Source organism: Amia ocellicauda, chromosome 1 (genome assembly GCF_036373705.1).
Source record: "Amia ocellicauda isolate fAmiCal2 chromosome 1, fAmiCal2.hap1, whole genome shotgun sequence".
NCBI lineage: Eukaryota > Metazoa > Chordata > Actinopteri > Amiiformes > Amiidae > Amia > Amia ocellicauda.
Genome location: NC_089850.1, coordinates 55147073 through 55219161, shown reverse-complemented (window position 1 = coordinate 55219161; position 72089 = coordinate 55147073). Strand labels below are relative to the sequence as shown.

At 40.2% G+C, this 72089-nt stretch overlaps 1 protein-coding gene and 1 long non-coding RNA gene across 2 annotated transcripts; both read left to right on the top strand.

Annotated features, from left to right (window-relative positions):
* Positions 1-25945: 25945 nt before the first annotated feature.
* On the top strand, positions 25946-30656 carry smtlb (somatolactin beta). The gene is made up of 5 exons (XM_066714155.1): positions 25946-25961; positions 26337-26527; positions 27673-27786; positions 28941-29120; positions 30405-30656. The coding sequence occupies exons 1-5, from the start codon at positions 25946-25948 to the stop codon at positions 30600-30602; spliced, it is 699 nt and encodes a 232-aa protein (XP_066570252.1). The 3' UTR covers positions 30603-30656.
* A 21762-nt stretch (positions 30657-52418) lies between these two features.
* Positions 52419-57747, top strand: LOC136758206 (uncharacterized). Its single transcript, XR_010819968.1, has 3 exons — positions 52419-52500; positions 56352-56430; positions 57440-57747. It is a non-coding gene; the product is annotated as an uncharacterized LOC136758206 (long non-coding RNA).
* Positions 57748-72089: the final 14342 nt, after the last annotated feature.

Below are 72089 nucleotides of genomic sequence, written 5' to 3'. Positions count from 1 at the left end.
CCTGCATTAACCGATTCTTCTCTGTTGTCATCCACACTTTAATTGCAACGGCCAGGTGTACACAGTATGTAATCTTGTTTACCCTCTTTCTGTTTTTTTCCCCCTCTCTCTCTTCATTTTGACAAGCAATTTCATCAAAAACCTATTTTGGAGATGTACTTGCCTCGGTGCATGGAGGAGGGTGCGTCAGAGAGGAAGAACGCACCGAGGTTCGTTAGAACTCAGTCGCTACACGGTTCGTACACTGTGTACAGATTTTGTGCTGTTGTTGCCGTTGTGTTTCACAGCTCGGTATCGGCTAATTCCTTGTCAGTAATTGTTCGGGAGAAGACCTCCCTCCGCTCGGTAATTGTTGCAAACAGGTGTGTTTCCAAGGTACATCCTGTCGGTTTGCAGCAATTGCTCTGACAGTTTACTTCCTACCTTCGCCCTCAGCTGAAGCATCCTCTGTCTGGTATTTTAACAGCCTGCTTTACACAGAAACTTTCTGACGCGCACTTCCATTTAGAAGCAGGGTCAGGCGTTTTTTTTTTTAAGCTGAGGATGGGAATTGATATCAACAGCAGCAGCAACACCGGCAGCTCTTATTTGGACAGAAGCTTTTCTGACGCCATCGTCGCCTGGCATTACAAATGAAAAATAAATAAATAAACTACACAGGGACCTGAAAAAAAGGAAACAGGCACACAACCATGCATTATAAATAGCTAAGTGACTGAATAGAATATACAGCTCTGGAAAAAAGTAAGAGACCACTCCAGGTTCAGAAATCAATGTTAAGTGGTCTTATTTTTTTCCAGAGCTGTATTTTCTGAACTAGCAACCAATTATATAATCATTTGTGTTGAAATGAGCACAGCTTTACTACTGCCAGTCCCTCATGGTTTTAATTTTTGACCTCCCCCTTTCTTTATACTTTGTTTTACATGTTGTGTGTTTGTATTTTAGGTCTTTTCAACTGTGTGCTGGGTGATATCATTGTAGGTTGCCAAACTGAATCTATCTGCACATTTACCTGCCTTTATCCTTCAAAAAAATACGTATGAAAGAGAATATATTTCATATGAAAACGGTGACTTTTCAATTGATTGATTGCAGTGTATGTTGTATGCACCTCCCATACGAAATGGAAATACAAGAATCATAACTCAAAATATTTCACATTTAACTACCCTGCCAGCACATTATTAAAATATTACATATTCCTTCCCATCTATACATCTATCTATCTATCTATACTGAGTTTGAGCCATACAGGCTCCGAGTTAATGTGATATGCCATCAAGTTTGAAACAGCTGATACTAGATCTGACTGGAGGAGAGAGGGGGCGGTGTGTGTGATGCAGAGACGGAGGCGGAGAGACGGTTTGAATGAGCCGCGCTGGGAAGATGGAGAGTGGGACAACAAACAGCGGGATGTTTTCCTTTTTGCTTTATGTCAGTTCTGTAAAATGTTTTCCTGAGCGGACAAGGATTAAAAGACTTGTTGCTGACGTGTGTTTTTTGGGACTGAGTTGCCGGCGCCAGTATTTTTTTCGTTGAGTTTAAGCCAATGGCGATTGGGACCAGAGCTTCCACTGAAACCAGAGCAAGAGCCAATGAAGGCCTGGAGCAGGTATGAGACATGCAATCCAGTGTTTTCTATGTGTGTGTAACTCAGGACTGTTTTTTGTTTTGCGCTTACAGTTATTCTTGTACAGGTGATCAAATCAGGTCTATCAAACATTAACCTTTTTTATTTTATTTTTTCCTCCCTAGTGATTTTTCTGTGAACCAAATTCAGGTAAAAAGCAAAGTTTTGATTTGTCTAGTGCAAGTGTCAGTACTTGATTTGTGTAAACATCACATACATTATTTTGATCGGTCACCGTGAACCCTATGGGCTTAGTCTCTGTTCATAATTTTATTCAATCCTTACTAATTTATTTTCACAGAAGCTACCAAAGAAATGTCTGGGCGCTAAACAAGGGGACATCAGGAAGACTTGACGGAAAAATATTGTAAACTAAAAAGTTATGTATATTGCATTTGGATTGTTTAATTTGTTCAAACCAAAACGTGTTTCTCTTCAGTGGACATGTAAGGGTTAATGAAAAACACAATTTGGTTATTTGTTTTGTATTTCATTCATCACACATTTACCTTTTGAAGCAAGTCATCTGGTACCTGGAAAGAGTTTTCATTTTTTCATCTGGAGTTGCAGCAATCATTTATATATTTTAAAATATGTTGTAGTCGTATATATTCTATATTGTATATTCTATATTGTATGTTCCAGGAAAATAGGACAATATATTGTTACATATGTTGATATATATATTGATGTTTTTATAATGTATTTATAATATATTCATACATTTTTAAAAATATATCACAATATACACAAACGGCAATAATATACATATTTTAAAATATATTTCAGTATATTACAAGATATTGTAATATATTTTCCAGGAATATTGTTACAGATATTTTAAAATATATTGTTTTTTCCAAAAACATATTTTGAAAAATATATTCTGCCTATATTTCGTTTCTGTAAGGGCTTAAAGACTATAAAAGGGCTATATTTCCTGCTTTCCAGTGATGCTCACGTCCACCCTCCTTCACAAGATAAGAAATTACGAATGATCCATCCTGGCGATAGAACAGAAGTAATCTTTTGCTTGTCCACAATCCCACCACTTTGTCCACATGTGTTACAATCTTATCTCTTCTGAGGAACTGAACAGCAGTGCTGTATCATTTCCCATTTTTTATGAGTAACTTTACTTATATTTTAAAACAAGGCCCACAAACTTCCTGTGGAGCCATCTAATAGCCTTGTTATCTCTTTTCCAGATGAGAGATAAAAGGCAGTTTTGAAGCCTGTCGCCTGCATATTGCTATATTTTACCTTTCATTAACAACTGGAGATGGATTTAGAAATACCTTGGCAATTATGACAACTGGCACAAAGTACCGTGTAAAGAACAACAAACTGTTGAATTGCGGAATGTAATTACGAGCAACTCCAAGGTTTGCTTGAAAACTCAGATGTCTGACTGTGAAGTTCCTTCAATCACTGTGAGACATGCCTTACGGTCGAAAACAAACGAGCTCCAGTGTTTCTGTCTTGCTTCCTGGTATTGTGATTTACTTAACTTTGTAATGATTTATATATATATATATATATATATATATATATATATATATACATATTCATTATCAGTTTATAAGTATGCAAAAGTATTCAGACCTTTTACCAGTTTTCACATTTAGTTGCTTTAAAGCTGGCAGTATTGACACTTTGAAGTAGGAATGACTATGTTATTTACACAACCGAATCCACACAGTCAAAGCAAAAACAAAAAGAAATAAGTAAATGGAGAATTAATATCTAAATACTTAGTATTTAGATCCTTTGGTGTGGCAAACCAAAATTAATGCAGGTGCACAAACAAATGACCTTACCAAAGACACACAATTAGTCTGAGTCCAATAATAGTGGTTCTCATGATTTCAGAATAAAAGCACCTGTCTCTGCAAGGTCCCTTGGTCAGGTGGTGAATGTCAAGCAAAGACTCAACCATGAAGACCAAGGAGCTTTCAAAGCAAGTCAGGGAGAAAGTCATTGAGAAAATACAGGTCAGAAGAAGGGTACAAACAAATATAAGCTCTTGGAATATCCCGGTGAGCTTGGTGTACCGAGAAGTGGAAGGTGCATTGTATTGCAAATAGGAAACAGGAGTGACAACTGACATCTCAGCAGGACAGTGATCCAAAGCACGAGGCCAAAGCTACACTGGAGTGGCTAAAGCATAAGAAAGTGAGTGTCCTTGAGTGGCCCAGTCAAAGTCCTGACTTGTATACTGTGGATAATCTGTGCAAAAACTTGAAATCTGCTGTCCTTAAGCGAAAAGTTCAATTTCCTCTCTTTAGTTTTTGACAACATTTACTGTCTTGTATTTTACCCTTAAGCGTGAGGCATTGAGCAGTTGTTTGCCGTGCAAAAGATCTGACAAGGGTAACATAGGTAATAAATACGAAGTCATGTGCTGCAGATTAATTCCCCCAAAAAGCAAATTCAAGCCACTGTAAAAAACTGCACCTTTAAAAATAATGTGATTGGTTTGTTCGAGTTGCACAAAGAGAAGTAATAGTATACGAACAGGAGAAAAAGAAACGCAAAAACAGCTACACAACCGCAGCATGACAAAACAAAACAAAAAAAAACAACCAGTGTAACCATCATTCCTCCACATCTCTTTACTATCAGCCAGCCAGCTCCTCTCAGGAGCTCCAGTGCAGCGAGGAGGAACCGAAATTAATTTTTCTGCTGAGAGAAAGAAAAAAAAATCAAATCTAATTGTAACAATGAGCGGAAAAGCTCACGTTCCCATTCACTTCACACGCAGACATTAGCTGTGACAATATAGGGTGGTGGGGGTGGGGGGGAGGCTTTATTTCATTTGAAACTACTTGCAGAAATTCTTCCATCAAAAAACGCCGAAACATAATGAGTTTTTTAATTAAGTCCCCTGCTTTATCATGTTTTACAAAGGGGAGCTGGGAGCCGCGATGAATGCTCTTTTAATGAATTGTTTTAGAAACTTTTTGGAGCATTTGCTGATAAAGTTTTAATCTGTAATAGGTGCAGAAATATGGTCTTGTTCATTGTATTGACTACCAGCACCCCCCGCCCCCCACCTCCCAATCCCTAATCTCCCGTTATTAATGTATGGCATTTATTTTTGTATCTCCTTTTTCTCTTCCTCTTCTGCTTAGCGCCTTGGAAATTGAGGCTCTCTTTCTTCAAGAAACTACTATGCTGGCAGTTCAGTTCCTAATGGATTAAAAGCATATTGAATAGTTCTGTCTATCCTTAGGGCAGGTACAGCTTAGTACATGAATTAGTTGTACATTTGTGAATGTGAAGACTATCGGTAGGCCAAGTAGCGCTTTCTCTCTGTCAACCTGGATCACTGGAAACATCTGATTTATTTATTTTTGTCTGATACATTGTCCCAAATTCTCCCATGCAATATCAGCGTTAGGAATTGACTGTTTTTACTCTGAATGCAGAGCTTCCAAACACATCTGCATACATGTAAAGCATGTATAGGAGGTAGAAGTATTTCCTTGTGTATTTTCAAATGGAGAAACTGACAGCTTCTGTTGTTTCCTTATCTTATGTTTAATGTTAATGTTAATTGAAGAGGTCCTTGTTTATTTCTATTAATCTAACAGTTTTGGAAGTGACCCCCAGAACAACAGATTGTAAAAACCCAAGAGGAACAGGGGTTTGAGATATCGGGGCTATTATTATTATTATGCATATTATTACTATGCTTATTACTATTGTTATTAGTATGTCATAAAGCCACTGTTCTACATCAGTAATCCAGTACTTGTACCCAGAGGTCCAACATTCAGTCCTGCTTTAATGATGGCTTAATGATGGATTTGGTTTAATGGTCGTCTTTTCTCAAGCATCACCAAAATAACTCTGAATATGTTAACCTACGAGACAAGCAGAGTTCACTGATGCTTTCTTTTACTGTCATGAGCCCAGTATTGCTTTTTTTTTAAACTCTTGCTCAAGACTTTTAATATTAAATACATATTTTCAATGCCTCTACTCTTCTGGGTTGCTGAGCGTCAGGTGGGTCAGTGGTATGAAGAGAAATACAATCTGCAGGGTTTCCCCGCTTCTCACAAGCCAGCTTTGCTAGAGCAATATGAGAATATAAATTACAACGGGTTTAGACCAGCCGTGGAACAGCCTTCTTAGACCCGGTGTGTCACAGGGAGAGGTGTTTCTATATGTGTGTGTGACTATGTGGTGTGAGAGTCTGGTGTGTGAAGGCTGACGTCTGTCTGTCTGTCAGTCTGTCTCTCCACATGGCTACAGCACCTCTTGCCAGTGTGGTCTGTGCCTGTGAAAGGGAAGGGACTGACAGCACTGGAGACTGAAGGCATATGTCTGTCTCGCTGCAGGACAGCTTATAATGAGAACACCACAAACCGAAGAGAACCAGGAGGCTCGCTTGAGGGCGTTATCAAAAGGCGAGGAGAAATGAAAATGAAGAGTGTATATATATTTTATTTTCGGTATTTATTTATTTCTTTTCCTGTGGTAAAGAAAACGCTAGAAGGAAGGGGACAGATGGACGACAGCAGCGCCTTAAAACTTGGCAGCCGGAGATCCACAAATCCTACTGTGTGTAAGACAATGACAGAGAAGCAAAATACTCAGACCGCATCCTCTGCGTTGCTTTGGTTCTTGTTTTCTGCATTTTGATGAAAGGCATATTCACACTGTTTTAAGTGGTTTGTGAAGACAGCGTGTATCAGATGGTCCTTTTTGTTGGAGGAGGGGGTTTGGATCAGGCAATTAGTATTTGGTCTTCTTTTTATAACTGGCGGTTCTGGAAATGTCAAGCGCAGTTGTTGTTGTTGTTGTTGACAGTTTTTTCCACCTCTTATTATATTATCACATCCCTGCTACCTGGTGGACAAACAGCATCACTTACAAAGCAGAGACATGTGCAAGTTGTAAAAGCCTAAAATTCACTAGAATACACACCTTTTGAATCCGGGCTAATTCTCCCAGATAAAAAGCAGTGCTGTCTTTAAGCAATGATGTCATTACAATCATTCTTGTGTTAGCATTCGTGTTTATCCGTATGCGTGTGATGAATGTGTGAAACAGCCTTGAATATGAAAAAGACAAAGCAGTAATTATTTAACCTCTGTGTTTGGCTTCCAGAATTGTGTAAATCCTAGCAGTCTTATTTGTAAGTGATAGTTCACAACGTATACTGGCAGCCATGATAGATAGATAGATAGATAACAAAACCTCAGATAACATACAAAAATACAAATGCTGGCATTTCCCCGGCCCAGGCTGCAGTAGGTCCTCCACAATAATAGCGTTGCAAGCTTTCCTTGAATGCACAGTCATTTTCTTGCCTTCCAGTCGCTTTCACCTGCAGAATGTGCTGTATTTGCAAGGCGAGAGATTACACTGCTGATCTGTGACTGTAAATCAATTAACCTCCAAGAACATTTGCAGTCAATATACTGTACAGCGAGGCTGCAGCCGATCCCTTCCACTGTTACAAACACACAGCACAGCCGCCTGACCGGGTCTCACATATGTGTCCCTCCTCTTTGAAAGACAGATTGAAACACTAAATATACCACAATTGGTGAATTAAGCCAACTGGTAAAGCAACAATAAGTGATTTAAACAAGTGAATAATAAAGAAACACACACAATAATACATAAGTCAATGAAGTGAAAACAAATAAAGAAATTAAATGAGCTCAGCAAGCACCTCTCGTGACAATATTTTCTATACTTTGTAGTTTTTTTCTCCTCCGGCAAAGAAGAAAGATGGATAAATGGGAACGAAATGCCGTGGTATATCTACTGGTTACAGAAGCTCCACAGAGAATATAATGGAGGTGCTTCTCATTCAGATCAGTCCTCTAGAGGTAAACAGAGGGGGAGAGCAGCAGCGAACAGAAAAGCAATCCTGCAAAATCTTCACCACTCAAAACTGTTCTAATTCACATGTTCTCGTGTAAATACATCATATATTACTTTACAACCTTTTAAAATCTGCATGCATCGCATAAATTGTCCGTGAGCTAACAGCACATGGGAACAACAGGAATCAAATGTTGAGAATTACAGTAACACAGGATGCAATGCAGGGATCGATGAGCTTCAGTTTATTTCTTATAGATATTCCAAAACTACATCTTTCACTCCGTGTCCTCCAGACTTGACGTCCATCGCTTACAATCACTTCAAAAATCCATACATTTCCCCGTCATCTATCTTTCCATGGATTTACAACCACTTCTAGGAGCCATTTCTAATAATCTGAAGAGGTCTGTGCTGGGTTGACGAAAGGGGCACTGCTTTGACACTTTTCCGAGAAAGTTGAAGTGTGATTGCATTGCACTTTGTTTACAAGAGTGACTGATCTAAAATCCCTGGGACAAAAACACCCCGTTCTGCAAACCACAGGAAAATACTCAGCTTGCAACGTTGATGGATTCTGCTAATAAGAATCGTCTTCAGAACAACTGACTTCAATGGCGACAGAATGCAATGATGTGGTTTTGAATTTGTGTTTGATAGCGTCTCACTTTACTAGGCCTGTGGTGAGCTCAAATGACAAAGAAAGACACTCTGATATATCCTGGCCAATGGCACAGATACCCATTGAGCATGTTTGGGATATCCTCGACTGACGGAATCCACTTCAACAGATTAAGACTGCTGATCCACACACAATGTTTATTTTGGCAACAAAGCTCCTTGATTTTTCGCTGATTTCTTACGGTGCCGTGTTTGATTCTGGAACAAACACGATTCTTTCAAAGTGTGGGCGTCTTCACACTGACGTCTAAACGTGGTATCCGAACAGGAAATCAAAACCCTTAAAATGTGTTGATTGGTCCTGACAATACACAACCCATATGGCATGTTATAGCCCCTGGTATCAGCTGCTATGTGCGTTATGTTGTTCCTGTGTCTTGTTTGTGGCACATCTTGGAAAGTTATACCGTCCAGGGTGTTTGCGTGCCGTGGAAATCCATGCATGTGTAGATTACAGGAGTTGTGGGAGTCTTCTAGCCTTGAAATGACAGTGGGCCAGTTTGGCAGTGTCTTCTGAAACTCCCAAGCACAATGGCTGTTTCCTGAATAATCCCAAGGTAAAATAAGTTCAATTTTAACAGTGTAGCTGCTGAACTACTCTATATACATGTCTTTGTAGTTTAATAAACCATAAATAAATCACCCAAATAATACTTTTTCAAAAGAAGGTGGAAACATTTCAACTACAACTATATGTGTATAAAGAATCGTTGTACCTAATTAGAAATGTTTTGACTAGAAACTCTTTGGATAACTGAGATAAATATTAACAAACAGAACTGCTGTATGTATTCACTGGTACAGACTGCCAACAGGACAGTCAATAGAAGGATTAGATATAATTAAATTATATGAACAGGGCTATTGACGGGACATAGGAACACTTATGTAATATGTTGAAGTCATTCTTCTTCAAAAAATATATTTTGCATTGATTAATAACAGCTGAGCACCAAAAACAAAGTGGCTTAATAATCTACCTGAGAATGTATATGGATGGCGAAACCTCTCTTCTCTTCACCCACGATTAGTCTGATTGAAATGATGGGTTTACTGCCTACCTTTAACCTGGTCACATATGTTAATGAATTATATTCAAGCAGTCACAGGTGACCCGTGTTCAGATTGGCAGGTGATTGTTCTTTCACACAGTACCTTATCTGTAATGTGTAGCTTAATTGATTTTACTGACTTTGTCACCATTGTAATTGAGTGAATAGCGAATAGGTAGGACGTGTATGATAATGTTTCAAAATCCATCTGCTAAATAATAATAATAACAGCAGTAAATCAGGCAGCACATCTCTCTCTGATCTGTGGTAGTTCTTCACTTATAACAGTCTGTTATAAAGGTTTACTGTGGTAACCCTGGTAAAACAAGTACATAGTTAAGCAATGGGAACCAAAGCCAAGGACATGCGTGGCGAGCTCGTTACAGACTGGGAGAGCTGCCAGGCTGCTGTACAAGTGTACTGTGCTACACTTTCATTACAAGTTCTTCAGCTGCTCATGTGTTGAAGGAAATCGCGTCTCCGTTTCCCTTTTCAGCATCAGTGTATTAATGCAAGATGCTGATGATCTTTATGACGACTTGAACTCCCTCTCATCTTCCACAGTCATTGTCGTAAATCATTTTATTTTATATTTGGTTCCTGTATCTAAATACAACCCACAGACCACCTACTGCCATGAGTATATATGATAATAGGTTCTGGTATTCTATTGCTCAGCTAATGGTCTCATTAAAGCAGCAATGTTTAAGAATAGAGTGCCCCCCCCCACTTTGGGAAAGTGAATGGCACTATTAATTGACAAATATACATTTTGAGTAATTGGACTGATAAACCTGCAAGCTGTTATATATATTTATATATTCATTTCTTGAAAATGTATTTAATTTGTTGCACTTTGTTTTAAATGTTACCCTGCTACCCTTTAAGCCTGCAAATTCTCTCACCCCTCTGCCTAATGGGCCCATTGTGTATTTCTCTGTACCTCTGCTTGATATATATATATATATATATATATATATATATATATATATATATATATATATATCCACACACATACATTTTAATGATTATCTGTCATCAGCGTAAAATAAGAAAACATCATTTTGACTTACCGAGTTGTTCACAGCACCATGCCAGGGAGGAAGCAGAGAAGGTATTTTATCACCACCTAGTGTTTGACATGAGGTAAAACAATGACAGTGGACCCACGTAGGTGGACAAGAGACCAGGAAAGAGCAGGACTTTCACAAACCTCAATCATCGTTTGCAAACCCTTTGGTAGTGTATATCAATTAACTAATTGATCAAACCTGGTTTTCCAGAGCTGTCAAAAAGCACAAAAGTCATTAAGTGACAAGACTGTACAGATATTTAACACAGACCCATGTGATATTACAGATCATTTAATGATTTTATATTAACCTATTTCAAGTTTCATCTGGAATATATAATTCAGGAAATATTTGATCTCCAGATGGAAAGAAACAGCAAATATTAGGAAACAGTCTTTGTTTTCTTGTCCCTGAGACAACAATACTGGAGGTTGTGCACAGTCTATGATAAATAAATAATTTGACACCCAAATGTTCAGTAAACACACACAAGGCTATTTTCAGGAAGGATGCACATGTTTCTGTGTCTCAGGTCTGCTGTTTATTGCAGGTTGTCACCCTTTATGTACCTTATTTATAATTTAATTTAGCCAATACAGAAGATTTATGTTCATAATTAGGTTATGACAGATGTTACATTACAGTTCCAACAGGAGATGAAAGTTACATGGTGGAAGTATTGACATTTGTGAAAAAAATATATATAAAAATGATAATGTGTCCTAATTTTTTCCCTTTTTTTCCTTGTTTTGTTTCAGTGATTCTTTACTGCCTGGAGAATATATTTCCCTGTCAACTCGAAACATCAGTATCTTCAGCTATTCCCTAAATAATACTGTTTCCTTTATATTATAGCTGCCTCTGCTTATGAGTTTTTATCACTGCTTCCTCTATTAGAAGTGGATAACCCGTGGGGTATAATTACTTTGTAACTCTTTATATTTGGGCCACAATGTAAATTGTTAACCAAAAACACAAAAAACAAAAAAGAAAGAAGTTCCCAGGGAGGTATTCTATTTGACTTTGGGTTGTTTTATAGCACAGCAAATGTAAAAACAATTAAAGATGAAAAAATGTCCCAGATAGAAGAAACAGACAAACAAATACAGAAAACAAGAGGAAAAAGATTAAAGGGATCCCTGACAGTGGCAATCTTGTTTTGAAAGCTTGCTTCTGTAGGACCAGTTTATATCAACCCAGAGTTAAACCTCCAAACAGATGGAGAATGACTGACATAATATCAAATGGTCCAACGCAAGGCCTGTTTCATTCAGATCCTAAAATCATTAGTCTGCCCCTGTCCTGACTGCACTGACTCTGACTGGGGGATGATACAAGCCCATCTCCGTCATTTTTATCTTATTATGATTATTGTTATCCGCGGACCCTGAGATCTCCCTGTCCGTATTCATTGGCACTCTGATCCATGTCCCTTCTAATTGTGTCTAAGCATAACAAAAGGTCCTGGCGCTTTTGCTGAATGAGACTTCAAATAATCCAAGGCTGTCATGCGTCACACCGTCTTGGGCTGTCTACACCACACCATCTCCTGCCGACGCCTGCCTGGAATATGAATGTATGCATGGGCGACACTGGTCCTCCGAGATGACAGAGATCAATGGCCGAGCTTTTCACAGACCACCCCCCCCTCGCTCAGAAAGAAACGCAACAAACGCACAAACAAACAAAACTTCAATACAAGACAGACAGCCCAAACGCACTGTAAAACTGCACGTACAAGTCTCTGTGTGCGTGTGTGTGTAGGTTACCAAACTCCCACAAGCAAATCACTGCCTACTGCCTATGCAGGGTATGTATTTATTTATCCATTTCTCTTAAAAACACTAATATTTTATGATCTTAGACACAGGGCCCCTTTTCTGCTGGCAAGACATTTTTGTTAGGTAGAGATTAATAAAGCAGTGTAAATGGGTGCTGTCATTTTATCAGCTGCTATTGAATGAAGTGTTCCCATTACCCCAGTCATTATTTTGTCATTTACACACTGGTAGGTGTTAAAATCTCCCCTCACCTACCAATAGCTGACTAAAAGAAAAAAGAGTCAGAAACGAAAGTTCACAGACTTGTTTAGACTGAAACTAAGCATCAGCTCTTCCCAAGCTGTACACAAGGTCATTGGTACATAGCATGTTGTGTCTTGTGTGTTTGTGTTTGTATGCCAATTAGCACAACTCCAGTTCAAACTCTAATTGACAGAATGGGACATTCCATGAGAACGGCCATTTTAATTTGTGCGGTCGATTCAATTGTAGGATTATTAGTATCGATTTGAACATGATTTCGTCTGTTTCAAAGGCGTTTTAATATGTTGGATGGGTTCTGGGTGTTGCTGGGGAATAGAAAGGCAAAATACTGTCTGCGATTAATTTTTAACTGAAATATTTTAAATAAGTTCCGAAAATTCCATGACACAACAGTGGGTACTTTCTCTCTCTCTCTCTCTCTCTCTCTCTCTCTGTCTCTCTCTCTCTCTCTCTCTGTCTCTTTTTCTTCTGTTCATGCTTCCCAAAATAACTGCCGCAAACATCTGTTTTGTTTACTATGCAAAGGAAGTCTCTGCAAACGCACACATTTAAAACTGTATTCCAGGGAAATCAACATCGAGCGTGGCCCTGGGCTATATACACACCGTTTTTTATTTACTGCTTGGCACAAGTGGCCTAGCTTCAAAAGGCCACCAAAACATTTCAAAAGCTTCCGTTTAGGGTGCTGCCCCGCTCCACGACCCTGTATTATCCCCCCCCTTTTAAATGATCTGTTTCTTTTATTAATGTGGCGATTTCGTTTTCTCTTCATGTTTCATTCCCCGAGGTTCTGGCTGAATGGCTAAGCATGACTGCGGCTCTAATTGAATCTTTTTTTCTCTCCTCCGCACACAGTCCACCTAATGAATGTGATGAACAGTGAGGTTGGGAGCCTCACGCCGTCCCCCAGCGCCGCCTGGGGTGACGGCTTCACACACTATCAATAAAGTTCTTTCAAAGCTCTTAAAGAGAAACTGGGCAATATCCCCTGCCTCAGAGCCGGTCACACTTTATCTACAATGAGCTTAACTGCCTTTCATGCCAAGTAGAATATAACAGTATTGTTGTGTGTTTTGGAAATGCCAATTTGGTGCTGCCTTTAAACATGCCCTTTTCGATAGGATTTTAAGTCCTAATTCTATCCCTCTGACTGCTGGTATATACGCACTACCTCCAATGCCTATACATACTGCAGAAATACCATTTGTAGCTTTAGAATTATATAAAATACAGGGGAAAGCATGGCTATACTTTAAAATGCGTTAAAGTGCATGATTATACAGGTCCTGCAAGGGCAGTCGAGATCGCCAAGGTGGGGATTTGACAGAAAGGATACGGCGTCCTACCATGTTTTGTTTCGCTGAGATTTAGTTTATTATAGCAGTTTTGGTGGTGAGGAGACATGGAGTAGCTTATTTAAGAGTTCCCTAAGATGAGAAACCAATGAGCCACCCTCTTCTCTTTCTTTTTATTGCTCCTCTGTAATCCTACCACGAATATCAACTTTTGTGATTTATTTGTTCTCAGTTTAATTGCATTTTTCTTCAGTGAAAATTAGAATGGAATTTGACTCAGTTATTGTATGTATGTATCGTGTTTGTGTGTGTATGTTTTATTATATTCTGCTTGTTTTATTTTGAAGGCTGTGCCACTTCTTTTCTTAAATTACACCTCAGCAGTGACTTGGTAATACACTGAATTGTCTTCTGATTCCATAATGATGTTTCTCTGCTGTAACAAAAAGCCTGTTTGAAGGAAGTATCAAAGTGGCAAACTAAGTGAGAGGACTCTCAAAATGTAACCTGACAATCACTGCCGTATTACTATTGCAACTATAAAGATGAACTCTTTCAGAATATTGAAACACAACTCGGAAAGACAGCTAGCCCCTTTTATTTTATACTGAACTTACTGCTGAAGAACTTGTGGGATTTCTTGCGTGTTTTAATTGGAATTTTTTCAACAGATATATACATCAATCAATCAATCAATAGATTTTGGTCACCCTTTGTATAAAATGATTATTTAAAATCAAAGGTCCTGAAGGATAATTTATGTATGTGTTTAATTTATTTACGTGTTTAATTTATTTACGTATTTAATTATTATTCATTTTCGTTCCACGGTTTGCTGCTGTTCCTCTCAAACATGTTTGCCAGAGGTGTGCCCACCAATGCATGAAATGTAGTGTTTACAACATATGTGAACATGCAGTAAACCATATTAATCTTAAGGATTACAAAGTTTACATAGGTTGTAAACATTTATATAAACCATCATTTCACAAATGGTTTACTTAGGATTGTAAATATACTTGTAAACTACAGTAGATTAAGAGAGGATGGTGTATTATCCCTTTCTCTGACGTTGTTCCACTGAAACTAAGCAATACAGTGTATCAGAAATGTATGAACTGAACTCAGCGATATCTCAATTTAAAAAAATTCTAAAAAATAAGATATTTCATACATTTCAAATATGTCATAAACACAAAATTTCCTGCAACGCTGATTGCAAGTCTGATTGCTCTCCACAAGGTGCACAGAGGTCAATATTAATGTGATTCGGTCTTAGCAGGCTTGGATTGCATGAAGGGGATCTGAATGTCATCCTTGTGCATAAAAACTATAATCCTGTCAGAGGATGAGCAGTTGGTATATCAAGAGTGTTTGCAACTGACCTTTCATTACCGCATGTGACCCAGGTTTGTATACTCTCAGATCAGATCGAGAGACTAACTGGTTGGCCACCAGTTAGTCTCTCGATCTGATCTGAGAGTATACAATATACTAATGCACCCAAACAAATAAGAAAGCTACGAATCTGTAAATTAGACCTAAATGCAAGGAGGTGGTCTGAGCAAAGACGACTCCCTCGGTCAGCATAAAGGCGTCAATGCCGCACCTGTTGAGAATGCTTGTTAAAGACCAGAAAAGGTTTAATTTGAAGTGCCGCTAATGTGTCCCCCGCGGATATATTTCCTTCCATTTACTTGAATAGGTTTTTGTTTTGAAATATGTGCACTAAACAGCCCTCTCCCTTATGGGACATCAAAAGATGCATCAGGGAAGTTAATCTGAATGAGATGCACTACATTATCCTGGTTGCCGAACACCAATACCCACATCTGAGCCGAGTAATCACATTAATATTCATGTGTTTACTCTTGACGTTGGAGCGCCACAGAGGAATCCAGCGCAGGAACATTAAAGAGGCAGCTAATCCTCAGAGCAACGAGGTTCAGATTGTCAGATTGGAAGAGGCCTGTCAGATTTAACCACTTACCCGCCGGTCCACTTCAGACAATGCTTCCCCGAGAATAAGAGGAAGAGGAGGTGTGCTGTCCTTGCTATAAAACCTGCTGCTCAAAATCCAATAGCATGTTCCTACCTGAATCCGGCCATATGTGCCATTCCAGAGAGTGCATATGGCAAACCAGGAAAGAAGCACTCGGTATGACAGAAGCACTTTGTGTGTGTTGCATCACAATGTGTTTTAAAATTAAATAAAGGGGGGAAATATAAAACAAGTGTGGCATCTTTTATTTTGCTAATGAGCTCAAAGCATGGCATGAACGAGAAAACCATTGTAAAGAGAACAATTCTACCTCTGTGGCAGTGGAAAGGTTTAAAAGAAGACGCGTTTGTTCGTTTTTGTGTGTCTGTGTCTCCTTAGCATAGCATTCTTATTTAGCGAACGTGCAATCTTAAACCCCGAGGCGGGGGACCTGTCGGCATGACTAATGGGAAACTCAGGACCTGAGCAGGTTCTGATGAATAGTTAAATATGGAGAGTCTGGGCAGAGAGGCAGTCTGTTCTGTCGAGTGTTAAGCGAAAGGTCAGCGAAGGAGCCCAGAAGACATTCGAGGAGTGGAAATACTTGACTGCTGGTGAACCTCGGCTGGTTATTCATGAAACATTTCTCTCTTTCTGCTCTACATCTGCCAAGGCCTTTTTTTTCAAAGCTCCTCTTGAAGATGTACACCTGACTCCCAGGCCACACGCCAGCCGGGAAGGAGGAGAGGAAGTCAGCTGCGAGGGTCCTTAGGAGAAGTTACTCGACTCAAAAATAGTGACTGGAGAGGAGAGCAGGTTTGTGAAAGTTTAATGAGGGGTTCTGTACAAAATCTGAATGATAAGCATGTATGCTCAGAGATAGGAATGTAGCACCTCATTGAGTAGCTGTGCTGTCCACGGTGCTATATGGTGGATCAGAGCACAACAGACCCACAACAATGTGCAGAGCATAATGATTATAGGGAGAAAGATAAAAGAGCTGTCCACATTGCCATTAACTTGAAATACACCATTGATAACCTTAAAACCCATACTAAACTGACCAGTTATCTTCCACTTTTATAATGCGGATTTATACTATGATCTCAGTAGCATTAGCACGTGAAATGCGTGTTTACATGTGGAAATTGGCGTGCTTTTCCCGCGTCTTACAAATTTTTACGTCATTTCCTTCTCTGTGGCCGAAAAAGCAATATTAACATGTACAGGACTGCATCTTTACTAGCATTAATATGGCATTCTAGTTGCGTCTCTCATTACCTCCTCTCTCCTGCATTGTTCAATGGTTGCCTAGTACATGGTTTGTGTTTATTATTGTGTTATTACTGCGTAACACAACTCATGAACAAATGTTTGTGTTTGTATGGATAATATTTAAGATCATATACTCATATTAAGGTCCACAGATCTTCTTTGTTACTACTTGTTTTTAAAGAAAACATAATATGAGCTGAATATCGCATCTGCTTAATTTAACCTATGGATTTTTTTTTTTAATAAATGAAAAATAATGTTGCTGGATGCTTAATTACAGAAAGAAAACAGGTTATATTGTTTGTGGCATTTTCTGGGAACCTTCTTTTGTTTTTGCCTATACCTAAGAGAGGTCTACACATATCTTTATTGTTTAGACTTTTTTAAATGTATTGTTAATCTGAACAAGAGAAGACACCCAAGAAAGAGAGAGACATACCAAACTTTCCTGGGAAATCTTAAGTCCATTTCTGATGTCATTTGTATTATTACAACACTCTACCAGAAATTAAAAGTTACACTTTATGAAAATGTCACTCTCACTCCCTAGTTTGAATACTCCCACAAAGAAAATGCCCCAGTCCATGACAAATGTGATTTAAGGTTTTATTTATCCTTTCTTGAACTCCTGTAAGTGTATTCTGCTTTAGGAAATATAACAAAGAATAAACCGGTCCCTTTCTTCGATGTTTTGTTGTACTTTCAAGATTGCATGGGTAAAAAAAATATATAATTGTCTGCTTGATTTTGTGTCTGACAATTATAATTATAATTGTTTTATTTATTTTTGTCTCTGCATGCAGCCGAGAAGATTAAGAGTTAACATCACGAGCTTCAAATGGAAGGAAGTGCTGAAGCTCATCCTGCTAAGAATAATTTTGCTTGAGGGGAAAATTCTGCATCCGATCATGAAGAGCTTAATTAAGCCTGAGGCAAAGCGGTAATGCATCTTTACCCCAGAAATGTCATCTGCTGTGCAACCCAACACATTTTGATAGCTTTATAGAGAAACTGAGCACTCGCCAAAGTTTGGCTGAAACTGTTTCTGGAAGCACGGATGTTAAACTTACAACCAACAGGTCTAGATGAGTTTGCAGAGCAGCCAAAAGGAGGGAAGACAAAATGGAAAGCAGAGTGAGTGGTCTGGTGGGGTATCGTTTAAAGCCTTTCTCTCCACTTGACTTTCTCTGGCTGTCTGTCTTTAACTCCAATACCACATTGATTCTGAAGTGGTTTGGATTTTCCTATCACTTTGTTTCTTCTTCCTCTTCTTCTTCTTCAAGACTGTACAATGCACTAGTTAGAGCTCATCTGGATACTGTGGACAGTTCTGGGCTTCACACTTCAATAAAGATATCGCTGCTCTAGAGGCAGTTCAGAGGAGAGCAACCAGACTTATTCCAGGTCTGAAGGGAAAGTCCTACTGAGAGACTGAGGAACTGAACCTTTTCACCCTGGAACAGAGGAGACTACGTGGGGACTTGATCCAAGTCTTCAAAATCATGAAAGGCATCGACCACATCAAACCAGAGGAGCTTTTCCAGATCAGCAGGGACACACATGAAAATTGGACTTCAAGGCATTCAAGACAGAGAACAGGAGACACTTCTTCACACAGAAAGGCATCACAATCTGAACAAACTCCCCAGCGATGTGGCTGAAGAGACAATTTGGGAACATTCAAAAACAGACTGGATAGGATCCTTGGATCACTTAGTTATTAATGGACACCAAACGAGCACGATGGGTTGAGTGGCCTCCTCTCCTTTGTCAATTTTCTCATGTTCTTATGTTCTAATAAGTTGTAGTGAAAACTCTCTCTTTTCTGTAGTGAAATGCAGTATAGAAGTTACATTCAGCATTAAGTTTCTGAATAATGTTTAGATGTTAACTTAATTCATTGACATGCCTCTCTGAAGTGAAGACAGATACGTTTGACAATAAAACAATACAAACGAATAGTGGCTGAGTTTGTTGAGGAACACAGATTAAGGATTGGTCTAATGGTAACATTTACTAGAATGAACAGGTTCCACGTTTACTTTTTTACTCACACATGACTTCTAAGATAATTCATTACTGAGTCAGGTGTGTCCTAACATGATTCTAAATTCACAATTTGCACTGTACTTCTGATAAAGGAGATCTGTAAAACATGTCTACAGTTTTAATTTTTAATATTTTTCTTAAACTGAGTACGGTTTTCATTTCGTAAGACATTGAACCAAAGTGGTATCTGTGTCAGTAAGTAGTGTGAGTTCTTTCCTTAGAACTTTTTTCTCTTGATTTCCTTTTCTGTTTTATCTAATGCAATTTGAAATCTTTAGTAGTTTCAAACCATTTCTCCAAGTCCTGATCCTGACTAATAGGATCACAAAATATTTTATTAATACCCTACATTTTTAGAAAGCATGAAAAATTAATTATTAGTTTCTTTTACTTTAATAAAAAAAAAAAAAAAACGTTGACTTAATTGCAGCAGTCATAAATAGAGGCATAATTATACAAATGTGTATTTTTCACAACACTGTTGCCCCAGGCATGTGGATTAAACAACACAAAATGTACTCACTCCTTTTGCTTAATAAACTTCTCATTAAAAAATCGCATCACATATTTTTAGTTTTATCTATCATATAAATAAACAAGATAGTAATAGAAAAACCTCAAGTCATAGGTTCTGTTGATCTAGTAAAAATATGTTTTCTGTCTTTTTCTAAACAATTTTAAAATAAAAAAAATGTATATATCATAGTCAAAGTAGCAGTTTGCTACTATCTTGGCAATTGTGCACTTTTTTGATTTCCATATATGGCTGTTGTTTTATTTATTGCTGTTGTTTTTGTGAGCTAAACCCCTAATTGTGTGACTGTTCTCAATTTGCAAGGGTATTATTGGGTCAACAAATCCACATTTCCATTTTTGTCATCATATCTGGCCACAGGATTCATCCCCTCAGTATAAGAGTGATGACTCACCAAACTGGGAAGATGGGTTGGTGACTATTGGGAGGTGGTGGGAACTGAAAATTGCAATCTGATATTATCAGCTCTACATGCAATCCCATATTTACTGTAATGCTTGGGAGCTGAAATTATATTTTTCCCTGCAGTAGAGAGACCTTCTACAATCGCAGTAACCTTTGAGAAATGTGTGCGTGTATTTAAGCGACTGACTCTTAATAGTCCGTCAGTTTGCGGCTTTCTCTGCCACTTCTGCCTACCTTATTTTCACGCATGCATCTCTTATCGGTGTCTTGTTTGACTAATCCTTATCTTAAGTGGACACATGCTGGTGCAGCCCAGTGTGTATTGGGTTGCTTTTCCAAATGCCTTCTTATGAAAATGAAGACAGAGAGAGAGAAGTCCTTCATCAAGGTTAGGATGCAAATCAAAACAGCCACAGTCGAAATCCCTGCTGGAGGGTACATTCATCAGACAATCTTTCTTTCTCTTCCATTTTTTATTTTTTAATTTGGATGTGTGATGCCGCATTCTCTGGATATTTCACAACATCTTACTGTCACAGATGGGATAGGGCTTATTGATTATCTTTTGTGCTTAATTTTACATTCACTTGCTTATCACTTATTTATTATCCTTTATGATTGTTTTTGATTGTTTTGATTGCAAGTGAGTGGCTGGGCAGCAGGATGGAAATGGAGAAAAGGAGGCAAGGCAGTTGAGGAAGAGGGACGAGAAACCCAGCACCCACCTGGCCCGGTGAGTGGAAGAGAGGGGTGCACCGGCATTGCACCCATGACCGCTTATCGAAGAGGTCCGGATACGGCGAAGCGGCGCTGGCTACCCTACACTGCAGGCCTGTGTCAATGAGTCACCCTTAAGAAGCGCTCTGAAAAAGACGCCATAACCCAAGATGAAACCAAAGAGCGGAGAGAGTGACATGAAATGTCAACTTTACATATCCAGCATATCCCCCCCAGACAAAAATCCTCCCTCGTTGTACCCTAGAAGAGCCCCTGAGAGCCGAGAGAGCAGCCCGAGGGACTTTTAGAGGGGAGCTTCGTGGTTTCGCTCGCTATAAGTACTGGTTTTAGTTTTTTTGGAGTAGTTTTATAGTTTAGATAGCCCGGGTTTTTTATTAAAGGCTTTTTAGTTTAGAATAATAAATTACTATTTATGTAACTTATGGAGACAGACTTCATGTCCTGCTTCCAAGTTTATATTGCTAATGGCTTCAAATAAATTCGGAATAGATAGTTGCTGTTGTCTTTGTGTTGGGTGCCTCTGGCGTCGAACCTGTAAGGGGAAGGAGTTATAATAGAGGGGGTGTTAGTTAAATAATAAAAATGGGGTGGCGTGGTTGGAAGGGAGGTTTAGTGACGTGAGTGGGGTACTAATGGGGAGCCCCCTCAATCCATCCCCCCGGGACCCTCCCATCACATTACCTTAACTGATCTTGTTAGTAATTAATTGCTAGGGGATTAGGGAAGCTATTTTATTTGGAAAACAAGGCGAGGAGTGTCGCGCATGTTGATCGCCATTCTGCCCAAAGCTAAGCCCAGACATTCTCTGTTAATATCCGCTTCAGAAGTGAACACGACCGCCACTGTGCCACTTAGCCTTTTCAGATTAATAACCCCAATACAAGGGCAATGCCAATTGCTCCGAAATTGATTATTAAGAATGCCAATCAGCCACCAGGAAGATGTACATTGCAAATAATTGGCCTAAATTCCGCCTGTTAAATATTCATATGTGTATTCTGGCAGCAGTCTCCTTTGGGAGGTCGATGCACATCCTCATGCACACTTTATTCATCACGAAGAAGGATCTGCTTCTTCAGACAGATTAACTCAGGTTCATACCGCTGCACTTGCAGTCCCTCCAGGGGTGTCATGTAGTTTAATGCATCACAGCTTGAGTATGTAATGGGACTGAATAAAACCTTCAATCCCACAGAGAATTGCCCCTGAATCTTGTCATCTTTTGCTTTCCCCATATCCGCGTGCAACATGCAATGCGATTGTAATACACCAAGTCTGTTCACCATTGTGTTTCTCCAAAGGCCAGCCACACAACTCTCTCTGCAACCCTGAAGGATTGTGGAAACCTGACCTTGTTTCATTCTTGCTCCAGATTCCTTGTTCTACTTTGTTTGTCGCAAAGAAACGGACCCATTCGTTAACATATTGGCAGTGTAAACGTACCTGTCTATGCAAAACATATTTAGAAAATACATTACATACAGGTCTTTGTAAAATGAAAATATTCCTGAAAAGGGAAAGGAGAATCTTCAGTTAAAATACATTTTGTAAATTCTGCATGACACCATTTGGTTTAAATAACCCCAAAAAGCAGACCACAGTATTGCCTGTAGACTACTTTTATAGGAAATTACTGCAGCTGAAAATACACAACGTACACAATCTTCTCCTTCATCTAACAAGCTTCTCTTCTTTGAAAGGTTTCTCTTAGCTGTATCTTGTTTTTGCTATAAGGTGCTATTATTTTTTCCCCTTATGGTTTATGGGTCCTTAAAAACGACAACAAGAACAACAACAAAAACACCCTTTCAAAGAAAATCAAATTCTCTTTAAACCACACTGTGAATGTGGAGAGAGAAAGAAGATGATTTTGACCGTGATTTGTGTGTCTCATGAAGCTATGAATGAGCTGTGGGATTGTGGATTATATTTTGTTCTAGGTGGGGATGTGCTGGTTATGTAAAGTTGACATTTCGGTATGGTGTCACTCTCTCCATCTCTCTCCCGTCTTTGGTTTCGTCTAGGGTTATGGCGTCTTTTTCGGCGCTTCTTAAGGGTGACTCATTGACACAGGCATTCAGTGCCTCATCAACATTATGCTTCTAGATGCTTCCAGTCTGAGGAGGTTTTTCTGTCCCTTTGTTAGAGGAAAATGTCACAGTAACCACACTTGATCTTAAAAGGCCTTTTGTTCAATGTGAGCCACATTAATTATCAATTGGAAAAAAGTGCACATGTAGTCTCTCTGTCTCTCTCTGTCTACACACACATATATAAATATATATATAATGAGAGAGATCTATCTAGGAAAATTTTATGGTTGACAAATCACTTTAAATAGAAACAAAATAAAACACCCCTGATTGTCAAATATCTTACAATTTTCACTTGTTAATGATGCAATATTATGTATACATGCATTACATTAAATCATTATTAGTCTCATAAATAAATATACGACAATAGGTTTGGATATAAATGGTTGCCAATTTGAGATTGCTTTGTCCCATGATGTTATCTCTACATTTCAGATTTCAAGTGAAAGCATCGCACTATAGTATTGCTGTTTCACCCCCCTCACCACCACCGCCCCCTCTATAAAGGAAAAAATCTTTTATATTAAAAAATAATCTGAAGGTGTCAAAATGCAATTTTTCCTCTCTCACAATGTAAGAGACACATACATTAATATTATTGGCAGCGCTGACATTCACAGAATCATGCTTCCATTTTTTTCCCCTCTCTATGTTTGGAAAAAAAGTGCTTATTTTCTCATATGTTTAATTCTGAAGTTTGAAATTACTTTTATTTAATATCTGATCACAGTGAAGCAGTGAAAATTGACATGATACCTCAATGCAGGGCTGAAACTGTTTTGAATGCGGGAGAAACAGCACACAAGAAAATGCATATTCAGGCACTTTGTTAAATGTAGCTTTTATTGATATTGTGAAATTGTGCAAAAGATAGCATAGCAGTCATAGCCAGAGCACTGCCAGGACTGGGCTATAGCTGGTAGTTATTCAAACTCTAATGACATAATAAAGTACCAGGAAATAGCAGTGTTGCTTTCAAGTCCTCTTATAGACACAGATGTTCAAATCTATGGTAAGCAGTAAACAGGACTGTAGCACCACAGGCACCCAACCAACTGGTTTTAATGACAGAAATAAAGGAAGTAAAATATGTGATTTTAGCACACTGAACAAATTGGACGAAAATGCGAATGGACAAGTATCTTTGGTTAAAACAGGGAATATATCTTAAAAAACAACATATCTATATATACATACAAGTATCTGGAAAAGACAGCAGTGTGTCTAATTTAATTAACTTTCCCGCCCACACATGTGTTTATTTTAATGTTTCTGGCCAGCTTTTTTTTATTGAGACATCCTCCCACTTACCGAGCTCTCGTCCAATCAGAGCGAGGCACGAGTCATTAAGCTGTGCAGGTTTGATTGATGGAAACGATCCTCACAGGAGTCGTCTTCCGAGATGATGTTGACAAGAGGGTGAAACAAAACAAACCATTTAAGCTTAGTGATTTCAGTAACGCAAGCTCATTTGGCAGTGTTGCTTAAAATCAATTAAAATGTGATTGAAAAGCCTGACCTGCCTCCCAGATTTGTGGAATTATTGGACCAGTTAGCCACTCTAACTTGGAGATGAAAAGCAATCTTGCCCCCCCCACCCCAAGACTAGTATCTCAAGCTGAGTAGTGAATATCAATATGTGATCTAAGACAGTCTCTAGAGAGAAATACTGTCTCTGATTTTCTTTTGTCTTTGTTTTGCTTTATAGAATTTTATTGCACATTGTTTTTGTTTTGATTTGCCAAGATAGAAACTAACTAAGTTCATGTTATCTCCTGCACAAGCCAACAGACAGACAACTTTAAACTTAGCACGGAGGATTAAACTCTAAACAATGAGCAGCGATCAATAGGACTAAAGGGTCTGGTTAAAATAATCCCAAAATGGTGAATTCCAAAATAGAATGAACTGCATAGAATTCTAGAGTACAATCTTTTCATTTTAGACAATTAGCACCATTTTAATTCTACCATGATGTACTTTTACAGGTGTATGTTGTGTGCGTCTTCATGTTGTCTGCATTTTTTTTATATATATATTTTGAATAATGGATTGTTAATCAGTTTGGCACTCTGCTGTGACCCCGTGTGTCTAACGTAGGAGGGATGTAGGCATTTAACATGGATTCTCTGTGAGCTGCCAAGCCATCTGCTGCTTTTCACAATGTGATCCCACCGAACTATCTACAGAGCGAGTGCATCGTGGGGAGGATGAGAGCCTCTCTTACTGATGACCGAGGCTCCTAGTTTTCCGTGAAAAAAATAAATCAGACCCAAAAATCTGTGTTTTCCTGTGATTCAACAACATAGAATGTTGGAGCCCATAAAGATCCATCAGCCTAATTTCTTTGAAACTTCAGATATGGGAACCCTGCACAAGCTATTATCAGTGGAGCAGTATGTTTAGCTAATGGGTTAAGAGGGGGTAGTTAATGTAGTGTTAAAGATGTATTCCAGTGATTTTGGTGGGTTGTGTACCAGTTCTGTCCAGTCAGGCAATTTATTTTATTTTTGCATATTAAGGGGACCCTATTTTGTTCACTAATATCATCCCCTCTTGTACTGAGCAAATGCTCGGGGATGTATCAATATTGAAGCACTTTTGAGGGTGAGGTGAGTGGTGAAGGTGTCTATAGTCTATTGTGTTAATGTCAATTAAAACATAATAATTGTCACTAGCAAATAGTAGCAAATATGGTGGTTCATTTTTGCTGGATTTTTCTGAATTGCCCAGCTTATCCTTATAATTTGCTTCAATCTTATCTTACAAACTGAGTTTTTTAAAGCCATTTTACAAAACAATCTGCATGGGGAGCATGCCTCCGGACCACCCAAGCACATGTCAGCCACTCTGTAACAATCATGGCCCCTTAATGCCCCCCATTTAAAAAATCCTAGAATTGCCCCAGCTTGGCAGCATAAAATAAAACCTTTTCCAGTTTCCCTTCCACTCTGAAGGCACAAGGTTCCACACTTACACCTTAAGGGATTTACTTTTCTGATACCTGATATTGTCAGAGACACGTCTAGGCCATCTGCTGTCGAGAACTGTTGTGTTACTATTATGATGACTAGTCAAAAGGGAAAGTTGTGGCAGCACATATCACCTTACCAGAACCACCCACGTTTTGTAAAACCTGCGTGTCAATGGATTCTATTGGGTCATCTGTAACATGTTAAGACCATATAAAAAGGGCATCCCTAGTGGGCAGGAACAGTCAGAAAGGTCATCTTCTCCAGCAGAATGGACACACTGAAAGGTACGTCTATTGCCACAGTGGGAGTAAGTACAGTAGTAGGGTTTTCCAGTTAAAGAGAAACTACTCATTCATTATGAATGGTCAATACCTTAATTAAAGATTAATGATCATCTTTCTTTGAAGCCTAAACTGAAGACTTAGAAAATTAGACATAGAACTGGAGGAACACCAAAACAATAGTCTTGTTGGGCCAGGTGGGTCAGAGGTAGGTGCTAGGTATAGCGTGCATACGTTGTTCTGTGAGGAAGACGTGTCCAGAGTAGAACCTAGAGTGGAATCCATGAGATGGTTGTTTTCCAAGTGAGGTGCTCATTTTAATACAGCTAAGGGTTGTGCCCACTTGTTTAAGTGTCAAGTGTGGGTGTGTGTTGCTAGTATTCCAGGGCTGTGTGTGGGGTCTGCTGCTGTGGCAGTGCTGGGGCGGGCTGGCCTACCCCCTGGACTGCAAGGACGAGCAGGGCAGCATCAGCCGCTGCTCCTCCGTCTCCCTGGAGAAGCTGCTGGACCGTGTGATCCAACACGCGGAGCTCATCTACCACGTCTCCGAGGAGTCCTGCTCCATGTTTGTAAGTAGATCCAAGGCCACCACGATCGCACACTCTCACACCCGCAGTCGCACAGACAACGCAGAAATACCTGCCCTGCTGGGAGTCTTGACGAGTGTTTATCGACCCTTATTCTTGACAAGAATGGTGCTCGAATTGCTTCTGAAAGGTCAATGTGGGCATTTTGGAGTGCATGCTTTTGCTGGGTCGACTGGGTCGTAATATTCATTAAAAGCAAAAGTACTGCCAGCAATTTATTTCTCTTAGTGTTATCTGTACGATGGCTGAGATTACTGTGGCTCATGTCGGTATTTAAATCATCAGCCCTATATTCAATCAGATGTGATGATTACATTCCTGAGGGCTCAGATTTATTGAATTTATGAGAGGTCTACTGTTGAGACGAGCCAAGGCCAAGGTCATATATTTTTTTTTTTTTACAAACAGCTGTGACCACCCTCCCCACAAAAAAAATAAAGAAACAAAACCGAATCTGTTAAGAAAAACCTTTAGTATGGCAAGACATTTTTATTGAGGTACTTACCGGTTTGCAAAAACACATTTTACACATAATTTGCATGTAATTTGCAAGCGGGCTAATTAATATGAATTTTATCTAGTGATTAATCAGGCAGATTTTATGTATTCATAACCCAGCTCTCATATAGTCTGCACGAACAAATTAAGTGCCAAATTTAAACTCTCTAGCACCAGTGAAATGCTTAGTAATATCAGAGACAAATTAGTGGACCTGCCTGTGGTCCATATACTATATACACAGCATTGAAAACACACACAATTATTTTTTACTTTAAGCTGTCAGTTTCACTTTTTATTTTAATTTGTATTATAATAATTATTTTCATATTATTTTCTGCAGAACTTGACCAAGAAACTCCATATCAATATCACATTAATCAAAGGGCTGTAAAAATATGTGAACTTGTCACATGATAGACAATCTTGTTAGCAATATAAATAACAATAATACATATATGTAAATATACCAGTTATATTTCTGTATGATGGAACCGGAATATTTACATTTATGTAACTATTAAACAATTGGATTTTTGGTGTCACTGTTGAGAGAAACATACATTCATCTGCGTTAATGAAGTACAAATCAATGTGTGTGCGTTCTGTGTTTAATTATTTTTTTCTAGGAGGAAATGTTTGTCCCCTATGCGATGCGCTCTCAGAGGATTCGAGGCAGCAGCACTTGCATAACCAAGGCTTTCCCCATCCCCGGATCCAAGAGTGAAATCCAGCAGATATCAGTAAGCAGATGGGAATTAAAATGTTCCGCTAGTGTGTTTGCAATGGATTTGTGATCGTTTATAGAAGCATGCATAATTAGACTCCGCCAGCAGACTGTTCTCCACTCTGGCCCGAGCATTAACACTACACTTGATGTGAACTGAAATAATGATTGTGTGCAAGTGAATTAAAAACACTGTTTTGTAGAAAGGTATCTTATCCAGGGCTCATACTAAGTTTAAGTGCAGGTGGTTTATTCATAACGCATGTCAGTGTGATCCTGGTTCACACAGACTACATGGACTGCTTTTGCATATAGTTTGGCGACTACGAGAAAAAATGAAAGAAAGAATGAAAGAAAGCTCATCCCCTTTAAGCAAATTTAACCAGTATCTATTTAAACTCTTCAAAGTGCTGAGAGTATTAAGAATTTCAACAGGTCACTTTTGCTTTGGAGATGACAAACTAAAATCTAATTAAAATTGCATCCAAATTATATAATAAGTAGAATAGGTTTCATAGCATTAACTATTGTGGAACAGCCCTTGTGATTATACAGTGTTTACAAAAACTCTTCACAGTTCTAAAAATAAAATTGAATTAATTAAATTATACAATTCTAGTATAGGCCTAGAATATTTTCAGTTTAGACAATTAGAACCATTTTAATGTTGCCGTTATTTACTTTTATTTATGTGCTTATGTATGTTGTTTTCTTTCTGTAGTCTAGATTCTAGATTCTCAGCAAAAATCATTGTTAATCAGTTTGGCCTATTACTATGACCCCATATGTTTAACGTAGGAGGGATTCATTAATATGGATTAACACTGTAACAAACAAATCTAACCAAATCAAACCAATCTAACCAAACTACATTATTAGAGGAGGTTGAACGGACCTTGTTCTGCTTTGTTCAGCCAAACATTGTGCTAGTGCATTTAATAAATGGGACATTACTGCATTTATAACTATGTAATTATTGCATAAACAAAGGAATGAAAAACACCATAGTGTAATAACGCATTACACAGCAGTGAACAGTGATTCACAACAAATTCACGTAGTATTGATTAAGAGAGTGCATTTCTGTGTGGTGTGGCCTCCAGGAAGCGTGAGAACGGTCTGCCTCTGCTCTCTCATCACAGACTCATGCTAAACGTTTCCTCTGTTCAGGATAAATGGCTGTTGCACTCGGTGCTGATGCTGGTTCAGTCCTGGATCGAGCCCCTGGTTTACCTCCAGACCACCCTAGACCGCTACGATGATGCTCCTGATACCCTCCTCAACAAGACCAAGTGGGTGTCTGACAAGCTGCCCAGTCTGGAGCAAGGAGTAGTGGTCCTTATTAGGAAGGTATGTGAGTTCCCACAGCAAAATGGAAACACAACACAACACATTTTCCTCAACTATTAAGTTATTGATTCTTCTGCATCATCCTTAAGTGTACATTGATACTTTTAGGAATACTCCAGTAGAGGTTTTTATTTAAACAAATGCCTTCTTGCAGTCTTCACTCTGTTAATCTTATATTATTAAAACGTATAAGGCTTTTAATAGATAACACAAGTCAGTTGTGACTGGGACCAATAATATTGATGTATTTGTGCCAAATAATAATCCCCTCCCTATTTCTTCAATGGAAATGAAAGTGCTTTATGAGAAATGGAAACAAGTGACTCCAGTGATTAATTAAAGGGCTCTGGAGGAAGCCCTCTGCGATATCAACTCATTTTGTACATCAACATATATCATTTTACACTGAAAAATAAAATTGTAATTCCACCTTGGATTCCCATCTTGTCAAGTCTTCGGAGTTGTGTGCGCTTGTACCTCTCAGTGTCTGGGGGGTGCGCCCAAGGAATATCGTTTGAGAATGAGAACGTAGATCAAAACAGTCGCTCTGCACACTGACACATTTAATTAAAGAAACGAGTTGAATTCCTTTTAAATCGGAGAGTGGGAATTCCTGAATTTGATCTATTAGATCATTAGATATGTTTCATGGGAAATTAGAACAATTTGACGAACATACTTATCACAAAAAGGAGGCTTCAAAGTTGCGGTCAGTGCCTGGTATGCTCCCTATGTTAATCTCAGAGATTTCCTGATCAGGGTTTTCTCATGAAATCAGACACTTGGTGGGTCACCGTTTCTGCTGCATCTTCTAGCATGCCAGGAATGTGCAAAGATGATTTGAAAAGTAGTCTGCTTCTTCAAAGCCAAAACAGATTTATCCTCCTTTCTTCCTGATTAAATACTATTGAATGCTGACTGATTTTTCTTCACACAGCATTTTAGAAAAACTTGCTATGAAAGTGAAAACTGTTCTTGCATAGGTGCTGGTGTTTTTATATTTTTTTCATTCTCCATGCAATATGTTTGATGTAATAACCCAGTTGTTGACTTTATCAGAAATATATAGGTCTGTTTTTTCTAAGATGTGTCTTAGAAAAACACAGGTATGACAATTGTCTTCAATCGTATTGACACTCAGCACTCAGAGTCTCTCCTCAGACCCGCCCACACCTTCTCTGTCTTAGACACAAGAGATTTATCTCAATCCTACTCTCCACACCGCCACGGGGGGGTACAACTGGGATACAGCCCACCCACCTGCTCTGTGACTTTCCTCGGCAGATGCTGGATGAGGGGATGCTGACTTCAGAGTACCAGCAGACCCTGATGCGCGACGACTTCCAGCCTGAGGTGGTGGAGTCTGTCCTGAGGGACTACACTCTGCTCACCTGCTTCAAGAAGGACGCCCACAAGATGGAGACCTTCCTCAAGCTGCTCAAGTGCCGGAGGACGGACAAGCTGAGCTGCTACCTCTACTAGAAGACACCCAATGACAAAGCGCTGGACCTCACCGCCAAGCCACCTGCTTTCTGACCTCCCAGGCAAGGTTAGACTGCCTTACTCACTCTCCTCGCCTCGCCTTCTGAACACCTCTATAAACACACACACACTTCATTACAGGTTTAGTAGCTGTAGGAGTAGTAATTCACAAGCTTTCTGAAAATGTATAATCCATTCACAAGCCACATTGCTGTGAGCAAAAAGTGGAATACAGATAAAAGTCTCATGGCAAAGATGATTGGTGTTTTAACAGATTCCCTAAGAGTTGCGATTCTCAAAAGAAGCCTGTAAACAAATTTGTAGGCTCTAATTATGCAACTGTGTGATTTACACAACATCTTCACATTTCTGCGGTTCCGCGAAATTTCCACCCAAAGATAAATCCTTTGACAAAATGCTTCAGCATAGACTTCAGATGCATAAAGATGTTTTTTTCTAGACACCAGGTGTTGCAAAAACAGAAAATAAGCACATCTGGTCATTTTAATCAGATATTAAACTATTTCCGTTATGAGGACGATGGGACCAAGTTGAAGCTGGAGGAGAAGTTTAGAAGTAGTCACATCAGCTTTAATTAATAGGCAATAATTACAGCTCTGTTTTTAATTCTCCAATAAATAGACTTAGTAGGAAAAATGTATACCAAAAGTATGATTTGCTAATATATGTATTTGCTATTTAAAAGCGTCTTCATCAAAGATGGTCCTTTATTTTAAAATATTTATATTTATTATTATAATAATTAATAGTTAGACACCTTGGTGCTTTCTTTAGCATAAATTATTTTCCTCTCCAAGTGTGGGCTGGGCAGATATAGAAGTCATACTAGATGTTGCTGCATGATATTTGATGTTATGGAGAGTGTGTAGATGATTGCTTTAGTGCACTGCAAAGGTACACCATAGAAAACACCTTTATGCATGTTTTAGATTTTGTGGGGTTTTGTTTTTCATATCAAAGAGTTTGGGGGTCTCTATGGCAAGTTGAAATGTCTGGTATTAATTAAAAAATCTGTGAAGAGAAAGAGAGACAAGACCTCAGCTTTACTGCGCTGGTCATTATCCAGGGATAGGGCGAACCCTGCTTATTATAGTTTCATTCAGACTTTTCAACTAGGTCAGAATGCCTGTGTTTATTTTCCATAGGTCTGTATTGTAACCGGACTTTGAATGGACCAGCTGAAGCATTTGTCTCAGTAGACGCTTAAGTGTTTAATAAGGTTTAGCAAGTTTAGATTGATTTCGCACCTGATGTGCCCCACATTGTTGCAGATCGAAGGAAAGCTGCTTGAAAAACAAAAAATGTTTTATGAAATTATCTATCTGACATGCTGCTGCTTTAATCTGTAATATACTTACATATTTACATAGGCAATTAGATATAGATATGTACTATATACTCTTTGGACTGTATTAAAGCAGTCATGAATCTGAAAGTTGCTGAATGCCTGAATATGTGATTATTTTGTGGAAACACCTGTTCACATTCATGTCAAATGCTGCACTAATGGGTATGTTGAATACAAACATCCAAAACAGAAGGCACCTTCATCATGTGTGCAGTTCTTGTACATCAACGTCATATTGCGCTTCTGAAATAAAGTTAACTGCAATTGCAGGTGTCTGCTTCTGATTCTTTTTCACTATCAAGGAGTACTAGCTTCTCTGTGTCGGAGTATAATGCCACACACGAATGCATTTCAGTCTCTTAAACTTCGTCCTTCTGTTCCACCACTCCCTCACCTAACCTTGTGGAGTCCAGTGCACACCAGGTGGCAGCAAAGTTCTTCTCAGCAGATACTCCTCTGAAGGAAGCGAGTCTGGCAATATGCAGAATAAGCAGACGGACATGTCGATTGTGGTCTTGTCTTCCTTAACAAGCGGGAGCCGGATTGGTCGATGATAAGAAGTGTGACACAATATAAGCAGGAGCAAGATAATGGTGTGACCTTTCACAAAGTGCAGTCGAACTTCGAAAGGCAGAAAGAATGCAATATCCAGAGATGAGAGTCAAAACAGAACCTGCTTCCATACATGTGTACACTGAGGCATGCAAGCTGCAGTTTTGTGTGAAACTGTAGGAGTCACGTCTGTTTATTTAAAGGGTTTCTAGTTCCTTCTTTGGGTGGTGATGGAGTTAATGAAAATTGTAAGAGGGCGAGGATGGGGGCAGCGCTGAGGTAATCAACTCTGCAGTTATCCACTGTGGTTTTAACAAGAAAAGTAATGTGTCTGATAATGCTTCCCGAACTGCATCCGAAGCCCAGGGCAGCTGTGTGGAATTCATGTCAGGGGTTTGAAGTATGACGGACATTACGTTGGGCTCCAGAGCCAGGAATTCACTTGATGGGATGCAGGGATGATTGGAAGGGAGATGCTAGCATGACCAAGGAGGCATATACTTCACTTTTCTGTCCGCTGGGATAATGGAGACAAATCAGTCCTAATCTTAAGATCAAGTGGATATAATTCGAGTAAAGCAAACTGAAAAGACGAGGGCAGGAAGGAAGAAAGGAAGTAATGAAGGAAGTGTAAAATAACGGTTTTCCGTCTTGATTTCCTCGCAAAACACAACGTTGTAGAAGTCACACACACACACACACACACGCACACACACACCCCCCTCCCCTCTCGCTTGCACTCCTGGTAAGAAGATATATATCTGCTCAGAGTGTCAGGGCCAATCAAATATCTCGGCTCTGATCGTCTGGGAGACAGGATGTGGCAGAGAGGCCGAGTGTCAGCCATGTCAGGTTGAGCTTCCTGTGCTCTAATCATTCCAGTATGGCGGCCCGGGCCCCGAGAAGGCCTTTCACGGGTCTAGTCAGGCCCCTCGCTGACAATACCCAGGGAGCAGTCAAACTGCACCAGCCACTATTCCCTGCCCACTCTCCTGGCTTCGCAAGTCATAAATATTCAAGATTTGCTATGAGTGACTGGGGAGCCAAGGGGATTGGAGCCTGGATGATTTCATAGTCTAACTATTATTACCTTAGGAAAAAAAAAAATGTAAGGGCTTGAGTGAGGTGGGCTGGAATTGAGGTAGAAAGTGTGCGAGGGATTATGGGACAGACACGGAGGAAGGGAGGGGGCTGAAGGAGAAGCTGGAAGCGCTCCTAGGCAAAAACTTTAAAATTTGCACATTATGCAAATGTGATTCTGTCTCAAGACTGCGAGACACGGGGCATCGGAGCCCTCCTGGCACCTAAACACATGCCTTTCATCTGCACGGATTTCTGGGCTGTTTCTCCGTTTGAACTCAACATCCTCAAATCTCCAGGGTCCGAACGGTCGCAGTTTCCCTTCTTTTAAGATGACACCTTGCTTGGAAAAGACCACCCAAAAAAATGTATATACAAATACACATAGTGCACTTCTACTGCTACACAATCATTTGTTAATGATGCATCACCTTTCTTATCTGGATCTCTTATAGCTGATCGAGCTGGTGTGCAGAAGGTTTTGAAAAATCTGAAGTTATAATAGTCTCAATGCTGGTGGTCGGTAGGCAAGATCTGTAGTTTTTACTGCTGCTGTAATACTGTTGTCTGTTATTACAGAGTGCGTTAAGCATTTGAGAGATCTGAAAAACAGAATTGCTATCACAAGTAAGGAGGAGCTGTGAAGGGCTTAATCGTATATAGAAAGTGGGCAACAGCCACCATGTTAAAGTTGCTGGTACTGTGCAAAGATCAGGGCTGTCACAAAGCGCTGAGTAAAGAAAGAGCCATTAAACCGCAGGGTTAAAGGGGATGAAGTTGACATCTCCCCCAAAGCAGCAGCTTCCCCTGGGGATCTCAGTGAGGCTGGTTGTGTGTGTCAGTAGAGTTCAGGTCGAATGGCAGAGGTCAGACCTCCCCTAACCGTTCCAATGTGTTCTTAAATGTCAAACTGTGTCCATCAGGTTGTAATAGGAGTGTATAATTTCACCAAGAGGGACTGGGTTGTAACTGGGAGGGTGTATGTTTTTTTTTTTTTTAATAAACTGAAATGCTAGTTTTTAAGGGGGGGGAAACAAACATTTAAGGTTCTTACTGCTGATTTCAGACTGCATTTTGATTGCAAGTGAAGCACGTTGTTTAATTGCAAAGCAAGTGTTGAGTGCTCATGTGTCTCTTTCATTACATTTCAATGCCCAGTTTATAGCATAGCGAAAGTGATCCCGATGGAGTTAAAATGCTACTCTGGTCTGGTCCACATTGAGGACTGGTCGGCCAGGTGCGGTGGGGTGGGCTGGAGGATTTATGTTGCAAGGAAATGGGCTGATTATCTCAGCAGCTGAGATGAATAAGTTAGTCGCTGTGAACTCAGTGGGAAAAGTGAGCATTAATCTCAGAAGCACCTACACTCCTTCATCTTCTACACAGTTTTGACTAACACCTTCCCTGTAGCTGTGTTATGAGAAATAAAAAAATTAACAACAAATAAATACATTTATTTTTCCCTTTTTAAAGGATCTGTACAATATGTTTATACTCATTTGCATGGCTTTTAGTTTCAAAGAGAAAAATAAATGCCACCTTGTTTCCTGTTATTAAAATATACAGTATGTTGAAGTATGTGTGTATATATGTGTGGCTTTTGGTTTTTAATATTTACACTAAACAAAATAAAGATGCAAATAGCCATTTTAAAAGTATTTTTAAAACTGTTCCTGCTCGTAACTCTGAGTAGGTAAATTAGATCCGTCCAGTTTATATTATTTTATCTGGATTCCCAGCGTTTTTCAAACTGTTTCTCTGTACAAACCGCACGTCTGTTGACCTTTTTATTTATTTTTAAGTTCTCCAATACACAGACGTGGATAATTTATCAACCTGGCCAATGTCATCCCAGGCTTTGCATGAAAACCTTGTGAGAGCTTCTTAATTGGTATTTCAGAGCTATTTTGACCTTTCTGCCTCATGGTCATTCATTTTTATAAAGTGCTGTGAAATAACCCCCCTGTTAGTCCAGCACAAACAAGAAAGACCCCCTTCAAGCTGAAATTCTCAATCAGTGCCGATGAACACACATTGTTCCCCGATGTCAGCTTTCAAATGAAACGTTTATTTGTGTGCTTTGCCTTTTGAATAGCAGGGTTTCGGGATTCAGGTTTTTTGTTTTGTTCTTGTTTTCTAATCGTGTTTTAAGTTTACTGATGTCTTGAGCAAAGGCTGTCAATGGACTGTATTGAAGTATTTGAACAACACAAAGGACCTTGAAGGAGACATGTGTGTGCCTGCGCGGGGTTTGATGGATTAATTTGAGTTAGCCAAATTAAACCGCCACTGTTTGCATTGCCCTCAGCGTTCAACAAACGCTTTGACACACACAATGGCAACGACTGAACAAATTAACATCTCATCCGTTTTCAAAAGCAGGAGCATTATTGTGAACCCTTCGATTTTCAGCAAAAGGACAACCAAGTACAAACTTTAGTGGTCAATAGGCTGTTCTTGTTTTTTTATAATAATAGTACTTAATAATAATAATAATAATAATAATAATAATAATATTAGAAGTAGTATTAATGGTATTTAAGTTTCCCTATGGATTGATCTGACTAATCAGAACTAGACCTTGTTTCCCTTCCATCATGCTTTGACAATACCAATCCAAGTTTGCAATGTCATTTAACACAGTCATTATTTCCCTGCATCACAGACCGTGTAATTAAAGCATTTACTTATTTATTTAACAGCCTGGGAAAATTCAATTGCCCGAATTCCTGTCTACAATCAATCAGCCCGATTCAGACGAAACGCAGGTGACATATTTCCACACAGACCTACTCAATCGTTGTCTCACCCCTGCACATCCCGGTATTGTCAGCAGCTGTGGTTGTCCGAGAACTGTTGGCTATCGGCACCCAACATAACACATCTTGAATTGGAAACACATAGAAGTTCACGATTGCTGAGTCAGTGTGCTTTATTTTGTGGCAGTGTGTATTGTACGGGTCGTAATGAGCGATTGTGTATTTTGTACTTGTGTCACGAACAAGGTGGAGAAATCTGCTGCTTCAATGTGTCTGCTGTTGCCGGCTTCATCTTGAAATACAGTAGCTGGCTCCTCACATCTGCTTACCATTGTTGAGAGGAAAAGCATCTAAGAGTATGTTAAACAAACAGTTGGGAACATCCATTTCCATTTAAAAATATTAACAAAAGCCGAACGATGCTTAACTTAAATCAATGTAATTTCCTCTCCCCACTTATACTGCCAGAAGCACCCCTTTGCTTTTCGAGTGTTTAGCTGCAAGACACAATATAAATGAGACTGGGGCAGGGGGGGTCTGGGTTTGTCTTTGTCTGTTTGCCAGGACGCACACTGTTTTTCTTACTTTAGGAGACAAGCACACAAAAATCTGTCTATTTCCTCTGCAGCAGGAAGTCCTGCCATAACATCAAATATAATAATTTCCTATTTGGAAACAGGAGGATTATCTAAAAATATATGGATTTCACTTCTATTTTCCTTCTTTAAAAAAAAAGGATTTTTCTTTTTGCTGCCACAACCATGTTGGCCTTTTCAACATCTTACGCCAAATGAGGTTTGAAAGGGCTGGTAAAAATGGTAATAGCTGGCGGATTAGTTTCTACTTCATCCTGATAGAGGAGGAGGAGACTGTTTTACCCACCCCACCCCTTCCTGAACTCTCCTAATCAGCACAAAGGAAAATATAGTTTCAAAAAGGTGCAATCGACGCATTGCAGAATGTGAAGAATGCGGAGACCTCGGAGTGGCTTTCTAAACATGTATCTCATTCAGTTCAAGTCAAACGTTATTTAAGAGGCAAGGAATCAGGGAGGGGACAGAGACAGAACAGTTGTGTAGTAATAGGTTTAAAAAAGAGACATAAACCTCATTATAGCTGCTTTCACAAATTCCCTTTGAGAATCCAGATTGATGTGGCGTTTGGGCAAGTAGCTCACAATTAGACGACAACTACAGCAAACATGGCATTCATCGAAGTCATGTTGAGGGTAAGGAGGGATTATTTACAACGAGAGGCTTGGAATAAAGTGGAGAGTATGCTTCCATTTTTTTTTAATAACACAGATAGATCATTAGACAACTAATGCCAACAAAACAGCAAATGCTATTCATGTCACCGATTTAAACCCATCCATATTGTATGTGTAAGAACATAAGAACATAAAAAAGTGTCCAATCGAGAGGAGGCCATTCGCCCCATCGTGCTCGTTTGGTGTCCATTAATAACTAAGTGATCCAAGGATCCTATCCAGTCTGTTTTTGAATGTTCCCAAATTGCCGCTTCTACCACATTGCTGGAGAGTTTGTTCAGATTGTGACGCCTCTCTGTGTGAAGAAGTGTCTCCTGTTTTCTGTCTTGAATGCCTTGAAGCCCAATTTCCATTTGTGTCCCCGGGTGCGTGTGTCCCTGCTGATCTGGAAAAGCTCCTCTGGTTTGAAGTGGTCGATGCCTTTCATGATTTTGAAGACTTGGATCAAGTCCCCACGTAGTCAGGTCAAGTCCCCATGTGTATGCACACTTATTACAGCTAAAATAAATAAATTAATTTATGATTCCATGTTGGAACTAAATTCAGACTAAAAATACTTGTTCAGCAGTCGGACTGACTATATTATCATACAAAAGTTGATATTGTAAAGCTGAAATGTGATCCCAGGCTGAGATGGGCAGCTCTCTCTCAGTCGGGGATGTTCAATCAGAGTTCTGGAAGGAATCACAGCAATGTCCAATTTCAATTCTCATGGCTAAGCCCGTCCCGGAGGACTGGTAATTCCTCTGCGGCCTTCAAACCGTTTCTATCAACATAAACAGAAGGCAAGGTGGTTGAAAGACTGGCTCCCTTCAGAGACTGATATCATTAGAAATACAGACATTACATCACTGGTGCGGAGAGCCGGAGCGAGGGAGAAGCAAGGAGGCCTACTGTAGCTTGCAGTCTGAGGCCTGCCATACTGGAAGGTGAAATCTGAGTTATATTCGTCTGGAGAGAAGTGAAATGCGACAGCTTCAGGAATGTAGGTCAGCAAGTTTTTTGGATTCTTATCTCGGGTTTTCACTGGAAAACGACTGATGTACAAGTTGTTAATTATTCCTGTACTTATTCAGCACTAGAGGCTGAGATTGTTTTTCACTGTGTGGAATAAAATACTTTCCTAAAATACCTCGTAGGAAAGTCTGCATCTGAAAAAGTTCTCATTTATTTTATAAACCAAGAACAACAATACTTTCACATTCTTGTTTTATTTGTATTATTATTATTTTATTATTTTATTTTTTATTTTCGTGCCATTGCTTCCATTAGCATAACAAATGTCTGTGAATCGAGGCTGCGTTCTAATTATTCTCCATTATTTCTTCCAACTGTGCTAAGAACACGAGCCGGGTTGCGGCACTCAATGTTCGTCAAGATTTCTGAAGCGCTGACAGAGGAGTTCGCATTAAGCGTGGTTAATGTAGCATTCAGCTTTAATTTTATGTAAATAAGAAACGCCACATTGGAATATGTATTGACTTTATTATGAATACACTTTCGACGCGAGGAAAACCGCCGGCAGACATTGTTTTCAGAAACTGAATTTCCCATCACGGAATACATTGTGATGCTATATTTATAGAGAGAGATAGATGGATAGATAGATAGATAGATACAGGTGGGTGTAACTGATAACTGATTTTTATATTTAATTTAATTCATTTTTTTAAATACACCTATACTATTTTTTCTTCTCTAGAATTCAGCTACTCTCACAAGTAATCGACTAGTAACGTCCCTTCGAATATTCGAATACTCGTGCCCATGCCTCATATAAATATTTATATATCATGAGGTTTATAGTTACTCTTTCCCATGTCCCAATTCATCTCGCATTCTTCCATGTGGTCATCTTCTAGGTCTTTCTGCATCTCTTGGGATCCATTCTTTCTTTCTCTGACTTTGATCTGTTCTTCTTGCATAGTTCCCATTCCATTTGAGCATTTTTACTCTTTTGATGTATATACAACAATAAAAAAGAACAATCAGAGTAGAAATAGCAATAATTGAATCTCAATTCATCGAAAGTGCTCCCTGGCTGATCCTAAAGTGTCGTGTCTGACAGAAGTCGGAACGCAGATTTGATGGAGTGGGACGGTTGACACGCCGAGTCGGAGAACTGCAGCTCCAGCGCAGAATTGTTGGCAGATTAGCAGCTAGACCCACAAGCAGGCCTAACTGCCTGAAGGATTTTCCACCGCAGACCCCATGTGTGAGTCCCAGATAAAAGCCACAGACAGTAAATCAGTGAGCAGAGGCTGAACGCTGTCAGAGCAGCCGCAGACCTCAGAACCAGCTATTTGAGGAATAACGGCCACCAGAAACAGGGGCTCTGATCCGGACCTGTGGGCGAGAGCCGTCTGGCGTGTTGGCACCTTGTTTCCCCAGGTAGGATCTGGATTCACAGCAGATGCTTGTTGTTTATTTGAATGTTTTTTTTTGGTCTGAATTCCTTTTGATTTTCCTGCCACTCTGGATCAAAGAGAAATGCTTTGCACCTGTCATACACTGCAACTGGGTGCTGGTAGATTCAGGAACCTCAATGAGCAGCATCCTGAAAGAGCCTATCACATGCCACCCACAATAGGGCTACATCATTTCTCCTATGCAAAAACAGTACAAAACACATACATTCCTAGTACCAGTTTCATTTGCAGTGTTTTGTTCATAAAATATCAAATGAAGGAGATACTATTGTGTCTTTTCAGTATCCATCTTTTTAAATATTTCCCCATTATTGACTGTGGATACTGTCAAGTTGCTGGTTTCCCCTGGAGGCACAGCATCTTTCCCATCCACCCCTGATATATCCCTTGCTGAGATCTACACGCAGGTTTGATAATCTACGACCAATAGGAATCATCACAGGCAGTTGCGCGTCTTGACACACTTATCTGCATTTCAATTTCTTGCCGTCCTGCTCGGGGTTCTGGTTGCTGGAGAGGTGAGGAAGCGACACACACCGGTGGACCTGCCTGCATACTAGATTAGGGGTATGGTGATAATTCTGCTTCTATATTTCTACTTGTGTTTCAATTACACTATGGGAGGAATAGAACTGGAAGAAGTAACGCATGAGAAAGACCTAGGAGTTTATGTGCACTCATCACTTTCTCCATCCAAACAACGTGGGGAAGCAATAAAAAAGGAAAACAGGATGTTAGGGTATATTGTCAAATGTGTAGAATTGAGAACAAGGGCAGTAATGTTCAGACTGTACAATGCACTAGTTAGAGCTCATCTGGATACTGTGGACAGTTCTGGGCTCCACACTTCAAGAAAGATATCGCTGCTCTAGAGGCAGTTCAGAGGAGAGCAACCAGACTTATTCCAGGTCTGAAGGGAATGTCCTACTGAGAGACTGAGGAACTGAACCTTTTCACCCTGGAACAGAGGAGACTACGTGGGGACTTGATCCAAGTCTTCAAAATCATGAAAGGCATCGACCACATCAAACCAGAGGAGCTTTTCCAGATCAGCAGGGACATACGCACATTTTCCCTTTTCCTCGGTACCAGCAGGACTTCCAGGAATGCCGAGGTCTCACATTCATGTCGTGATACGCAGGGAGCCCATGAGCGCTGTTTGTTCAGACTCTTGTGTGAATCACTGATTGTTTTGCTTGCGCTTTGTCATCCCGCGTTCGCCTGGGACACGTTTCCTCTGCTCTCGAGGGCTGAGGCCGGCACTCTGACTCCCTGCCAGGGCCACCTTATCACGGGCCGGCAGACTCAAAACAGGATGGGAGGGATCGGCCGTGAGGGGTTAAGTCTACAGTCCTGAGAGCGGTGTGGTCAGTCATCTCTCAGCCCCCCCTGCGTGAGTCATGGCTCGTTTGATCCATTCACAGCTTTTCCCTGACCAGTGCCAATGACCAGACTGGCTATGAATGGAGCGGGACATTTCAGAATGAAGTCTCATTTCTCACGCAACGCCACCCCAAGCCGGTGAACATTGAGGGTTTGAGGCATCGTCCAAGTTTCCGCACTTTTTCCACAAGGTCAGAGTAGAGATGGTGTCTCAGTGAGGTTGTGAGAAATGAGTTTGCTGCAAAGCCACTGCATTGAAGACCCTCATAAAAACCACAAACCGCCATTCGAAATAATCCATTGATAATTCATGACTTCCAAATAAAATATGTACAGTGTAAACTATACTGGCTTGAATTTGTATGTTTTTTGTTTGGAAAATAATGTAAAAACATTATAGCTCTAGTAATAGACATCATTTTTCAGCAGCACTGTCTAAGAAGCAATATCTCTTATTAATCTCTTATGCTTTTTATCTTGTTTGTTTTGTATTGTTTAGTTGTTTGTTTGTTTGCTCTTTTTCTTTAATATTAACTCCATATAATGTGATCATTAATCACGAAGAGCAGAAAGTAAGTATACGCTCAGCTCTTAGGGCCGATTTACATTCTCACAGATGTCATCACAAGCCAGTAAAGGCTTTCATAGCTATAGGGGTTTACATTATTTAAGAAAACACTCACCGATACATCAATCTTAATCACATAACAAACTCATGGCTTAGTAGACCACTGAAGAAAGACTCTGTGTTGCTCGTGGAGCTTCAAAACACATTGAATATTCATTTGTTCATTCATATTTATTCAGAAACCCAGAAACTCCAGTAATGTTTTGTCCTAACAGTTGATTTGTATTCAGTACAATGTGTCACTACATATTATTATTGTCAATTCTCCTGCTGTGCTTTTTTTATTATTATTATTATTCTCCTCCTTTTTTATATATTTGTGGTGTGTTTTATTTTCATTCATTATACATTTTTCTTAGAGTCTTTTATCTTCTTACATAAACAGCAAATGGACCTCTTTGAACACTGATTTTCGTGTGGTAAATGAGTCATGACAAATGGATAGATATTCCCCCTGCTTGTTTATGGAAATCGCTGCTCTGAAAAGGCTGCAGATGCCAGAATTACATTCCAAGATGTATATATTTCTGAAATATTGATGAGGTTTGTTTTTCAGTTAAGAGAGAGTTTCCAAGGCTATGCTAAATAATAATGCGTAATACTCCAAAAGGCATGAGAAAATGTTTGTGAAATCCAAACCGCCGAGTTCAAATTCTTCAAACATTTACTGTCTTCCAGTCTTAGTCAACGTGACAATATTCTCTTTAACTTGAGAATTGCCTTGGAGTGATCAAACTGACCTGAGATGTCAGACTCATTGGAAAGCGCTTGTGTGAGGACTTGATTCAAGTCTTCAAAATCATGAAAGGCATCGACCACATCAAACCAGAGGAGCTTTTCCAGATCAGCAGGGACACACGCACCCGGGGACACAAATGGAAATTGGGCTTCAAGGCATTCAAGACAGAAAACAGGAGACACTTCTTCACACAGAGAGGCATCACAATATGAACAAACCCCCCCACGATGTGGCTGAAGAGACAATTTGGGAACATTTAAAAACAGACTGGATAGGATCCTTGGATCAGTTCGTTATTAATGGACACCAAACGAGCACGATGGGTCGAATGACCTCCTCTCGATTGGACACTTTCTTATGTTCTTATGTTCTTATGTTCTTATGTGTGCTCATTTTAAAACTGTCCCCTGTAAATCAATGAACTTGTTGGGTTTACAATCCGTATAGATATTATCTGTTGGTTTCTAAATGAAAGATAATGATGATTTAGAAAGTTTCTGATCTTCCTAGCCTTTAGAAATCAGTCCAAACAAATTGTCTTTACAGAGACTGAACTCAGGAGTCCCGTGGGAATGAGAAAGTGGAACTGTTTCTCCTTTGGAAAGAGGTGATTTCAATGCACCCTAGTACATAAAGTCTGGAGTACTATTAGTCTACACCTGCAGATAAAATATAGCTTCACACGGCAATGATGGCCATCTGTGAAATGCCACCTTGAATTACATGCACACGCTGAAGAGCTGCTGGTTTGCCCGCCAAATGAAAAGTTAGGAAGTCTAATGTAAGAATTATTTTGGGAGTATTGGAGTATTGGATCCTCCCCACCCCCGTGTGCCCTGATGCTCGTCTTTGGAAGCCACTTTCACAAATCATTTTTATTTTTTCCACGTTCTCAAATGTTCTTTTGATTTTTAGTTGTTTCCTATTTCCCCCTAGGCCATTGGTGCACAATAAATAATCCTGCACTGCAGAACCACATGCAAGCATTTAAATGGCTATTTAAAGCAGTGAAGATTTCCAAAGAAATGATGAGGCACAGGCTTGCTTCAGAAACCTGCAGCACAACTGGGTTCCTAGCAATGGAGCTGAGAACTCTACTGTCCCCTTTTCCAGGGCTGCTGGTCCAGATTAGCAGTGACGTGTCTTGAATCCTAAGAGCAGAAAGCCAGTAGCACGGTCTTCATTTGGGCTGCTGACCTCTAGGATGTAGAGTTCACCTTGCACTCCAACTAGAGACTATAACTGGATCAGCCACTTGGGACATCCCAAGACCACCGAAAATGATTTAACTACAGCAGATTTGACCCCGAAGGCGAAGGGGTTTTAGATGCACATGAATTAACACAGTGTTCTGGGCGTCCCCTCAACCCCTGCTGTTTTTACAGGTGGCCAACAATGGGTGTCTAGAACGCACAAACCAAACCTTAAACAGCAAGCAAGAGTGGCCCGTAAAAACAGCGGTCACATAAACTGTCTTTCGAGGGAGGCTGCTGAGAAATGAGGTAAGGTGGGAGCACTGGGTTAGGATCCAACTGCTATATATCACCTGCCTCTATCGACGTATAGCAATTCCCCAGGAAATTGCCTAATAACAATAAAATCAGGGTAAATGAAGACCACATTTTAGTGGGCAAGGGTTTTTGGAATGGCTGGAGCATAAAGGAGAGCCGGGGGAGGTTATGTGAGAGAGTCTGGGACACTTGGAACCAATTAAAGCCAAAAAGAGTTGCCAGTTTTTCTTTCCTACTCTCTTTTCTTTTTTTTCCTCTTTTTTCCCTGGCCGTGCACAGGGGGTAGCTTCCTTCCACTTTCTATTTCTGGCCGCTTCAGGAGCGAGGGGGAGGAAGGCTGCACTTCCACTATGGCTGGTTTGTTGTCACCCTGCCAGATCTTCGCATACACTGCTGTACTGTGAGGTAACAGTGAACCTTTGAGGCGCACCTTATCGAGCGCACGGCCTCACGTGGCGACATCCACATGCGGGATATACTATACTATACCCCTATACTGTGGCACACGGGAGGCCTGGCGCGCTCTCGGTAACTTCAGTTCACTTCCACACCACACACGCACCACCAACAAGAATTGGGCAGCATATTCCAGGACCACCCACGTGTGTAAGAGGATGTTGTATAGTCCTGAAAAATGACTGCACTCTGTGTTTATGTGTGTGTGTGTGTGTGTGTGTGTGTGTGTGTGTGGTGCATTTTTCTCTACTTTATCATTTATATGGGTAAATGGCAGTTTGAGGAAGGCAAATATACTGGGAGGAAAAAAAACAATAAAGCCATATGGAGTGTAAAGATGTGGAGCAGTCAGGGAAGGTGGATTTTTGTGCGTCTTGAATACAGTCGGGCTTAAAAGGCTCATCAGTCTGCAGGTAGATCCACTGTGCACCTCCCTGACCTCCTTCAGCGACTCCAACACAGCTTCGTTTCCAGACCAAACTCCTTTCACTCACTCACACTGGGCTGAGATTTCTCTTTCCCTGCATTTAGGAGATGAGCCACGAGATGGCAGTAAATCCCCTTGTATTCAAGAATCTCCACAGAAAAACTAATCAATTACAAGACCAACGAAGCACTGCACATACATACACACATGCAAATATATTGTGACTTGATGATGTATGTGGTTGAAAGTCAGGGGAGGGTGAGCGTTTCTTACAACACGTGATGTCAGTGCCACAGTAGATGCATTAGCTGTGTGATGTTTTTAATCAGATTTCCACCCGCAGCCCAGATATTCACACACGACTCTTCAATTATATTCTCACTCAGTGTTTCGGGATGAAATAAGACTTAGAAATCACTAAATGGAAAGAAACATACTGGAATAACTTCAAGTGAGCTGTTAGGGAATGGTGTGCGAGGAACAGAACAATGTCACAAAGTTTAAAAATGTTTTGGGGGAGAGTTAGGTCTTACTTTGAAATTTTCTCCCTGTGTTTAAATCGCCTCACCAAGATGTATCAGGAATCAATACCCTTCGCCCTCACATAGCGCAATCGCCGGAGAAAGTGGGGAGAGAGTGTGACTACAGTGTGTGCTGGGCCTCACGGGTCTTCAGACTCAGAGATCATGTCAACCTCACTGATCAGCTGTTATGGTCACAGGAACGTTTTTTTAATTCCTCCTCAGTCTTTTAATATTTCAACCAGAAAGCAAAACAAGCGGCAGGGTGTCTCAGGGGATAAGAAGAACAAATAAGAAGTTCTAAGAACGGATTAGAAAAAATTTCTCCCATTTCCTGTGCATCATAATTCTATCATCACATGCATGCTGGGGGGACTGACAACACCGGGCCCGGGACTATCTGTCATGGCATCTGACCCTGTTCTGGTCTGTGCATCGTGGAACATAAACGTTACCAGGGTGGGGTACGCAGGGAGGGGGTCAGGGGATAGCGAACACTGCAAAGATAAAAAGGACCACCCCTCCCATCATTCTCCCCCCTCCAGAGCAAACACACACTCTCAGGCTCTGTATAATATGAATCGTTCAACAGTTAGAACGTTTACAATCGAGAGGAGGCCATTCGCCCCATCGTGCTCGTTTGGTGTCCATTAATAACTAAGTGATCCAAGGATCCTATTGAGTCTTTTTTTGAATGTTCCCAAATTGTCTCTTCAGCCACATCGCTGGGGAGTTTGTTCAGATTGTGACGCCTCTCTGTGTGAAGAAGTGTCTCCTGTTTTCTGTCTTGAATGCCTTGAAGCCCAATTTCCATTTGTGTCCCCAGGTGTGTGTGTCCCTGCTGATCTGGAAAAGCTCCTCTGGTTTGATGTGGTCAAGTTCTGATTAACATCACCTGCATTCTGACTTTGTGCATGCCAGTATCGCTTTCTCATATTGTTTAAGTAAAGATGTCAAGTGTTATTCAAAAATGAGTAATAAGAAAATTGTTTGTCTTTTTGTTTTGTATTTAAAATCATGTTAAGAAATACAGGAGAACAGTAATGCGTTGCTGTGGATTTCTGCTATTTGTGTGAAGTCAGGGAAAGCCCTTGAGTGATCAAAAATTCAGTGTATGTGCAATGGAAGACTGTCTGCGCTCACGTTCATCAAGTAAGAGTAATCACACACGCTACATGTCATTACCTCCCATAAGTTGGTGGCTTTATCTTTAGTGGCTGTTATGTCTGACAAAAATTAGCTGTAATGATGCCGGACTTTTTAATTACCCGCTCTACACAGACCCTTCCCTGGTAGCCTCGCTTTGCTCAGCGGTGCCCGGCGAGCGCCCGGCTCCAGCCCGCGTGCTACACAATCAAACACTGCGCCCGTTGTTTAGAGTTGGGCATGCACTGGGGAGAGCTCCCTTGGCCTAATTGCCTCTTGTAGTTAGCAAATTGCAATTAAAGATAAACAGAACGAGCGATGGGAACAGGAGATAAAGGGCACTGCAACCATTATCTGGCATCAACCTAATTGTTGAAAATCTTTTTATTTTCTTTTTACTCTCTTCCCCCTTCTTCTACTGTATTCTAAATATTTCGGGGGGCAACTGTTTATGACTAAGCTCATTTGCTTGGCTTTGAAGTCCTTTGCCAACAATTCAAACCATTTTTAGCCGTCTGTGTTTTGAAACTATTTTCTTTGATTTGCTTTGTAGTTGTTTTTCTTTCAATCAGACTAAAAACTTGTATTTTTCCCTTTTTTTTGCAGATCTACCTGCTAATGGATGAAAAATGAAGATGTCAGGGTACTGTAGTGCATTTATTTTCACTATCGATCTAAAATATACATTGTGATTACATATGTGTGACAATAGCAGAATTCCTTCGACTTATAAAAAGTCTATATCTGACCACTACAAATCCTGTATTAAAACCAGAGAGATGTAGTTGGCTAACAAGCATCTGTCATTGTATCCTCACATCCAAGCCATTGTTTGAAGTTATAAATAAGTTATAAAGTGATAAAGTACCATTAAGTTACATTTGCCAAGTTAACCCTAGCCAATTCAAGCCCAACCCAACCCAGCAGTACTCGCCCAATTGCGTGCCACTCTGTGGGGGACTCCCAGGCACAATAATATTATGAATTTGTGGACGAGAGGTTAAGAGCCTTTAAATATTCTTAAATGCAAGACTATAAGATGTTTAAATGAGAATATGTATCCCGATCCGCAATTTAAAACACAAATAAATATATATATTAAATAATCCAGAATTATCAGATGAATGAAATGTTGCATAAGTCGCTTGTCACCTGAAATTATTGTTTCCCCTAACACACAAATGCAGGCCCAACCAAAACAGCGGTTGGGTTCACAGAGGGGTTGTGTAATCCAAGACAGCAAGTGATCCAGCGCCTGTGAGCGAAGGCGGCCGAGGGGAGGAAACTGTGGCCTGCTCCCTACATCCGCACACTGACACCGGGCTGCAGTCTGGGAGCTGCCCGCCTCGGTCCCGAGATTCAGGAAACAGCCTGCCCCAGACAGGAACTGCTGTGAGGTGACCAGTAGCACAGGGGGGTCACTTATACTGGACGGACGAGGCCCATAGCAACCACAGAAGCAGTTGGAGAAGGAAACAGCTGGGGGGAAGAGAGAGCTGGGAGCACTTTGTTTAAGTGGCAGTTTGGTTGCAACAGTTTGAGAACATTAATCATAGATATGCTCTACTAGTGCTGGGCATTTATTACTTAGAAGGGGAAAAACTAAAACATAAAAAAGGCTAGGCGACTTCTTCAGTACTAGGGCTGTAAAAGAGTTTTTGTTTGGTTCCACAACAAAAGTTACGTACAAAATCTGAAAACTCTGAATAAATGAGGACTGCGCCATGTGACCGACCATCCATCCCCAAAGCGGAATTTCCTCCCTTCCTCCGAGTTCTTGCGATTTAAAAAACGTTAAAATCGGTCTCCATTGCTCTTTTCAATCTGTGTGGAAGAGCCACGACAGACGTCTCCGAGTTCAGAGCATTCTGGATCCAATAACCCTGGCGCGTAGGTCACCCTTATTGTGTCTGCTCCCTCAGAGGTTTCCACCATGAGACATTGGCTGTTCTGGGAATTGTTTCCCTCGGGGAGAGAGAGACTGATGTCTGGCTCCCAGATTGCACTCTGGCTGGAATGCACATGATCCAGCGCTGGCTACCACCCGCCTGAGAAAATCTCTGATCTCTGTCCACGTAATTATCAGCTAATAAACGATAAGGGAATAATCATTAGGGACTTAATGATAAACTTCTGGGATCGGCCTTTATGAGAAAAAGATGATTTTGCCCTTTGCCTGTTCCACAGCTATACAGGCTGGCTCCTATAGTTGCAATTCCCTTGAACCCAAACACCTCTCTGTCCCAGTTCTCTGCCCCAACTGGATTGTTGTGGGAAACCAGTAGACTAATTTGGGTTTTGAGGTTAGACTGTGGGGACTCATAACTTTCAGTACAGGGCTGTAACTGTTCCTATTTTAAAGTGCATGGTATTTAGCATCCTTTTTTATTGTTGTAAGTCTTTTTGTTTTGTTTTTTCATTTAAATAACTCTCTTATTTCTGTGCAGATCTGCAGACGGGACTGTGGGCTGGTTGACAAAAGTGTCCACAAGGCATTTTCTTACACTGTGAAATGATTTTGCTGTATGTATTTATTTGTATTTATCTTTTTGCTCAGCAGATAATTTTGCGACATTCCGGCGCAATGTCACTTATACAATAGAGACAGGATTTGAAGTTTTAATCTGGAAGGGTTGAGGGCAACTGTTCATCAAAAGTTCTGTTAAATGTGCTGATGAGGATTTCAGGCAATCTTTCGTCTTTCCTTTTCCCAAAAATGTATTCAATGTAGCAGCCATTTTGAATGCTCAAGATGATGACCGTGGGCAACATGTTTAATATAAATCAAATCTTAAACTGCACTGATTTAAAAGAAAAAACAAAATTATGTAACAGACAAGAGGTAGTAAACGTGCAATTGACAACAGGAGACTTTCTTTAAAAATGAAAAACCTAATATATGATCGCATTTTTTGTTTTACTTCAAAATCCTTCTACTTCGAAAGTTCGACAGTATTTCAATTTTTTTATTGACAATAAAGTATAATGAGAAGAAAATGTCAAAACGGTCATAAAATTCTACACAAAGGCTACACAAATATATCAAAATCCCAGACACTGCACTGTTTCATTGCTTTTAAAACGGTCTGCGTACGGCTCCATATTTTCGGGAATACTGTCCCGGTGGGGAAACAGGGCCGTGTTATCAGGTAAAAAGAGAGCCCCCCGGAGTCTAGCGGCTCTGAGAAAACAGCATGAAATGCTGACAAGCTCATAGACATGACCTCAGTCGTGACATCGAGCCCTTCACTATATATATATTTACATAAAAGTGTGCGTGTGTGTGCATGCTTGTGTGCGTGTGTATATATGTGTGTGTGTGTCTTATTTTAATAGGTTTTCTGTCCGGAAGGGTTATTAATTGCCAATTGAATGATAAGTGAAGTTTAATCTAGGGCACATTTTTATAATCTTCTAATATTAATAAGAAACATCTGGGCCTGGTATTTATAGAATGATATAAAATTTCATTGTGTCTGTCACCCAGCTGCTGAAAAGCACATCTGGCACAGTTTCAATGCTAACTTGGAACAGGCAGTTTTTTTTTTTTCTTTGTTGTTTCTTACAAAAAAGAAGGGTAAAAAAATACTTTTGCATAAATACAAAGTTGCTGTATTGCTAATCATAGCCTTTGAAATACAGAAAGCAATGCAGGCAGTTGTCAAAAACATTAGTTTCATATTTTTCAGAAGTCTGCCGGAAGTTCTACAAACTATGCCATGTCATATAAAGCAGTATAGTAATCCTGATTATACAAAATGAAAACAACAGTATGTTGATTTAAAAATATATATATTATGAACATGTGTTTGTACAGACTGTGATAAGTGCTCCATAAGTACTGGAAAGTAATTGTCAGGGGGTTACATTTGAGAAGTTTTGTAGAATAAATACAATTAAGAAACATGACATGCTACAATATCATTTAAACGTTTTTCAGCTCTCATATTTGTTTCCCCCCAATTAAACACAATTCGCCAAAGGTGTCCCTATAGTGCTATTAATTTAAATTAGAGCTTGACTCAGTCTTTCAGGAGTTGGGTTCAAGCCTATTAATTACTGGGATTTACGATGCTTCTGATACTTGAAATTCCTGCATAGAATATGCAGCATTTTGTTATTATTCTAGTATTTTTCCATGGGGATCACTGCGTTGCACTTGCTTGTTTCTATATCTCGCAAAGCTTGAGGAGGACGGAAGTTTTCCATTAAGTTATCACGGAACATCCATTAGCTAAGCTCTCCAAGGCAACCCAAACAATGCATCCAATCCAATCCCAATCAGCGCTCATAACGGCGCGAGCTGTGGCAGGAATAAACAAGGGATGTCTGACACACTGTTGGAAAGGATGGCTGGTAAATATTAACAACTGGGGAACTCGTTGAATCGGATACAGCAGACAATACCATTTCCCCAACACTGTTCTCCCTGCGTGCTTTGTTTCCTTTCCTAAACCAATGCCGTTCCTGCACGCAGTCATTTCACGGGCCGTGTAAACAAACACACCGCGACCATTGGAAGGCAGGGGAAAGGGCTACAGAGTGCAGAGGCATGTTTGTAGACCCATACAATGGTCGGATTCAACAATGAACCACAACGGAGGGAGTTCAGAATGTATATCTACTGTACAGAGAGGCACAGCTGACGTCAATCTGTGCGGTGCCCTGCAGCCCACGCCACACCAGTCTGGCATTTGCAGACAGTCTGTAGCCGCTGCTGATTTTGTGATTCTGTCTGCAAGTAGCACGCGATACAGGGCTCCCAAGCAACCCCTCTGTAAACTCTAGACCCCTGATGTATTGGGCACTTGCTAGGCCCTTTTTTAATGCACTCAATCTCTGCCACTCGTTAAAAGTCTAAACCATAGCATTCATTTAATTATCTTTCGGCGAAGAACGAAGAAGAACACCCTCTCGCTGTTTCTCTTTCGGTGTTAGGGCAGACGTCCCATCCTGAACATCGAAGAAAGACTACCTTGGTACCCAACATACTCCATGGGTGACTTTCTTCTCCAGAGTTGACAAATATAAAACACTGGGCCCAAAAGCGTGCAAGGAATAGTGCTCTGAGAGAGAGCAGTGTAGAGTGTGTGTGCGTGTGTGTATGTGTGTGTGTGCACACGTACACCAGAGTTTTTCGTCTGAAAATCTTCTGTATTTACAAGGCACCATTCTCCTCCAGGGTTTTTCTCGTTGGGGAAGCCAGTGAGTTTTAAAAACACAACAAGACTCTGGAATGTAGTCTGTTTTCTTTGGAGCAGTTAGCAGCATACTTCAGCCACATGTACGTCTGAGGGAACGAGGCTTAAATTAAAGGCACATTGTATCGCAGAAGTGCAGTGTTCGCAATTGTTATGTCTGTGATGAAAGACGATCCGTTCCGCATACTGAGTGAGATTGCTGGTGCTGCCGTTATACCTCTTTATACAGTAATTATTTATATAATAATAATAATAATAATAATAATAATAATATAATATTAAGGAGTGTTACTATTATTGCATTTGGTGCATATTTTTTTTGTTTTCATCAAAGCTCCATTAAGGGCCTAATTACAATGTATTTCTTCCATTTATTCATCAGTCTACCTGTCATTTATGCACTCCTTTCAAAGAAGATATTGAGATGGTAAGACCTTTGACAACGGTTGTGCTGTTAATTACTTTCAAATAGATTTAACTGAAAAGATAAAACTGTGCAAAACGAATTATACTGCTTAAGATCAAGGTGCATTCAATAGCTTGATGTATCCTGTACAGTGGGCAAAGCTATCTATGTTTACAATTAATTTGTGCCTTTTATTGTTGTGCCACTGTACCAGTTATAGTTTCAAAACTTGTCATGTGATTGTTTGTTACACTTTTCTAAGGAAGAAGTGAAGTTTTACGATTTTGTAAATACGTTTCCTCCTGTAATTTTAGCTGAACTAATTTTAGCTTTTGTATTCCTGCAGTTAGGATTAATGTTTGCCAGGGGGAGACAGAGAGCTTCGGATGAAAACACAGCTATTGAGTCTCTCAGAGTAAAGACGCGCAAAAGATGCATCCATTGCCCTTCACACCATTTCTGTCATGTTCCATGTTTTTTTCTGCCCTGCGGAGACCATCTATTTCTAGTCTCCCAGCAATGCCTAATCGTCATTTGTTTAATTTTGAGACAGTTTTGAAAAGAGGCCAGCAGTTTCAGGAGATAATATTCTCCCCGAGAAATAACAGTCACCACTTGAAAGTATCCACAGTGTCTTGGAAAGGCTATTTGTCACTTTAAACAAAGTTTAATTTGAGTTATAAAACAGGCTTTTAAGGGATGTCAACATTGCGCAATGTTTAGCTGTGCTGGATGAAATGAGGCTGGGCTGGGAGGCAGTTTGGTTTGTAAAACACAATGCCAATTTCTGCAGGAATGTGCAGGGGATTCAGCCAAACAAATGTAAACATTTTGGTTTGCAAATCTATTTTCTGTATGAAAACACTTTTCTGCTCTCTCCTGAGAACTGAAAGATGATCCAGAAGATCAGTGTAACGTGCCGTGTTTGCTTAAAGTGGGGCTTCATTTACAATATCTTCACAGGTCATTTCCAACAACCATTTGTTTTGTTCCCAAATCATTTTACTTCAAAATACAAGATTTGTTCATACAAAATAATAACATCTATACAAATAGACTGTGTACGAACTGAATTGTGGACAGATAAAGGCACTTATGCATCAGCAATGAAATATAAAGAGGTAGAGAAAGTACAGTCAGCTAGATTATGGTTGAAGCGGTTATCGAATCTGGATGGATTGATGACTGGATGGTTAGATGATACTAAAGACTGAGTGAAATATAGGTGCAGTTATTTTGCAGTGTTGAAACACATTGTTGAGAACGTCACACTGGTTTTCTTGTTTGCTTGTCGCCACCAGTATTTATAATGTAATTTGATTGAGTTTTAATTGTTAAGGATCAAAAACAGGAGTTAGAACTCACTAGCAGGAGTTACTTTGATGTTTCATTAGTTCACAGACTGGATGGAGGAGAAGAGGTTGATAGTATCATCACAGCTAGGAGGACTGATGCATTCAGGCTGTTCTGTATACAGTAAGCTACATACCTCGCCATTTCCTTTTTTTTTGCTGCTTCTACAGAAGGAACAGTGATGTGAATCCCACACAATCAAGTTTGCGGCCCCTGGGATTCGTGCTTTTTATTGTTATTGGCTGAAATAGGAACGTTTGAACTTCTTGTGGAGATTAACATAATTTATACACCACAAGCAGAAGTTACATTGGATTTAGGCTTTTGCAAATAACACAGAAATGTCAAAGAGATGGGGCTCTGTGTCAAAGTGCTTTAGATGACTTTTCAATTTGAAAATGAAAAAAAATAAAGATGAATTGCTCATATGGCATATCAGTTTGAGTAAGAGAAATCGTTTATATATAAAGCAAGGAACATGCTGTACTTTATGGTGTTGCTGGCAAACTTTTACAAGTTCTGGGAGAGTTTACACTAACGAGTGCCCTGATTTAGGCTTGTAAACAGAGGTTACCTCAGTTCACATAGTTCAGCCCAGAGTTCAAGGCATTAAGTGTATGAAGTATTAGTACTTTCTGTTTTTGTTGCATTTACATTCCTGCGTTTCTTTAATAAAGCTTTAACTGTTTATGATATTTTCCAATCTATTAAACATTTACTTTCTGCCTATGACATCAGTCCAGTTATAGTCCCTTCAAAAATAAAAAAAAATCCACAACAGTTTTACTTGTATCATAAATTTAGCTGCATAGCAATACGTTATGTGTTTAAATTCAGAGGTTACTAAATGTTTATCTAGAATAAACCTGAGGAAACAACATCGAGAGTATTTATGACATTCACTTCCAGTTCTGAGAAAGGCACAATTATGTTTAACGTTCTGTCATTCTGTTCGGTTTTACAGAAAATCGGAAAATAGGAATTCACTGGTGTAGCAGAAGACTTACATAAGTTCAGTCAAATGACATCTGTACTGTGGCCATCAAACACTGAAAATGTATCATCGATTTAACGCTACAGTTTACTTTATCATATTTTTTAATCGAATCATTGAATAACATTGTTTCACCTGTTCAAATAGCTTTGGCTACAACTGTATTTTTAGGGGGGAGGGGGTTGACGACATAACTTTAAAATTTGTCCATATGGTTTTAAAGGAGCAAACCACAACTATGCCCAACATGTTGAGTGTGTGGAGTCGCATCTACAGCCATCTTGTGGAAGCTAACTCTCTGTCAGCCCTCAGAAAAGGCCCACATGAGACGCTGGAACCAGTTAACTACAGTACCGGCGATAACAAACCAGAACAGGTCAAATGGCTTCCTCTTAGTTGTAGCATTTCTTGTATGTTTGTTGCCAAATATACATTTTCTCGTTTATTTGATAAATTTGGTCAGCATCATGATCTAAAAATTGATTTGCTGAGAGTGCAGAAAGTATTCATATATTTCTTTTTTATCTGCTTTGCCTCGCTGTATATCCACACCTGAAAAAAAAAAGTGTTTATTTTAGCACGGTTTCATTTCAACTGTGTGCTGCTTACATTTCACAGTTTCAGCAACACACCTGGCACTTAGATATCACAAAGAGCAGCCCTCATGCAGTTCCTCAGCTACGGTATTATAAGAAAAATAAATCAAACACATTCTCATATACACAGAATGCCTATAATGTATGATATATAATGCTGCTAGGTTAACACAAGTTTGTTTTCATAGAGAGCCTTTTTATGTTACACTTCTTCCAGATTGAACCCCTGGAATCAGAAGTGCCTTGGTTTCTTTGTCTCCACCTTCCTCCTATCTTTGTGTTGTGGTTGAAGAGTTTGTGGAAACAAAGCAGCAACCACCACCCGAATGACTTTCTAATGACCTTGCCAGGCTCTATCTCAAACACTTCGAGGCTCTGAAATAACACAGGCGTTCTATAAAAATACAGCATCTCTGCGCTCCACTTTATCGCCAACCAGAGTAATGGAAATAATCAGCTTATTAAAAGCAGCCGTTTTTTTCAGGTTTGGGAGACGGGGAACTTGAAATGCTCTCTCTCTCTCTCTCTCTCTCTCTCTCTCTCTCTCTCTCTCTCTCTCTCTCTCTCTCTCTCTCTCTCTCTCTCTCTCTCTCTCTCTCTCTCTCTCTCTCTCTCTCTCTCTCTCTCTCTCTCTCTCTCTCTCTCTCTCTCTCTCTCTCTCACATTTCAATCAATCCAAATTGTATGGTGATGAACAGAGTCATATAAAAACAAGTGGCATGGGAATAAAAGCATGTTCTACTTGTGGTTGGACCTCAAGAGGTTCTGAGTTCAAAACTAGGCTGTACTGAAAGGTGCTGTTATCCCCCGATGGTGGACATGACTGTACATCTGTGCATCTGTATAGTGCCTTAAGTGCCAGTGTGAGAGCCCTCCACGATCGTGCTGAGTTTTAGCACTTTTTTACGTTTGGTTTTGTTTTGCTACAGGGAACGATGGTGGTACCATGAGAACATTGCGCTGACAGGAAGCTTACCAGTAGGGGACCAAACAGCGTTTACATTCTTGGTACGATGTTGGGCCTGTGGACTGACTGCTTGGACCTTCTGCCATAAATCATCTACAGTCCTTCTTTACTTCTGATGTCCCTGTAGTGGATATCGATGACTGGAGTCCTGTATTTGAATTCTGTGGTCCAGTGCCTCACTCAAACAAGGCTGGCTGACCCAGTGGTTAAGGGAAGGGGCTTATTAGCTGGAGATTGGAAGTTCAAGTCCCAGCTTTGCAAGAAACTCCTGAGGTGCTCTTCTAAATGTAATGTTTAATCTGTTTTTATGATTCCAAGTTGCCTTGCGGCTGCCTTGTAGTCACTGTTAGTTGCTTTGAATTAAAAGTGTCTTATTATTATTATTAGGAGAGCTCTGCAGATTTGTATCAGATGATCAATGCTTTTCAGATTGGTGCTGCTTTGGGGATCTTGTCTGCAACTCATATTTATATAATAATGAAACTTAAATTTCTCAGAAAGTAAGACTAGTTTTTTTGAAAAACCCTGAGGCTGCTAAACCACAGTGTACTCGGTGTGGCTCAGAAAACATTAACAATCGTCAGATGCTAGGAAGGGGTTGGGGGGGGGGAGGTTGCACCCTGCACAGAAAATCATTTGAAAAGGATGGCTGTCCAGGAATGAAGAGTTTCTCCACAGCAAATACATTTAATCACACCAAGATTTGTCAACGCAAGAGGTAGCGATAAACACCATTGTCAAAATGATGGGAAACAAACAAACAACAAAAGCATCCATGCATTATCTGTAAAGTTTATGAAAGTCAGCATTGTCTTGACCCAGGAAGGGGCTGTGTTTATCCAGAGCTACCTCAGCAGTTCAAGTTACGTTGTCTATGCAGAGAAATAACAAAAGAGAAACTCCCCCAATCCCAGGAGTGCAGCATTTGGAATCCATTAGTGCTGCCAGGGATCAGCAAATAAAACTTTATTTCAATTTCCTACACCGTCTCCTCACAGAAGCTTTTCTCTCTCTCTCTCTCTCTCTCTCTCTCTCTCTCTTTTGAATCAGCAAATGAAAAATATTCAGGCCGCAGACGAACTGACAGCGTAAATAAGAAGCCAGCCGTGTTCTGTGAGGCAACACATCTGGCCAGCTGTTGCGGCAGTGCACGCAGTTGGGCAAGATGATGGGGGAAGAAGAGAGAGCGCAGCAGAAAAGTGTGCATGATGCCCCTGCCCTGAAAATCATTAAGTAACACTGACCAAACTCCAAGGAACAAATAATAATATTCATAATCTATTAAGTATTATTATTAGACCTTTGAAGCATCATTTTCCTCTGAACTGTTGTTATCCAAATAGCCCAGTTTCTATATGTATCTATTTGTCTATAAATACATCCCACTCAGCAGAATATGTTGCAATGTCTGCTTAATTAATGTAGAGGTGTCAGCTGTGGGGGTGTAACTGCCAGCATTTAGCTGTAAACACATTGACAATAATGTGAAATGGCTGAGTGACAATTAGACCAAGAGTATTTGTATATCCACCTCCACGTCTTAATTATTAATTCCATTTCAGACCATAAGAAAGTAAACTAAAGCCCCACACTGCCCCCACAATGCCCCTTATGCTTCAGCTATTTACTTAAACTGATATGTAGAGCCCATTTTTTTACATTTGTATTTGTTTTACCCAGGACAGAGAAAGGAAGGGGTTGAAATGAAACGCCTCGACTGAGGGGAAAGCAGACTCACATTCATGACTTCCAAGCCAAAATAGTCCACACACACACACACACACACACACACCCACGTGGACACATCTCCGCACACTGGCAAAGTTGTAAAACGTATCTGCATTCGTTCATAAATAATAAAAAGAGAGTCATTTCTCTTGATTCACGATCTCTCACTCTGGCAGGTATTTCAGCACCTTCACTCATCTCGTGTTAAATCACCTCCACCCCCGTTTCCAGCAAACCTGGCTCCCCGAGGAGTGCCAGAGATTGAGTGCTGAAACATTATAAGAATCGGAGCCAAGATAGAGAGAGAGAGAGAGAGAGAGAGAAAGTCTTGAATCAGGCAAACGTCTGGGCTACAGTTCAGGTATCAGATTCTGCACAGGGGCTTGCCCTCCCTCACTCTCTCCCTCTTCTCGTGGAGTACAGTCTGGCTTCATTAAATCCAGTTGAAGGTTATGAATGGGCCCGTCTCACTTCTTACGCCCTTGAACATCCAGCTGCTTCCCATTACAAGCAAAGGAAAATGTCATCTCTCTGTGAGATGGTGCAGGCCCGGCTAATCCCTGGCAGGTAGTTATGACAGGACCCAGAGTTCAGCTGGCAAGGAGGGGGTACTTCCGGACCTGGTGTCAGAGCAGCTTCAGACCAGTCTGCCTTCCTCAGCCTGCTATTTATATAATTCATGTGTTTTATTGCTTTTCCCTACATTCTCTCTCTCTCTCTCGCTCTCGCTCTCTCTTTTCTCCTTTAATTTATTATAATAAAAGTGGCTGTAAGTTTGAGCCAGGCTGTAAATGTTGGATTCCTGGCAGAATTCCCAATATATATATATATATATATGTGACTGGAATTCTAAGTAAATTCTGACTAGTTTCATGAAAAAATATAAATATGACCGCTGGTACACTCCATGTGCGTTTTATCGCGTATTAATAAAGCCACTTAAAATACAGTCTTAAAAGTAATGAATGGTGCAGGATAACCCTAAATCGTAATGCTGAAATGCACACAGTGTGAGTGACATGGCCTACATCAGACGATGATCAGAGCAATATCACTGGAGCAGTTAATATAATATAGAGATCTGCTAGCGTGTGTTGTCTCGAACATGAGAACATTACTGCAAGTTATGCGTTTCAAAAGTCTCTGAAAAGTCCAAAAATGTTCCAGTGCCTTGTGGCCTATGTATCCAACACTGGCCTCAACATGAGCATGGATACTGTCTATCTATCTATCTGTCTGTCTGTCTAAATACATTGAAAGTAATCACACCCTCAATCTGAAACTTTTTCATTCATTTAAAATCAGTAGAGTGGCGATCAAAAGATAAGACACCGCTCCCTGTCTTAACTCAGTTGAAGCAGTTTATTTCTATTTTTTTTAGGCTGAACCACTGTTCAATAAATAACATTTAAATAAAATTAAACTAAAGGAACCACAAAATCATTTTGTATACATCTGTGTATGTAGTGTGACCTTAAATGTCACTAGGTTAGTTGTGCATTGGGTGAATATTTCTGACTGTGGCTGCCCGACCCCGGCATCAACACTTAAAGATGTTCTTCAGTTCAGGAAACAGCACACTTGAACTGAAACCGTCCCTGAAGGATCTCATCTTGCTCGCTCTCGTTGTATACATTTCAGTCAGCTCCCTGGCATTCCCAAAGTCTGAAACAAGAACGGGACGTCTGTAATTACAGGTACATGCATGTTCCTACAGTAAAAATATTCAAATGTCATGTGACTTAGTAGAAATGGTTGTAAGAAAACGAACACAAACACATAGGTATCCTTGCATGTTCCACGGGCATGAGAACTGAGGCATCTGCAGTGGGCTACAGAGTTCAGAACAGTACAGTTCAATATACAGTACGACAACAAAAAGAAACCGAAGTTACTAGTGTAAAAGAGCAACTTTTCAAACCTGTAACCAGATTGTGTTTGGGTATGCATGACGGAATACCAGAACCCTTTGAGCTGCCCCGTTATCTGCAGTTGACCTCAATCAGAGCTTATCAGATGAGCCAATGAGCTACTGAACCCACAGAGACCCATCTTGCAATGCCACAGAACGAGGGTGTGTTCAACTTAATTGCTGATCTTGTATGTATAACTGAAAAAAAACATTGAACAGATCTATCCGCCCGTTGAATCAGTTTTATTACCCAAAGTTGTGTTAAATATTATGACATAGAATTGTAATAATGAAGAACACACATACAACAGCAACACTATCAATCATTGGAATGCTAGTTTTTAATAGTAGTAGTAGAAGTAGTAGCAGTAGTATCCATATCATCAGTTCAGGCGCTGATACTTGTTTGGTCAAGGAATCATTGTATTCCTGGTGTGTTCCTGAAGGATGCAGAGTTTGCTCCTGCTGAATCAAGGCTGGGTAGCTACTTACAGAGCAATTTTCTCACACCAGACATCCAGTTCCACTCTTAAATACGGCCCTGCGATCGCGCCGATCATTGTGATTGTGTTGGTGTGCAGCACTAAATTGCATTTATCGTGTGCTGTTGGATTATTGTTTATTGGACCAATATGGTTTCAATTCTGTGCCCTCCTTTGGCCTGTTTACTCCCCCCCAGCCCCCCCGCCTGCCCCGGGCGCTTGGAAGCAGAGGTCTTACGTCGAGGTCTTAATTCACATGCCCCCCCCACCACCACCTTGCCCCTTGCTTTCTCTCTGATCACTCACAATAGCCCCCTTCCACATCTGCTTCCAATTCCATTTTCATTTTCCAGAACAAGGGAAGAAATCCAGCCCTTTCCCTGGCTCACCCACCCCATCCCCCCATCCCTCCATCCCTTCTCCCATGGGCACACAGCTGCTGTCCTGAGGGGTTCGATTGGGTGTATCAGCAATGAAAGGTACTCGTTTCACCTCTCCAAGTCTTAGATCATGTATGTAGAGGCAACTGCCATGATTACTCTTTCTGTTCTTGTTCTTCTCACTTATATATAATACAAGTAACCACTGTATTTAAACTATACATCCATTTATATGATTATAATTTAATGACTTAATATCTCAGAATCCAAGTATGTTTGTGTGTGTGTGTGTGTGTGTGTGTGTGTGAGAGAGAGAGAGAGAGAGAGAGAGAGGGGGGGGGGGAGAATGCCCTTCTTTCAAAGCTTCATACAAACAAACAAAAACTTTTAAACAGAAGTATTTTATTAGTTTGTTCCCTGGCACGAAAGCACTTGCCAATGATCACGCCATCACCGAGTGTGTGGCTGCTTTTTTTCTACAAAACCCAATCCCACTGTTGGTGCGGTTTGAGGAGAAAGGTGGACATTTGTGTGGGAAAACAATATATTCTGAAAATACAAAAAAAAAAAAAAATGAAACTGATGCAAAGTGATGTGATGATTTATGCATTCAGTTTTAAAGCTGAAATACATATCTACTCATAATGTGTCTTATTCGTTGATACACTTGCATGTGTCTGTATTACTGGAAAAAGTTCAGAGCGAGTGTCTGGGAGGTTTTCTGTCCGCGGTGCTTGCAGTTCCTCCTCTCGGCCACTAGAGGAACCCCTGCCTCACTGACGCGCAGCCTGGGCTCGTCATTGATTGCACAGGAAAGCAGCTGCACTTTTGATAGACGTGTGATTTAAGGTACACATAATCCATGCATGTATTTCCCCCAAATCAGTATTTGCCCTGACTTGTACTGTGCGTTGGAGGCTGGTATGGCTGTAGCTCATTTAAAAAAAAAACACTACAAATGCGCGTTATTTTAAAACAAATAACAATAAAGATCTATTATGCATAATACACACTTCAATTTCGAATGCTATTCTTAGAATTGTTTGCAAAAAAACCCTAATTATACAGTGTTTAAAAAGCTATTACAGCATTACTTTGAATACCGCTGCAGGTACGAAGGCGCTGCCTAGTAAAGAAATGAAAGCGATTAGAGCTTGTATGGCTCTAAGTATGGCTTGATTTAATTCAGATTTGCATTATACATAGACGAGATGAAGGGGAGGCATTTAAATTTACAATGTACACGGTAAACAATAAATGTTTTTATCGTATAATCGACCGACACATGCGCACACGGAAAAAGCAATTAATTAATTAATTAATTAATTAGTGCCGTCCACAGCCAACAAATTGTAAATATCATAGAGAGTTTTCCGAAGTTGTTTTGTTTAAAATCAAAGTAACAGATTGATACATTTGAGGTGATATGATAAACAAATGTAATTTTATGTTTAGACTAGGCCTGACTTCTACAATACAGCTGGAAGAAACTGCCCCCTGCCGGCTACAGGAAGTCGAGAGACGTTTTTTTTCTCCGGAGTTGCCGTATTTCTAGATGGTTTCTTCTCATTGGATGTTTAAAGTAGGGTGTGATCGATGTAAAATAAATACATTGAAAAACCAGAAATTATATTTGAGGTTAATTATGGTGAAGAGAATGCAGAAGCCGAGTTAGTGCACGATCTCTGGTTGTGCAAGAAAAACAACAAACACTAAAGTTATTTTTATTTGTATTTGAAGTGCAAACTTTTTTAAGTAACTCGACATTGTAAATGCTTGCTGGCTTTCTAGTAAATACATGTTTGTAAGACATTTAGGCCTCTACCAGGATCTTAAAATAGTGCCTGTTTCAAGAAAAGGGTAACAACTGCAATACATTACCGTTAAGGCGTATAATGTCACTGCAGTGTTATCTGTAACAGTAAACGAACAGTAACAGGACATGTTTCAATGTCAAGATGCTGAACCGCACTGGATCAAATCAACAACTTATGTTCAAATCAAGGTTGAGTTTTTTTAAATGCACAGTTCATATGTAGATGTTTTCAGCACGTCTACCTTGTGGTTGACCACATATTTGTCAAATTAGCATAATTGTAGTGTCTCTACAGTCTACATTATGTTGAAATTGTATGCAAAACTGTTGCTGCAATTCCAGTGAAATATGACATATTCCATTAGGACTAGGACAGAATATTCTCTTTTATATTTTCTTTTTTAGGCCCTTTCCACCCTATGCACGTTTTGCAGCCGCGGATCTCTATATAATTGTGCCATGCAGTTGAGTTGAAAATTTATTTTGATTTGATTTGGCGTTGGTCTGCCACAGGACCTTTCTCCTCGCCTGACTGTCCGTCTCTTTAGTGCACTGATGCCTCACAAACCTGCAGGAGGCATCTGATTACGAGACAGAGATTTGGTGACTTATTTGATTTAGTGGGGACCTTCCTCGCTATCTGCGCCAGGAGCTTCCCAGTGATTTCTGTTATTTCTGGGGTCTCATTACAGCTTGAATGCTGGGGGTGATAAACAGGAAAGGGTTCATGAACCTTTCTCTTAAACGGCTACCAGACGTTTTTACAGCCATTAGTCAAGAGAGAATCGGGGACCTTCCCTCCCTGCAGAAAAAAAAAAACACTGTAGCAGGACTGACCACCATCTGAGTAGGCATTATGAAGATGTGGGCCATAAGCAGGTTAATTCTTGCTTAACCTGAGCCTTGTATGGCAGTGCTTCCAAATCTGAGGTCTACTAGGGCAGCAGCCGTCCTTCCATAAATCTGAGGTTTTATTGTCCCTGAATAAAATGCTACTCCCGTCTAGATTTACCGCACGCCATCAAGTGCTCATCTGCACAGAGTGCCGTTGTGATGGACTGGAGCAGCGCAGATGACTTCTGAATGAGAGTTTTTGGTCACCATCCCACCAAAACATGACATGTTATCTCAAAGTTACATGAAAGCAGTTGTTTGAAGTGCCTAACCAATCTCCAAGAATAGTTTCCTGAATTTTTGCCCTCTGTAAGAGAAGCTGGTTGCCTCCGAGGGTGTGTGGGGGTGGGGGTTATTGTTGCAAAACCTGCAGATAACGGAAGCGCTGTGACTTTACGGTCTGAATATTGCAAGGCAGACACTCATTTGCCTATTGAACTCCAGTCTTGTGGAACAGCTTTCCCCTCAACTTCAAATTTTAAGTCATATTTGCTTTTTGAAATGTGTTTAAAAAAAGCCTACACCTGCTTTAAGCTGGCAACGTTCACTTACCCCACTGTGTCTTCAAACTTGGTTTCGCAGTCTAAGATAATCTACCACAATGTTTTGAACAATATTTTGCTGCTCTGTGGATCTGTGTGTGAGCATTTTGTGTTAAAACAATTTGATTCAATTGACGGTGCCATGAAACTTATGTGGCCACTTTATCTGTGTTTGTTAGTCACTAGAACTTTGGTTCAGTGTCATTCCCTCTGCTGTCCCTAAACAGTCAGTTTTATTCAGTGGACTGTAGCTATAAACAATACAGCCAGGGCCTATTGCTCACAGTTTTAAGCGTTTATGGATTTTGTTGTCTATTACAGAATGCAGCAGACACAAGACACAAGTGTATTAGTGTGTATGCAGTTATTTCAGACCTGGCCTTTTTTATGGGGCTGCTATTCCTATGCATTGTATCACTCTTATTGTGTACGTATAGATGTTTTGAAGACTGGTGTTGTGGGTGGTGATTCAAATTCACTGTTGTTAAGGCAACGTCCTAATTCGGCCTCTTTGTAAACAGTGTGGTTTTTGCAACAGGTGCCTGTTATGTAGGGCTTGTGAAGCCAGGAGATATTTTATCTTGCCTTATTTTTGTGCAGTAAAAGCTAAAAATAAACCTGTGAAGACACAGGGAGTGCATTAAGGTTTCAGTGGTTGTAAGAGCCCTATGCCCATGGGATACTATATTTGTTTTAAAGGTTTGTGTTTACAGCGTGCAAAAGCCTAATTTGGTGTTCTCTTTTATCTTTTCTTTTCAGGTTTTGAACATCACCAACCACCACCTTTCCAGTATCGTGACAGATATGAGTATTGCTTTGCTGTATGTTTGGGGAAGGTCTGCGTATTGCTCCACAGAATAGAACCAGAGCCAAGGTTACTGAGGAAGGTAAGAAAAGATTGAGAAAAAGACTCAGCTCAACCAGTGACTATCTGTGCATCTGCGCAGCACCCAGCCCAATCAGATTTTAAACAGTAATCTAACACCCCTATACATGCAAAAGATGTGCCGACGTGTTGCTGATCGTAAATTGTGACTTAAATAAATTCGATAGATAAAGGAATCTTTGCAATTTTAAAAGTGTAAATATATTGTTGTTTTATTTTGCAGACCTCGCAGTGTACGTGTCCTACTCCACTTCAGTCTCCTTTTTAAGTTGCTCTGCAGACTCAACGGCCCTCTAAATAAGTAAGAGCTATTAAGGGATCACAGTATTTACGTCATTCCTGCATGTTTTAGGATGCATTACACAGTCCCTGTAGACGGCGCACTGATGTTTTACAGCTTTGATGCTACTGAAAGGGAGTGAGAGCTCAACTTGCAGTGGAGTTCAAGAGTTTGGGCCTGCTAGTGATTTGAGCCAGTTAAGTTGGGTTAATGGCGGTCTTGTTGGAGGCACACAGACGTGACGAACACACTGACTGGTCCCTTGACGAGAGGAGTCTGAATACGCTTCCCATGCCAGGGGAGTGATGTTACTGCGATAGGCTCAGGTACACAACAATCTGTCTGGGGGCACAACCGTTTTTACAACATTATTGATATATTCTTACCCATAAAGCCTTATGTTGATAAACTGAGGTTACTAAAGGGTTAAGAGAAGAGCAGGGTGCTATGTGTGGAGCTGTTGAGTGCAGTGCAGCCCTGCTTGTAATTAGCTAATGTACAAATTAGAATTAATAAGGAAAATAGTACCACAAATGGTTAATTAGTGCAATTTAAATTGTGAAAGTTGCTAGCCTGCAGGCGCACACATCAGTTACAGTAAAAGCTAAGGGAAAAGGCCCATTCACACAAAGAACTTCAATTAAGAAGTGCAAAAATACAATTTAAAAACAAATGCTGGTGCACAGGTTTAATTATTGATAAGACACATATTCCATCCATCCATAAATATAATTAAATAAATATTTGGCGCCTTAGCCATACATTGAACCCTGTTACACAAATGTAGGTGCTGTACGATCATTGACGCAGGAGGTGGAACAAAGTGGTTCAGTTTGCAGATGCATTTAAAACGCTGTGGGTTTGATGAGTCTAAGAGTGCAGTTCTTCTGAAGATGTTTTCTTTGGAGTTTTTAAGTCAACACGGCAAGGAGAATTGTAAGCAGAAACTAAAGCAGCTAGAGAAATAGTATGAAGATGTACATGATTCGTAACTCATTCTTTTTTGAGTTTTTGAATTTGTATTTTATACATTTATTTAAGGGTGTAAACTCAAAGCTGGAAGTGTGTAAGTTTGAAAACATGCCATAGAAGAAGCATTATTACAGATGTGTTACCTAAATAGATTAATCAAAACATGCTACTTGATCTTTAAGACAGAACAGATTGAAACTCAAGACATTTCATTTCCCACCATTATGTGTTTTCCATAACAAATATATTTTGGGGCAGACAGGTTTACACAAACCCATCCAATGGGTTAAAACACTGAAAAGCCCAAACTTATGAGGGGTTAATTATGAGCACATTTGTGTGGGTGGGTGAGGGCATTTTCAGAGCAGTCTCCATACTAAAATTAACATTCAAAATTCTGCAATTTTCCTAAAAAAGAAAAGCTTACTATGCAGAGAAAAAAAACAGGATGTATCTGTACATTTATTTCCCTTCCTTTTGAGCAATCTGATTGTGTCAGTGTGTAGTGTGGTAAGTTAATTAGAAACCACAACTCTGGTCGAAAATGTCTTAATTCCGAATTGAGAAATATGTCTGTACCAGGGGCTGGTGTGGCCGGGCTGGTTTGTACACGATAGCGGTAACATCAGGGTCCGAGACACCATTCAATCCTCCCCTCTGAGCTCACCGGCATAACTAATTATGGCTGTTTCCCGCAATACTGAGCAGACCTTCCCAAACTACTAAATGGAGAGTGATTTAAGAGTGTGGGGATACAGAAAGATAAAACTAAAACTCAGAGGAAATGGCTCAGTGAGGGTTTTTGGCAACAAAGAAAATGTGCCTTTTATTCTGTAACACCCTCTTTAATATCGCCAGTCTTTTGATACCAGATACCATTCCTTCCTTCCAAACTGCTTCTATGTTCTCCTTTGCATTACATGAGAATCAGTCCTAGTACTGAATTGAAGTGCTGTCTAGCCGTCCAAAAAGACCAGGAGTATTAAAGCCAAGTTATGCTGCCCTTTGCTGGGGCTGTGGGTTAAATGCTCCTTCAGTGGACCATGCCATCAGGACATCAAGGGAAGGAGTTTGTGCCTTAATCCCTTTAACAGAAGGGCTAATCCCTGGCCTATCGGACAGGGCCTCGCTGATAGATAAATAACCCGGGACCACGTCTCGTTCAGCGGGCCCCCTCTGTGGAATTCCCATAGCACTCCCAGAGGGACCGATCACTCCATCACTGCTTCTAGATAAACAGGAGCCTGTCTCTGTGGCACTGGTTCATACACGCTTCCTCTCGCTGGCCATCGCCCTCAAAGACCCAGTCCCGCAATCTCCTTTCTCTCAAGGCCAGCTCTTGAAGACCCGGCCCTTTCACCGAGAGCGGACCATGATTCTTCTAAAAAAATGACGGTGTGGAAATGTCTCCTGGAAGACTTAGTGCTGTGATCATGCTTTGTCATTTGTCACCGCCTTGACCAAACTGCTAGATCCGTCCGGTTTAGCTAAGAGTCTTTCGCTCTGTGCGGTGTGTGTGTGTTTATGTATTCGGTATAGCTGGTATCTGTGGGCATCTGGGTAGAAGATGCAAGGAGCTCCTTTATTGCTTTGCTGTAGTGAAAGTGGATACTTGCTAGTCCAAATTGCTTTGTTAAAATGCTGCCCCGGTGGTCTGTCTGTCTCATTCCAGTGTCTCGTGTTCATCTATAAAAGATAAGCTATCTGTGTATAATATTTTGCAAGTGTGGCAACTCCCAATTAAAAGCATTCATATTTTGAATGTGCTTTATTAGTTTTAGCTACATTTGCTACATTCCTTATCATGCCTACTGATTTTGTTCTCAGATGCAAATGGTGAAAGTTTCCGTGTGTGTGTGTGTGTGTGTACACACGCGTATTTTTCTTCAATATACACTGAGCAACGTTTCTTTAAACAAATGAAAATGTTTGTTTCCCTTAACTGGGTAACATCCATCTGATTAGCAGCAACATGTTCGTAAAAACATAAAAGATAGCATCACAAAATGATAAATCAGGTTTGCTGAAGTCCCAAGTGATAAGAATGACAAGGAACATCTGATTAGATAATGAAAATAGCTAAAGCTGAACACAATTAAACAAACAGCCCTGACTTCAAAACATATCTCAGAGGAAAGAAAACCTATTAAAATATGTTATATATTGTCTTTATGGGTAGTTTTTATTTGTTGTCTTTGTTTATAACTTCTGTTTCATCAGATTCTCAAAGTTTAATGTGATTTAAGTTAACATAGTTGCACAAATTATGTAGACCTTCCCTGTTTTGCCTGAATCATGGGGGATTGGCTTGCAAACCAGTTATGTTAATTGCCCAGGAATGACGATTGATAACGCAGCGACACCCTTTGTGTTTTTGACCATTTTCGCCGCTGATACTGTTTACTAATCCAACAGTTATTCCAGGTGAGGTATGCTAGGACTGAACGACACAGAATAGTCTGCAGATATCGGACAACCAGCCCTCTTCGGGGAGTGAGAGGAGATGTGGGGTTTCCAGACCAGTGTTTGAGGCTTTGCGGTCTATTTCAGAGCTACTGCAGCTGCGTTCACATGAAGGGGAAACAGTGGAAATTGGACTGAGTGCAGCTGAATATTTACAGCCTGGCCTGATTGCTCCTTCAGTAGAACCAGGCTTCTTTGTTAAGGCAGACAGCATGTCCACCTTTGAACCCTTGTCATCCCCAGGTTTAGGCCTCAACCGTTGGCTACCATCAGTCATAATTTAAGACCCCTCGACACCCTCTTGCCATTGGGTCTCGGCAGTGTCCAGAATCAAGATCTATCCCTTTTTGTGGGTTCTTTTGACCTGTCCCTCCTTTCTTAACCTTACACCTTAACCTCCTCGTCTTTGCAGATGGGTGGGTCTCTCCATGCTGTCCTGCTCAGTTGCTCTGTTATTCCAAAGATCTGGTTACAGTTCAAAACTCGAGGGGGTCATTAACGGGGCAAAGATCACCACCCGGGCTGTTAACAGCTACTAGACAAGGCTTTCTAATTTCACTATAAAGCTTGGTGTTGTAGACCTCCCCTGGACCTTTCCCACCCCATGTGGGAGAGCCGCTAATGTTTTTCTAGATCAGACCCAAACAGGAGACGCTAAGCCGGGGTAAACGGCACAATAAGGCCAAAAGTTTTCATGAGAAACACAGAAAGCACGTTTTCACCTGCAGCTGTGGCCTACCTTCCTAGATTTCCGTCTCGTGGCTCACAGAAGTTGACAAACCCCCTTCGGCTGAAATGTAAAATCAAGGACGTTGCGAGAGATGAGATCGTTGCTATTTAAAGGCTAGGGGGAAGAGTAAAATGCGTGTATTTCTCAGGAGAGAAAACTGAAATATCTCTGAACCCAACCAAGCAAGCACATGACAAGTCAGCCACACTGTATGTGTTGACATTTACCTCCTACAAATGGGAAGGAAGCTAGGTGTACATATACTGCACAAAAACGCCTACTTTGGTGTGGCATGTTGTTGATAAGAAGACTGATAGTGCTGAAACATGCAGTGGATGTGATTTTTTACTGTTTACAATCTTGGGTTTTCTTTCTGTAAGTCATGACTGACAGGAACACGGTTAGAGAAAAACAAACTCTGGTAGCTTCTACGTAATTGCATGACTTCAAACAGATCTTGAAAGGGTAGGTTTATATATATTTAAGTATAGATTTTGCTTTTCCAAAAAAAAAAAATGAAGTGTGGCCTTTTTTATGATTTGAAAATGCCTGATAAGTCTGTCCATTCGTCTCTTTGACAGCACAACTGTAAATGCCACACACGGAGACTGTTATTAGGCCGAAGACCATTACCGCCCTCTGCATTGTATGTGAACTTGTCAAAGCCAATCGACGTGTCATAATTGAGGCTTGATCCCCAACAGACTCCAGGACCTCTTGGTCTTTTCATAGAAATTAAGTCTGTCATATTTTATCTATGAGCATGCTTCTCAAAACAGGATTAAAAAAAGAGACATGGATACGTTTTCTGTAGTAATTTCCTGAGGTTTCAACTCGTGTCCTTATTTTAATTTGATCCACAGGACTTACCTGAGTAACAAATTAAGTGGATAGATGATATTTAGATGTTAGGACACTTTCTGCAATGTGGCTGTCGGTGTAAAATATAATTCCTCTGCAAGCATGAAAAAATATGTGTAAACAATAAGAATGTTTTAAGCACCTACAATACAGTGTCAAAATCAAATTTATTTAGGTAAACACAATTCACTGAACTCTCTTGCTTTCTCTGTATTTAAATTGTGTTTATAATTGTCTTGGTTTTGTTTAGATCATTTTGATGAAGGCTCAAATGTAATCTGAATGACAGAACTTGTTATGCAAGTGTGTGGACTCAAAACTTGATCGTTCTTCAACATGCAGTCAGGTTATTGTGGTGGAATACTTGGACATACATCATAAACCGCTGTCTTGGCCATGAAGAGAAACAGTGTATGAAAGAAAACAGAAACTCACTGGGGATGAACAGACGAGGCTGGGCGTAATTTATGAGTCGTGTTTAGTTTTGTTTTGAATCTGAGCGTCATGGGTCAATTTGAAGACATGATTCAAATGTATATCTGCATCTTACAACAGAATTTGTACATCCATGAGGCCTAGGCTAACCAGGAACCAGTTAGAGTGTGATGTTTGAAACACTTATAAATGTGTGTCCAGCGAATCTTGCCCCCTGTAAGACTGAGTTTTCGAAACGTTAAATCGTCATTGTGTGGAGTGTCTGTCTCATTGTCCCTTGAACAGGGCAGGTATTTCCTCTGGCCTCTCTCTGTGGTGACACAGAAAAAATGTCTTCAATGGAACCAACGGTTTTTTCTGTGTCACCAGAGAGAGGCCAGAGGAAATACCTTCCCATCTCCAGTAAACAGGTTCGCTGCTGCCCTACTCATTTCTGTCTGGTACGCAGTCCTTGATGGGCCTGCTTCGTCACATCCCCATTGTTTCCCAAGATGACCCTGACCTGGAACATGGGGGGTTCCTATTTATAATTGGCGATTTCCTCCGCCCATTGTTGACTTCCTCCCTTTCCCCTGCCCCACTTCCCGTTACGGTCGATTTTGGGGAGGGGGGCGGGGGTGTTAGGGCAGCCTGTTGTCCCTTCCTCCGCGTCCTGTTTGCGAGGTGGTTTCGGGATCGGCGGTGGGGCTCCCGGGGTTGTTTAGTCGCCTCTCCCTAATTATTTAGGCCGAAGCGAGACCGACTGGAGCAGAAAACAATACAGTGAGTCACGTCTCCTCCTCTCCTCGAAGAAACTCTTTTTAACCAAGAAATATTTAAATATATTTATATATTGGGCAATGACTGTAGCTTCCGTTCTTAACCATGCTGAGTGGTTTGTTATATATAATATCCATGCGTTCATAGGGACATTTATCAAACCTTTACAGTTGATACGACGCCAGATAAATATATTACAAAATATAGGTACTTTTCATTACGAAACTCCCCTTTTAGCCCACTTGGAGGTACTGTATGTAGTGTATAAAAAGTATGGTTGTGTTTGTGTAACGGTTTCCCCTTGTCAGAGTGTTTCATATTCAAGGTGAACCATTTGCTTCCTACTGTATCCTTTTAGGATAAACACAACTGCCTTCTCCCCTGCTTGAGCTGCTATATTTCTGACTAGGAGCAAGCATTTGTCATCCTTCTATCTCTGCTGCCTAATTATGGGAATGGGCATAATCAAAACATTGTTATCTCTCTTTCACATGCACATCCAGGGATTTCAGATTGTGATACCATTTGTATGGGAGTAGAGCACTGTAGGCGGGCTTCCA

What these genes read in the sequence shown, in the direction of transcription:
- smtlb (XM_066714155.1), top strand. An exon ending in AGGAGTCCTGCTCCATGTTT is followed by an intron (nt 26,528 to 27,672) that starts GTAAGTAGATCC and finishes ATTTTTTTCTAG; the next exon opens with GAGGAAATGTTTGTCCCCTA. An exon ending in TAGTGGTCCTTATTAGGAAG is followed by an intron (nt 29,121 to 30,404) that starts GTATGTGAGTTC and finishes TTTCCTCGGCAG; the next exon opens with ATGCTGGATGAGGGGATGCT.